The sequence below is a fragment of the Aptenodytes forsteri genome, unplaced genomic scaffold (genome assembly GCF_000699145.1).
Source record: "Aptenodytes forsteri isolate BGI_AS27 unplaced genomic scaffold, ASM69914v1 Scaffold442, whole genome shotgun sequence".
Taxonomy (NCBI): Eukaryota; Metazoa; Chordata; class Aves; order Sphenisciformes; family Spheniscidae; genus Aptenodytes; species Aptenodytes forsteri.
Window position 1 is genome coordinate 1,687,460 of NW_008794003.1, and position 66,297 is coordinate 1,753,756.

The 66,297-nt window shown below is 41.4% G+C and overlaps 2 protein-coding genes across 2 annotated transcripts in view; both read right to left on the reverse strand.

Moving 5' to 3' along the window:
* The window catches only part of PPP1R1C (protein phosphatase 1 regulatory inhibitor subunit 1C), a 56,536-nt gene extending 43,122 nt beyond the window's left edge, over nucleotides 1-13,414 (reverse strand). The window contains 3 exon segments of the mRNA XM_009289568.2: nucleotides 10,803-10,863; nucleotides 13,164-13,288; nucleotides 13,291-13,414. Of these exon segments, the coding sequence (XP_009287843.2) occupies nucleotides 10,803-10,863; nucleotides 13,164-13,288; nucleotides 13,291-13,414 (310 nt within the window).
* A 10,167-nt stretch (nucleotides 13,415-23,581) lies between these two features.
* Nucleotides 23,582-60,718, reverse strand: SSFA2 (sperm specific antigen 2). The gene is made up of 16 exons (XM_009289580.2): nucleotides 60,670-60,718; nucleotides 59,768-59,824; nucleotides 56,967-57,003; nucleotides 55,577-55,675; nucleotides 54,849-55,057; nucleotides 53,221-53,915; nucleotides 49,490-49,562; nucleotides 42,601-42,692; nucleotides 38,177-39,397; nucleotides 35,704-35,784; nucleotides 35,187-35,314; nucleotides 34,003-34,153; nucleotides 32,793-32,858; nucleotides 31,529-31,942; nucleotides 25,217-25,341; nucleotides 23,582-24,819 (listed from the first exon to the last, which is right to left on the reverse strand). Exons 2-15 carry the CDS (start codon nucleotides 59,820-59,822, stop codon nucleotides 25,231-25,233), a joined length of 3,432 nt encoding a protein of 1,143 aa, XP_009287855.1. The 5' UTR covers nucleotides 59,823-59,824; nucleotides 60,670-60,718; the 3' UTR covers nucleotides 23,582-24,819; nucleotides 25,217-25,230.
* Between the last annotated feature and the right edge of the window lie 5,579 nt (nucleotides 60,719-66,297).

Genomic DNA, 66,297 nt, shown 5'->3' on the forward strand with positions numbered 1-66,297 from the left:
GCAAAACATACTGCCAGACTACCAAATATTTGCAAATAATGGCTACTGTTTTACCAAATGTTACCAAAGCACTTGCACAAAAACTTCCCAAATAGCTTGCCATTACTTTGTCCATTGACTCAAACAGTCGTAACAATGTATTAGTTTGTGAAAAGACAATATGTTCATTAAGTATTTTCAAATACAGAAGGAAGCTAAGTACCTTGAGAAGACAGTTACCCAGAGTGCTGAATTCATCAGTAATACTGAATACTATTAGTAACGTGTTACTTTCCAGCTGCTTGCTTGATGTTCAGTCTATGTTCAAATGACATGTTGGAGAGGTTGAAGATCTAAATACAACTAAGGCAAAGATCATGGAGAAAAATCCATGGTTACCAGAAATATAATACTAGTTGATCCCTGATATACATTTAAACCCTTTCCTAACAGCTTCATATGCAGGAATCAATTGTGATAGAAAATGGCTCAGAAAACCCTTTCCAACAGCTTCATATGCAGGAATCAATTGTGATAGAAAATGGCTCAGAATTGACCCACTGATCGCAATCTTTGTATCGGAGTTACAGCTGCAATAACTATCACTGCGAGCAGTTCCTTTCTCGGTTGTGAGCTGTAGGAGTATTCTAAGCTCTAAAATAAAAACCAGCAGCAGCAGCCAAAACTAAAAAAGTCAAACATTTCTTAGCATGCTATATAGCTCATAAAGCCATTAAAAAAATATCGTAGCTGAACAGTTGTGTATTGTACATTCTGGAAAGTGACATTTGCCAGGGGAGAAGAAAACAAATACAAAACAATAAAACTCTTCCTTAGCCAGTGATTATTATTGCTGCCTTTGCAGTTTCCTTCCTTTTGGAATAATACCTCAAGGATTTCAGTAAGAATGTGTTGTAAAGCTAGTCCTGGCCAACTGCTCACGGCTTGCTTGTGGTTAGAATGCACATGCATAAAGCTCCTCACATACATGTATCATTCTATGCATGAATCAAGTGAGCTACTAATAGTAGTACTTCTTGGGGTTTACGACCCTTTTTACAAAAAGAAGAGGTAAATACCAGTTTTGTAAATTCATTTTTTGGTTTTCTAAGCTTTCAAAGAGTCAGCAAAACGAGGTTCCATAATCTCATTCTCACCATCAGCATGACTAGGTGGGATGGAAAAGACAGGGCAATCATTGTTAACTCAGACTAAGTCAGTTGCAATTTCCAAACGCATTTTTCAGAATTTCTACTAACCTCACTGCATACCAGAGACAGAGGGGACCCTGGGTTTTGTTTTATACATCTCTATCTGTACTGTCACAGTCAGAAACACCTTGCTATGATTCCCATGGAATGAGCTGTTCCACATCCACCTACGGGATATGCTGTACACATTAAAGCCTAAGTCACACACTAGCATCAGTGTTTTAGGAGGCTTGAAAGCACATTTCTAAACAATTACAGCCCTGCTGTCTACTTACTGTATTTCAAAAACAGAAAGTAAAAACCTACTGTTGATCTGGATCAAAAAATCTTGTGGATCACAATTCTTTAAAGGAAAAAATCTTTTTTCTTCCCTACCCCCCCCAATCACTTTTTAGTTCATCAGTACAATTCCACTTCAAAGAGAAAAGGTTATAAAATTGCATTTAGTAATACAAACATGTTGCTTTCAGACCAGCTGGGCTTGTAGGTTAAACTGCTCCCTGATTCGGTAGCTGTCCTGCTGATCCTAATATAACGGGGAGAAGGTGGAGCGAGTGCTGCAGCTACATAGTGGCTGATCCCAGAGATGCTACTGTTTGGTGGTGGTCAAAGAAAGAGCGGGAAAGGTTCATGCAGAACTTCTTTGTTTTCTGCCACTGTCTGAGAACAGCTATGGCAGGGAACTTCAGAAAGACTTGAAGGGAATACTATCACCACAAGCCTTTCTCTTTTCTCAGTGGTGGGGCCTCAGTGCTGAAATGTTTAGGCTATGGGATGTCTAGGTACCAGGATAAGCGGTACTGTAGGATGTGATAGAGCTCACTGCTTTATTGAACTTTCCACCTGCCTTGCTCAAGCTCATGTTCTGCCCAGTGTGAGTCTTCTCTGCTTGTCTCATCAGAATGAAGGATGTGGCCTCTGGTGAAAAATCCTGCCTTTAAAATGCACATTCATCTGCTTAGCACTGCTAACTCTGTAAGTGCGGTTTGGTTCCACAAGATGAATAACACCAAGACATTAATTCTCTGTGGTACATCTGCAACCCAGGTATCCCAGGGAAAACACGAACAAAGAGAGAGCATGTAACTGTGCTTCATTCTGCTACTATGATATTCTCTTGATCCCCCAGTAAAGCCATTTTAGAAAAATATTAGAAGTGATGATTTTAAATACAGACACATGAATAGGGTTTTGAGGAGGAGAAAGGGAAAACAGAGCTCCTTCCAATAGACATATAGTTCAATTCTACCCTAGAATTGCTTTGATTACTGTAAAAAGAGACTTGGCTGGTCCAGCTGATCTCATTTCCACCACCTGGTGACACAGACAGCTCAGACTCACAGGAAAGCAATGCTAAGCTCTACACCTCCCTGCACTCTCTCTGAATTTACGCAGTCCAGCCTTGTGTAGTGGGCAAAAACTTTCATGATTGATAGCTTCGTTTTGTTTAGAGTCTCCACTAGCTTTCAGTCCAGATTCATTAAATTCCCACTTTCGGTGTATTTTGAAGTGAAGCTTTAACTTCAGTTACTCCATATAAAGAGTTAAATTTTGTCTCTGAAAGCTCAATAAATGGGGCTATCTTGATTGATGCTTTAAGTGCAACCTCTTCCCAATATTCTGAACATAATGAGGTTAGTGCTAAAAGCTGGATTCTCTCTCATCTGTCTGCATTATCTATTTATTCCACACACGTCACCATGGTGAATGAGTGCTGCATTAAGTACTAAATAGTAGAGGTCAGACAAACCCTGTGTTGGTTTTTTTTTCCCCTCAGCAAGGCTGAAACATTTATTAATGGATTTGAGTTTATTACCTGATGTAAAAAAAAAAAAAAAAAATCGTATTATCACATTATTGAAGTATAATTTAAACACAATCTCAGAACAAACTAATTTGACATTCTTATTCAGAACATTTTGTCTTATGATGTTTAAATGGACTTCATTTCAAATTGTCTCTAAAATTTTTCTCCATTTAAAAAATACACTCAAAATACAAACAGAGTATTTGGTCCAGGCTAAACTGGACCTATTTTGATCCAAATTTTTTTTTAAGACCACCAGCCCCCCAAATTGTATACTTACGTAGCTGTATGAAACATAGCTTAAGTACATTGACTATAAGAAGTTTTTAATTACACCTAGAAATTTTTTTAAATAGAAAAACTCACCGTCTATTCAGAATTCTCACCAAAACAAACTGTATGAGGTGTATAAGTATTTGGCACAGTGCAAATCTGTTAGAGTTCCTCTACCAAAATATTAAGCCTTATGAATGCAATAAAGTCAGAAGCTGTCCAACTAACTTCCTCACCAGGTTAGGTAGTTGTGTACACTGCTATTCTCTACCCAAGGCACACCTCTCTGTCATGTTAATACGCACGAAGGTGATAACAGAGGTAAACAGTCTGAAAGTTTATCAGTCCTGACGCTGAATTATCAAGCAGCTGGAGATCTGTAACATGAAGCCATACATATTAAAAATGATTTGCAAATAATCTCCTGGGGTGGAGGAAGGCTGTTACTATGGTGCTTTTGTATAAGGAACGAGATGAAGAGTACAAGGTTCAACTCTAAAAATACCGCCTTCACTTTCAGATAGTTCCACAGACGTTGACCCTTCCAACACAAAACCAACAGGAGGCAGGGAGCAGGAGGAACAAGTAATGTCATGGTACACATTAAGGGCTTAGTTGCACTGATAAATAAAAAAGTATGTCAATTCACCTGTTGGGGATTTAAGACTGGAACAAGAGAAATGGATAAATGCAGTTCCACCCAAATTGCGAGCAAGTAAACTTTTTCTTTGACTTCATGGCCTCTCAGCTGCACCACTTCTCTGATCTAGGCCAGAAATCTGAGTCCTAGTTGTGAATATTCAACCTCCATTTCCAGTCTGCATAGCTGGGTCAGGCCTTTCCACAGACCAGAGCTTTCTCAGGTGGTGTTTGCATCCCGTGCTCCCCCTTCTCGCAGAGGGAGGACAGGCTTTGGTGAACAAGAGGGACTGCTTGTCTCGTTTTGACTAAATTTACTCACTTCAGCCAACTAGACCATAGTCAGAAGAAGCAACCAAGCTCTATGCCATGGGAAATGTACCTATGCAATCATCATTAAACACTGGAAATGAAGGAAGCATGGATAAAAATAAACATGAAAAATGAGGTAAAATAAGTGAATTTTGATGAGAACATGCACAACACCTTTTTATTTTGACTTTCTCTGAGTAGTTTTCAGACCCTTCTCCTTGTTAAAGCATTACTTACTGACTAAAGAGAGTCCAGACTCTACTTGGGCACTGTATGAAATAGTACATTTCCTACTGTTTCAGACTATGTGTTTTACACAATGACTAACATGTTCCCAGGGAACATTTCTGTTTGTGAACTAATATGTTCATGACCTCAAAGAATAGCGAAAATGCATCTGGCTGCTTTGGTGATAACCTTCAGTTTAGGCACAGCAGTGCACGGTGCATCCCAACCAACTCAAGCCTAGTCCTTCAGCTTGCTGTCTTTACCGTACTGCAGGGAGCTTGACAGCTCTTTTGGCAGGTGACGACAATGACATACAAAATCCTCACCCTCTCATGAAAACAGAGCATTTTCATGAAAGACGCTAAGGAAAGCTTTTTTTTTTTTTTTTTTTTAAATTCGTTGCTTCTGTTTGGAACCTGTGAGCTGTCGCTTCTGGACTGCATTAAAAACAGCTCAAGCACAGGTTCCTGACTTTTTTCTTTTTTTCTTTTTTTTTTTAAGTCCCTGAACTTTTCTTTTTATTTTTATGGGTCAGATCATGGAGACTTTATTCACACTGCATGTGTGAGGATTTTATGCTGTGGCTTGTCCCAGGGGCTTCTGTGAACCTGAACTGCAGAATAAATTCAAAGTAACTCGAATGAAAGAACATCCGAGCATAGTGTATATAGGTAAGAAAAAGGGACGTAGTTTGCCACTGAATGTTTGCAGTCACACATCAGCCTGCAAACAGCAGAATATTTTCAAGCGTAGACATTTTCATCTCTGTTCTGGAATCCCTATTATTTGTCAGGTCTTATGCAATGTTTGGTTTATATATTTCATTGTTTCACTGTGTCAGATAGTCCTTTCCAGCACAGGCCTAAAGAACACGAAGGTCTCTGCCCTGACCAACAGTGCCTGATCTCTGAGCATCCTGGAGTCATTGGTAATGTACACTGAGCTGTACTGATCCTGTGGTGGGAGGGGACACAAACCTTTTTCATAGCTTATTGCCATTCCTCCACGAACTCCTAGACTGAAATAAAACCAGACAGCACACTTAAATGCTATCCACATTTAGCATAGAGAAAGGCCAACTAGTTTGACCAAAAAAAAAATACAGTTAATGACTGTTTTTATTAATGTACTGCTTTTCTGAATGCTTTGTTACCACATTAGAAGCCTAAATTTGCAATTGAAAACAGCTGCTATTTGGCTTACTCACTTTCTATTTCCTGAACCAAAGTAAGCAGTATGTCCTACCAGAATCTCAAGCTTTTGAAAAACATATCAGTTTTCATGAACTGTGAGACCAAGAGTTCTCCGCTGCTTCAAGTTTCAGTGAGACTTTCGCCTGAGAAAGTATAGCAGGACTGCTTGGCAATGCCCAGAAACAGCTGCCTCCTACCTAGTAGGTCTTTTTTGATCCCAGTTTACTTTGTCTTGGGAGAAAAAAAAAATGTGACCATTAGATATAAACCAAACACATTCATTCCCCCATCCCTGGAAGTGTTCAAGGCCAGGTTGGATGGGGCTTTGAGCAACCTGGTCTAGTGGAAGGTGTCCCTGCCCATGGCAGGGGGGTTGGAACTAGATGATCTTTAAGGTCCCTTCCAACCCAAACCATTCTATGATTCACCTAGATGCATAATCTAACAAATATTAGTCACAAACATTAATATTGGGTAGAGCGTATCGCATTTATCCCCTCAAGGATGTGGTGCTGGTATAGTTTGCATCATCAAAAAAGCACATCTATACGTGGTAATGAGATTATTGTGCGGGGAAAGTCTGGGAGTGTCTAGAACCAATTTAGAATGAAAAACCTAATCTACTTTAGGTTGTTGTGGGATTGCTACAGGTGTAAGGACGGTTTTTCCTCCCACCACCCATCTGGCTGTGTTGTTTGCTACTGCACTAAATATTGAGGCTGATCTTGAGGCATCTCACCAGACCTCTGAGGAAATGGCAGTAAGCTGAAAGGTGTGAGTCCCTCTCTGGACAATGGAAAATCAGATGGGAACAAGACAGAAAAACTGCTAATGCCCAAAGACAAGCTGCAAGCAAGTTCCTTGCCTGGAGACAGGCACAGCTTGCTTATCTTCAAGTTATGGTTTCCAGCCTTCAGAAAACTCAGATGTACTGAGTGGTATTTGGCATATATGTTTTATATTACTTTTGCAGTGATAATACACTCTTTCTGCCTTAAAATGAGATTTGCAAAATACAAAAAGGCAGCTCTGGAGAAGAGTTATCAAAACACATTGCTATGTTTTTCTTATTTCCAAACACCAAGTAACATTTACATTACAAGTAAGGAAGCCAAAACAGGCAACTGAGCAGAAAGGAGAGTTGGAAACAGCAAACACATAGAAAGTTCAGAAATGCAGAAGGTTATCCTAATGTTTACCCATATTTTAATGCTTCAAGAAGACCGAACAATTTGACACAAGTTGAACAGCCTTTGCCAGCCAGTTTGATGTTGCACTGGCTCTGTGACAAAGCCAGGCTGTACAGGAATGTTGGCATTGTTTTCTGATCAAAGCGAGCCCTAACGGCATTAAACCTGACTTGTGGTCTGACATGTTTTCTTCCCTCAGCTGTCACTTCTCTACATTGCCACCAGCTTTTTCTTGAGCTGTCACAGTATGATATTCTGCTAGTTTAAAGCATAGTCAGACTTTTATTTCAGATAATAAGAGTTGATTTTCATATATATTCTGCTATGCTTGGTAAGGCGACAGGAGGTTGTGAGTATATTATGGCAATGCAGAAAAGGTTGCTTTCAGGGTATGGTGATTTTCAGTTTCTGGTGGCTCCAATGATACTGAAAGAGAAAGAGGAAGCAGGAGAGCTTTAGCAATTTTCGGATTAAGCTCTTGTGCAGCTTAACAGTTAAATGCATCTTCAAAACTAAGCATATGCTTATGTTCCTTTTTTAAAGTACATACATGGAGCAACTGTGGCTATAGCAGGATACGAGTGGGTTACCCCAGTAACCCATACAGGCATCCTGCACAGGATAAGATGCAGCACGTTTTTGTAGTTCTGTCCACTAATAATTGGTTTTGCTTTCACAGATAGTAAAAGGGTCTTATAATTTCAAATAGAAGTAAAACTGATTAGATATTATGAAATCAAACATCAGGTGCTCACAAAATATAACTCCGTTGATGGCAACTGAAGCATGATAGAGTTAAGTAACTTCATAACTCGAGTCTCAATTTTCTGGTGCTAGCTTCTCTGCTCAGATGCGACATAACCCATCATAGAGCACTTTACAGAGCACGTACAGAAAGAGTTAAGGGTTTATTCATTGCTACGTTGCTTCACAAGCCTGTATTGTCCACTGCAATCATTGTTGCTGCTGCAATTCAAATTTCTCTTCTGTTGAGTTTGATTGCAATTATATATGATGCCAACCAGAGTGAACAGGAGAATATGCACCAGTCAATGATACTAAAGGCTGGATACTAGCTCCTGCAGCCACATCTCCCACCTATCTTTAAATCATTTAGTGTGGTCTAGCCCTTACTGTCTCCTTGGAAGCAAGGAAGCCAAGCAGACTCTTATAGTTTTTGAGTAGCTGTCATTGGTTTAAAATGACTTAGCCTTAGTAGATATTCCATCTTCACTTTATAGCACAATGGACCTGACCTAAATCAGCGAAGACAGATTCCTGTCAAAGCTGTAGTAGACATCAGGGATGCATGAGAAGACTTAGAAGAAAACAACTATTTTAGATCTTTGCACAGCACAACTCAAACTGAATTTATTATAAAGTTCTGAAATGTCCAAACACATTTTACTGCCTTCTGGTTTCCAGATGGGTCTGCATCCAGAACACCAGAATACCACAAAAATGCTGCTTTTTTCCTGCTGCAATCAGAAGCAGCTGCAACAGAAGGCTATAGAAAAGTCTGATTCTTAGAAAATGCCTGTCTCTCTTTTTCAAAATAAAAGACGTTTAGATAATTTGAGTAAACTTTGCAGGGGCATCCAAACATTTAGAATTGCATTAGGACACACATTTCAAACCCTTGGAAGCATATCCTTCGCTAGCTGTTTGCTCCTAATGAGGGAATTGGAGTACTCCAGTGAGTAAAATTCAAAAGACAGGATTCTGGTCTAGCCCAGCTCTAATTTAATAGGTAGCTTTGATCGTATCACTTAAATTCTAGGCTGCTCAGTTTCCCCGCTGACCTCGGGAATCATGCTTCTAAAGCAATTTGCTGGAGTTTCAAGTTTGCACCCTTATGTCATTATTTTATTCCCTGTAAACATGTACAGTGTTAAATTTAACATTTTTGGAGACTAATCTTTATTCAGCATCCCACTGAATTCTATTCAAAATCCAATAAGATACCAGCATTTGGGGTCTAATCAGCAAGGTGTCAAGAGCCCCTAGACTAGCTGACTCTTCTGAAAGTTGAAGGTATGCAATAATTTCAGAAACTGCACAGCAGCTTGCAAGATCAAGCCCATAAGGAATTTTTTTACTATTTATACTTCCATCGTAAAGCTATTGTCTGCCTTTCCAATTTGGCTTTGCAGTCCTTGTAGTCCTTGTAAACCCCTGTAGCAGGTTTACACAGCTACGTGTGCACACCCCGTTCAAAACACTTGCCCATATCAAGCATACCGTATGGAAATATGCACATGCATGCTCATGCATAAACCACATGGTGAGGTGCAGGAAAATGAAGGTGCTTTTAAAGTTTTTATCTGACTTTATGGACGATTAAAAAACAAAACAAGATTATAATTTAACCAAGAATACCTTCATTGATATTAGTTCCCAGTATCTAGTAAGAGGGGATAATATCTAAATGAATAAATATAAATAAGTGAAGAAGGTGAATATACAAGCTCTTGGGCTTATATGGAAGTTGACTGATACTTGCAGCAACCCTGACTCATAATAAAAATGATTTATTTAAAGAGTTATTATGAACATTGCAGGAAAGGAGATAACAGACATGCACCACTTTGTTTAGAGTAAAATTTCCTGTAAATTAAAAAGAGTTCTTATTCTCTGTTTGGTTTTGATTTGGTACTGTACCAAGTATCTGTTTATAAAAGGAAATATGACGGTACAAAGTGTACAAAGTGAATTGCAAAAAAGATTAACAGTCAAGGTGAATTTGCTTTAAATTGAGTCCTAGCAACATAGACAATGTAGATCCCATTAAGGTAAGGAAAGTCGGTCTAAAGCAGAACTTTCATGCACCATTAGCGAGAGCTGAACTGCCTGAAATTCAGGCCAGAAAGCTACTCTCCAAACTGGGATTGGTGTTAGCCCCACAGCAAACTCATGGGTCACTCTCAGTGTCAAAAGAATACAATCTTAGCCGTACATCATGCTTGAACCTCCCTAATCTGTGTGCTGTGCTGCAATGATCTCAACCCCAAGAGCAGGGCTCTCTAAATGCTTCTTTCTGCACTTTCTGAGGAACTTCAGCTACTGGTGATGCTAATCAGAAGTGGAGATGCTCAGCACAGTGCGGTAAGTGGAGATCCTAATAGAGCTAAGATGGTTTTGTTTTGCTGAGGTGCCAGTGCATACAGTAATGACATAAGAGACACATCAGTGAGAAAAAGCCTGAACTGCTTTTACAAAAAGATTCAGGTGATGAAGAGATAAGGCAGGGAAAAAAATGTTGCAGAGCAATATGTAAAAGAAAAGTTTGATACAAGTAGGTAGTGTGTTTCAAAGGGATTATGTCTTGAGGACTTTTTCCTGCAATCCATTTTTGCTGAGCTTTTCCACTTATAATACTCCCTAAACAGCTTATTAAAGAGTCTTTCTGAAGTTACATTTATGTGACAAAGTATGTTGCTACCTCAAATCGTCCCATCCCTCAGAAAATCTTCTGGGAGGAGTCTTGGATGAAGATAATGTATTCACAGTAGAAAAGCCATAATGAAAACAGACATCACATGTTTCATCAGAAAACTAGAAAACAACCTGTTTTGCAGAAGCAATTCACTTTGTTGAATTAGCCCTGGAGCCACCCTGGTATCTCTAAAGATCAGAAAACCAAGACTAGGACTTCATGGATCTCCAAAGTATCCACCCAGGGAAAGAAAAGGTTTGTGGACAGAAGTGCTGGATCAGGGTCATATTCTCCTTGTACATACAACAAAAGATTTATATGGAGGATAAAATCCTGAAATTATTGACATTATCTGGAGGCCAAGAGTTACACGGATTCATGGGGTTTACTCCAAACTGTTTTAAGATCCATTATTTCATATGTAGTGCTATGAAATTAATGCTAGATTTTTAAAACCATGTAGTTAATAAAACCAATTTGCAGACAATCCTGTGTATACAAGTTCAATGGTTTAGAAGGTATGTTGGCACTTACCTGGGGGCACGTGTTCATTCATGATGACGAGCGATGCTGGTGTAGGCCTTCTTTTCCTGATCTGTAACATGCATAAACCAAGGAGAGTCATTAGGGTCCACCAACTGCCTTGTACCCAAAGCAAAGCAAAAAATCCATCTGGTGCAGTCCTGAGTATAGACCAGGCAAAGTTAAAAAAGAAAATATTTAAAGAACAGCAGCACGTCACTGTCTTACTGACTGCTCGTCTGGTCTAACAGTGATCAGGGTCATGCTGCTGCTTGTACATGGAAAGCAAAGGCACAGGGGAGAGCTTTCCAAAATACCTTTAGGATTTGCAATCATCATGGTGAATAAGTTTTTGGACATGTATTGCTGACATGTATCAGTCATATCTTAAACTATTGACATTTAACTTTGCTTCAGGAAAATGATTTCAGCAGTCTGTGAGCTTATGTGTGCAAATACCTAGTACTGTCATAGCTCGCACAAGTAATTGTCAATATTAATATTTTGTAAGTGCACTTGAGAGTTGATATTGCATGTATGCCTTCCAATGAATTTATGATATTTCTAAACTATGGCCAGAGGTGTTACTAGTGTTCTTTAACTAAAGAAAGACGATACTTAAGACTTTCAAAAGAATCTTTTCAAAGAGCACTATACAACAGAACTTTACATATCAATATATAATCCTGAATTGTATGCAATTCTTCTTATTCAGAGTTTATTTGGTTAAGTACTTCTGTTCCATTAACAGTGGTTGAACTACATATTGGACTACCCTCCTATAATGCACACATTTGCATTGGAAGTTTTATGTTGCTTCACTAAAGACTCCAGGCTATTGATATTCTATCGAATTTAAGAGAGGGACCAAGAGTATTTAAGCTAGAAACCATTCTGACACAAAACCTCAATGTCAGTGCGTTTGCTCTTTTTGCTGAGAGTTGCTGAGCCAACATCTGTATTTAACTGGGTTCAAATTTTGCTTTCAGAAGTGTAAATGGAAAACTACATCATCAGGGTTAATGGGTTTATTCCAGATTAGCCTAACTGTAGCTGACAGCAGAATTTACTAGTTCAATTTCATCACACACCCACAGTGAAACTGTATAGCACTTGGAATTAAACTCACAACATAAAAAAAGGACTGCCCATAAATACTGGGCAGAATTTGGGCCACAGCATTTCAAAAGCCATGGGAATTCCAGGAAATCCTAATCCTACGGTTCTCACAGATTTCAGAAAAATATCAGAACACACCCTGCTTGAATTCATTGCAGGACTGTTCCACAAGGTACGCACATCTCACAGCTCAGAAGTACCTATGGACAAAATGAAGACCCGCAGCAATTCTCCCCTGCACCCTTCTAGTATTTCTTCATTCAGTGGTCACCCACAACTCATCATTTTCTGGCAAAGGCGGCTGACTTTTAAGAGACATGACATCAGAATATTCAGGAAACCAGATACCTGTCCTAAAGGTGCAAGTAATTTCATAGCTAATGGCACGGAACTGTTAAGGTTATAATATTCCCCTGGTATCATCTAAAACTAGACTTACCAAAATAGCAGCAAATGTCGAGAAGGACTTGCACTGAGAGAAATATACTGGGTCACCTAATTACGATTTATCCAGCTTTTCTCATAAGATTCCCTGTGTCCTTCTTTATGCGTGTCTACTCATATCTGTACACAATAATAGATATCTTTTCCTCCTTAGACATCTGTATTGCTATATACATGTATGTGTAGGTTTTGGAAGTGAGTCAAAACCTAAAATAGCACACACATAATTCCAATGCGGACATAAGTCAGGCATCTTTCTACATGTATATTTTTTTCAAGTATGTAAAACACTGTAACAATGACATAAAGAAGACTGTATAAAAATCATGAGAAATACAGGAGGTAACTGAAGTGATAACCATTGTGCAAAACATAACTCGTATTTTCTCATGTTAAAATTAATGGTAAATAAGCTGTCTTCTGCACAATATTTCCATTAGGTACCTATTATCGGCTTCATGTTTTGCTTTATGTACAAATAATACACTTTAGTTGATTTGTTGAGAATGTGTATTCATGTGAAGTGTATGCATTAGGGCATAAATCCAGTTACAGAAAAGGCACAACAAATATATACTGAATAAACCTACCCAAGGTAAAGAAGCCTTATTCTGGCTAGAGGACATATCATCCTCCCTCTTTGGGTGTATCCAGACATCGCTATAACCTCCAGAGCATTTAATCTATAGTTACACTAATGTAAGTTAGAAAAGCATTTAGGCCACAAGTATCACCTGTTCTCACCCCACATCTTGCTCCCATTCCTACCCCATTCCCTCAAAACACCAAAAGAAACTCAATCTTCCTTACCTGCTCAGCTGCCTCCGGATCTATTTGACTCTGAAACAGTGGCACAGCAAACTGTATTTTTTTAGGGCTGTTGGGCTCCATCGTGATGCTGAGGTGAGTCAGACGAGAGAAGAGCCTGGAGCTTGAGACTTGGTCTGCGCCTCTCCCCAGGCGCCCTCCCCACAGCCAGGCTGAGTGCTCCTCAGTAACAGCTGTAGCTCCTGAGTTAGCACGAGAATTTGCGTGAGCCGAGCAACTCCCCTATTCCACATTCATGGAGATGCCACTGGCTTGGCTATTTTCTTTTTTTTCCCCTCTCCCCTCTCTTCTGCAGTCCTTCAGATCCTCTCAGCACAAAGCTGAAAGGAACAATAAGCTAATTGTTTACCAGTTCACTTCTACATATGCCAAGCATTCACTCAGAAGCTAATTGAAAATGCGATACTAGCATTGCATGGCCTGGAGCCCTGGGATTTGAAAAAGAGGAACACTCCACCGTACATTACTAACTGGCTGCTCAGAAGTGCAATGCAAGCTCCCTCTGAGTATTGCTGATGGGCTCTTAATTATTGATGAACACAAATCAGGAAGTTTTCAGATTTTGGGGGTGGAGGCAGCAGGAGGGGTGGATGCAATAATTCCATCTCTGTTACAATGTGCCAGAACCATTCTCCTCTTCTCACATATCAAACAATTGCCTTTGCTCTTTCAAATCCTTTTCTAAAGAAGCTTATCTGGTGGGCTAAGTAGGTTTGCACCTTAGGCTGGGTTTGCAGATTTAGACTGCGATCTCTTCTGGTGGGCTCCATCTCACATGATTTCAGATACTGAGAACATCTACATTTAAGCCAGCTATCTGGGCTCCCACATACTAGACATATCAAAGGGTATTTCACCCTGTCCTAGTTAAGTGGAATATAGTGTTTACAGGAGATAACGTTTTCTCTCCATTAACCCTAGAAAAAGTAAAGATGACTCAGACTAGTTACCTCACTTTTAGATGACTAAAATTCAGAGGGCCAAACAAATCTGTGCCTTTTTCCAAGACGGGGAAAAGAATTTGGTCAATCATACCAATGGTACCCTTTGGTGAATATAATTGATTTTCACTTTTCATTTCACTTTAATTCAAGAGAAGTGTATGAAACAATCCACAGCGACCACTGACTTAACCTACCTCTTCATAGGTTGAGCACCTGACCACTGCCAAGCAGGACAGCAGAGCTCCTGCGACAAAGGTATGCTTGATGCCAAAACTGGATGCCCGGACAGAAAATGCCCCAGAGCCAGTCCAAAGGGCTATGCTGAAAGCTTAGCTCTAAGCCGAAGAGCGTCGGGCCAATCTCCTGTTACACACTACCAACAACTGGGAAGAAAAAGAAAATGAGGTACAGCAGGAAAACCCAGACTGGCCCAGCCCATCACAAAACCAGCTTTACTTGGGATGAGGCTACCTGCAGAAAGAAAGTGCATTTTGGTCAGGTTTTTGGAGGGCCTGTGAACTCTTTCAACAGCGAAGGGAAACACAACCAGCCAGAACAAAGAGCAAACAGACGAAATTCACGGAGAGGAATAACAGCTTAAGTCTGCCTCTGACAAGACTGTAGTAAGGAAGCAGAGAAACAGCTGAATTCAGAGCTGAGGCTGGACATCACCACAGCTCAGAGGAATTTGGAAACATGTATCTTGTTCAGGCCACTGAAAGCACTAAGGATTTTCACAGTTCATCACAGGTTTATTCAGAGTCACTAAGTATTTTCCAACTTGTGCCAGCAGAGAAGGCGGGGAAGGAGTGTGGATCACGGTTAAGAACAATGCATAGGCCATACACAGCAGAATAAACCAGCAAGTCAGGGATGGAATATTTGTTTGGCTTTGATTTATACAAATGAAAACTGTTAACACATTATTGGAATACCAGGGTAGTTCTGAACAGAGGCAAGCACACCAGCTAGCTGGTTTCTGAAGAACCTGATAAAGCTCAGGAGGTGAAGATACACTAAAAGTTAAAGACCCAGTTGACTCAATGATCAAAAATAACTCTCAGTGAGGGCTGAAATTTCCCTCCTCATCCAAATCAAAACTACTGTGTACCATAGTGGTTTCCAGCTGATGGCTAGTAGCTGGCAATTTTCCTGCTAGGTTTATTGTGATAGTTGAGGTGGCATTAACTTAGAATCATAGAACCACAGAAGAGTCCTGCTTGGAGGGGACTTCAGAGATACCTGGTCCCACCTGCTGCTTGAAGCAGGGCCCGAGATCAGGTCACCCTGGGCCCTCTCTGGCCGGGTCCTGAATATTTTCAGTGCTAAGGTGAAATGCTCAGTTTCATTTACCACAACAAATGAAAGAGGTGCACAGAATAGTGATGTTCAGTATTTCATACAATCATTTTTAAGCCTTCACTACTCCTACAAAGACAAATCATAATTTGCTTTATAGACTTCCACAGACAATTAGAGCCAAACTGCAATTGCTGGTACAACTAAGAGTCTAAGACACTAAAGTAAGAGAGGCAGCACACACCACTTTCACTAAGGACAATTAGAGAGTTGTTTTCAGGACAGTCTAATTATCCAATTTCACAAGTCCTTCATGAACAGACACGCCATTAACTTCAATGACAGCTTCAGACATAGAGGATATACACAGGGATACACCCAGGGGGAGGACATACACAGGGATCTGAAGTTGTGGCTTTTCTCTGATAAATTTTTGTACTTGAAAGAAAATTTTTGTTTTCTCAGTCCCAGATAACGTGAGAAAAATGTTTTCCAGCTGCTTTGCTATTATATGTATTAATAAATAGTATATTTTAAATATCGGGTTTCTCTATGAAAAAACTGTTTGCCATAAAATATCTATTATAGCTATGAAACTTCATGTATTAAATTATGCTACATTTACAGTGTATGTTACTGTATTACAGGAACTATAATTCTCATTACAAAGGCTTAAAATTTCTTATGTTAATGATAAAGTCAGTTAAAAAAGCACATTCAGATAGTGAAAAATATGAAAACATTAAGTGCTCAAAGGATTATAGAGGTGTGTTTCAGCTCTAGATTGCCGGACATTGCTGTCTAAAGGAATCATGACTCAAAGTTGTTGCTAGTAATAGTATCTGAGAAAAAAGCTCAACAGTCATCTGAAGAAACAAACCAACAAAAACACTTCTTGGCGGGTTCAGAAGGGAGCCAGACAACAGGGACAGAAGACACAAGGACGGATCCTTAACGGGGCTGCTACACCTCAGAGAGAGGCCCACCGACGATGAGATGTGGAGATACTTGCCTCTGCAGCTCTCCTCTCTGTGCTTATTTGGAGCTGGTGCCCAGCAATCTTCACATGCACTATAACAATAGAAGGATTTTTAAAATAGTGTAAGAGGCATATTTCAGAGAGCATTCGGGTATAGCATTTCAGGATTACTACATCAGCTCACTCTTACACCTAATTTGCAGCACTAGATGCCTCTGGGCAAAGTGTGCTTGCATTTTCTATAGACTGCATCATAGTCTGGGGAAGAGCTGAAATGCATTTAAGTACTGCCAAATCCTTTTAGCTCATCTTCTGTTTTTAGTGCACTCCCCACAACGTTTCAAATTCCTTTATGATTCAGCTAAAACTATCATGGAAGAAAAAATAACAATAACTGTCTAAGATCTTTCCTTCCTATGTCATTCACTAGGTTCTGGTATGAAGCACTGCCTGTTACTATATCCTACTGTAATGACGAGCTATCAGAGTACTCACGGCACAGTTCCTGCTTGAGGTATTTTTCCTGTTGTGTTAGGGGAGATTTATATTTTTTTGTCCCGGCCAAAGACAGAGGCTGCTGGGAAGGGAATTCAAGGGTCTCTGTCCTGCACTCTCCTTACGCAATTTCTGTTGTGGCTGTGATCTGCCTCAGCTTCTCTGCTGTGGTCAGGGACTACTGCAGCATCAGCCTGGTGAGGAGAGGAGAGAGAGCTGGAGCTGCTTGTGAAGCCAACCTACTTAAGGTTTTGGCTCCTAATTTCACCAGTGCAGATGCAGGGAAGCATACAGTTACAGTTCTCTGATCCACCAGGCTGCCTTCACAGAGCAAAGACTGGGCTTGGAAGTGGCACTCCTTCCAGCGTATCTCTTAGGACATAACTTAAATCCCCATTGTAGCCACTGATATGCAAGAACCTTTGGCAAAGATGTGTTGATCCATGCTTTCCTCGGGCTCTCCGGATGATACCTCTCCTCATGCCAGCATCTCCTCAGCACGCTGCTGGGCAGCCCCAGGGTCATCGGGGGAAGAAAAGCTGCAGAGCACATTGCTTCCCGGCTGCTGCTCACCGGCTTTCTGCTACAGCCAAAGGGGACTTTAGCGTGCCCCTTCCTTCTGCCCTTTTCTAACGAACTGACATTTTTTTCACTGCCTTTGTCCATACAGAGGCATCAGTTTCGCAGCTTTTGGTGTTGGTCATGGGCAGAAGGGAGGCAGAAAGCATGAATGCTGGACAGAAAAATATTTCTTTACTGAAAGAGTGGTTAAACATTGGAACAGGCTGCCCAGGGAAGTGGTTGAGTCCCCATCCCTGGAAATATTTAAAAGACGTGTAGATGAGGCGCTTAGGGACATGGTTTAGTGGGCATGGTGGTGTTGTGTTGATGGTTGGACTTGATGATCTTAGAGGTCTTTTCCAACCTTAATGATTCTATGATTCTAGGACACGGTCTTTGCTGTCCACACCACACCTGTTCATGGGCAGGTTTTCCTCTTGGGGCTCTACACCGGGCGTTGCTCTTAGGTGCTAAAATGACATGCAAGCCTTCCAAGAAACCTTAATGATCTATGATTCTAGGACACGGTCTTTGCTGTCCACACCACACCTGTTCATGGGCAGGTTTTCCTCTTGGGGCTCTACACCGGGCGTTGCTCTTAGGTGCTAAAATGACATGCAAGCCTTCCAAGAATAAACAACGACATATTCAAAATGACCCTGAAAATTTCCTTTCAAAATAGCTAAATACAGGTGTTGCAATCAGGGTGACTCCCACTCAACCGCTGGAAATTCCGTTTGCTATTTATAAGCAGAAAATGTGAAGAATTTAAAATCTGCAAGGGTGGGAGAACATAGAGCAGATCACATCTGTCTCATGAGCAGTAAGTGCTGCTGCAGGCAGGTCAAGAAGAAGAATAGAAAGTCTTGTTGAGCAGCAACAGTCGGTGGGACATTCAGCGAGAGCTGTTGGCCTAGTAACAGCCTAACCCAAACTTCCAACACCAGTACTCGTCCATCAAACACCAGGTTTGGACATGCTTACGTACTACATACATGGATTCATAAAGCCTAGATAAGTAAAAAATACAGCTATTTCTATTTATACGATCTCTTTAGTTGAGATAAGCATTCCTTAGCAGTACAATTTTAATCATAATCAGTTTAAAGTTACCTTTATCTGAGGACATAAGAGCTGATACTATCTATTCAAGTCTTCCTCTGGGACTTGCAGCTCTCCAGACTATCAAGTAATGTACAGACGTTTACTGGTAGGTGCTATCCACTACCATCCATAGAATACACACATCCAAAACACAGGAAATGAGCTGGATTAACGGGACATAACCTGATCAGACAGTCAAAAGATCCATGTCTGATATGGACTATAGTTCAATAGTGCAGAAACCAAAATTCTGGTACCAGTTTTAGGGAGGTATTTCAGCAGGAAGTCATGCTAGAATTTGCTTCCTTACCAAGAAGAGGATAAATCTAAGATATTTTTCAATAAACAGAACTACTGTTGGCAGTTTACACAGAATGAAATTATATTACCTTATTTCCGTATTAAATCTTTAATGCAAAAGTTGACTAACTATACCATTGAATTAAACAATTGAAATATAAAATTGAGTTTCTACTGTAATTTTTTTTTAAAACAAAAGTTAAAATATAGAACATAGAGAAGCTGAACAAAGAATGAACTTCTACAGTTTCAGAGTCTGAGTTAGAAAACTCAGTGTACAAACACATGCTACCAGGCTAAAAATGGAAAGGCATCAACTGGGCTATAAAAGCTCAGTATGCCAAATTCAGAATATGTTTTTAAAATTCTGTTTTTTTCCATTTGAGACTCTTTAGATTTCCCTTCTTTCTTGCCTCCTCCTCCTCAGAGGATAGGTTAGGCCTAGAGAAGTCACAGCCACCCCCAAGGTGGTGTCTGCAGCATCCACATGGGAACAACTGAGCCAGACAGACCTGTGCAGCTGGCACACCTGGAGGGCGGTATTGGGGGTTTGGTGACCTGGAGAAAGTGGCTGGAGCACATTTGTTTGCTATTTCTTATACAAGTGTCGGGAGCAGCAGGAATGGGGCTGCTCCGTGAGTAGGGACAAGCCGGGAGCCGAGGGCTACCCCAATTCGGGCTGTGCCCTCTCTGCCATCCCACAGAGCCTGAAGGCAGCAGCAGAGCTAGAAGGCATCACGCGAAATTATTCAGGGATTGGTTCAAACAAAAAACCTTCTCCATGTAGGCTGTGCTTAAATTGCAGAACTCATCACCACAGGATGCTGTGGACACCAAAACTTTACACAAGCTAGAAAAGCAATTAGATGCATTCCTGGAAAAGAAATCCATCAAGGATGGCCAGGAAATCCCAGAGCCACTGCCTGCTGAGAGAGGGAGGGCAGAGATGCTCCCCACGCTCCCCTCGGGCTACCCTCTTCCCAAAGTGTAGCATTTGCTGTTGGCTACTGTGGGGGTGAAGATATCAAAGGGGCTGGACCTTTGGTTTCATCTGCTGTGGCTGCTCTTATGTTACTAATTGCAACAAAACTCCAAGCATTTCATGACCCTACGCTGCTACGCTCCTTGTACTTAAGAATAATCAATCCCTTTGCTAAGCTTTTTTTCCATCGCTTATGCCAGTGTGAAACTATGCCTAGATGTAAATTTTCCTGCCCCCCCCAATAATAACAATACCCGATTTATTAAGTACATATTTAAAACCTGCGTTGTTCAATCTTTAGTACAGGACATTGCCCTTCAAAAACACTTCCCCTGTCTTTATGATACTTTTAAAACAAAATCTAAAACCAAAGCTGAACACACAAAACTAAACAAATATTTTTGTAGATTTTTTTTAAAAAATTGACTCTAAAACTCCTTAATATTTCCAATGGAAAGCAGGACTACTTTAGAAAATAAAAAAATGAGAAACTCTACATTATTATACAAAGACTCACAAATTTAGAAATACCTGTGAAAGCAGGTATCTGTATCAAAGATTTCACAGTAAGCAGAACAGCTACTCACTCACTGAGGCAATCCTTGCTTTTCATCGTGCTGCCTTCTCATTGCTACCATTTAGTTACCTAACCATTGTCCAGGCTTTCCCCTTTTACCCTGCCAAAAAAAGAGAAAGATGTTTCTGTATATAATATTCACCATCACTCAGCAAGCATCTATGCATAATTGCCTGATATACAAGCTATTTGGAATTATCAAGTGATTTTGTTTCTCTTTTTTAAAAAAATTGTCCTTTATTGTTACAACTTTTATTATAACAATATTGTGCATTTTTATTCTATGGCATAAATATAAAGGATTACCATCACATCTAAAATCACATACGAAATATCAAATTTACATTATGCCAAGTTAACGATATGAGTTTCTTGGTTTTCCTGAAAATTAAATCATGTATTATTTTGACAATATCATGTTAATTCAGAAGTGTTGCATTGGACTGAAGCCATCTAACCAGCAGTTATTCTATTTTATGACATCATCCAAGTTTCAGAGTTTTGGGTTTGTTCCGTATTGAAAAAAAAACTCCAAAAGAGAAATTTTCCAGTCGTTTAGGCATGATTTTGTTTTACACTGCTAGTCATGGCTTGAATTACTCCAGTTTCCAACTTGGGCTCTTCTTCCCCTCCTTAATCAGTATCTTCCTGTGGCCAGTTTCATTGAAACATTCATCTGCGGTATAACTGAATTAAAATGTGCTGACCTATGGTATATTTCAAGTGTAAGCCATTTGCTCAGCAGTACGCAAAATCCAAAGGCAGTACAAACACTGCCCCTCAAGACTCAGTAGAGTAATGCTGGTGGTTGGACTGTATCAGCAAGGGTTTAAATTCCGACCTTAAAAAGAGACAGCAATCAGAGCAAACTGGTCCTTAGGAAATGCACAGCTTGGAGCATCTTGGGCATCACTTGCCTTCTGAAAGCAGGCTGCCAAGGGCTTGCACACCACAAAACTTGAGAGAAAGCAGAAGAGGCAGGGCAGCCTTCCCTCTATGAAGGTTGTGGTCAGCAAAAGTGCCTGAAAGAGCTTCTTTCAGTAGGGGCAGGGCCACTTTGAGTCCTCTCTCCAAACAGCATTGCAGAAACTACCAGCAGCAGGAGCCCCTCCTCCTGCGTACTCACCCCCAGCCACACAGCTGGGTTCGTGGCCATCCTCCGTCCTTTCCTTTTCAGGGCTCACACACGGTGCTGTGGGCGAGCGGCAGCAGCATCTCGTGGGCATCGCAGCACTAACCCAAGCGGTGCGGGGGGCTGCTCCCGTCTTTCCAGCTATTGCCTCCAGCTGCTGAACGCTGAGATGTCTCCACATTGTTTCAGCAGAGGTCATTTTTGTACCTTTTCGCTGCAACAATGGGGGCTAGAAACATGCTTTTACTCACCTTAAAAAAAAAAACAAACACAAAGAAAAAATCTCCAAGTACTAGGCTCCCAAACCTCTGCCTGATTTGAGCTGTGCCATAGGCACATATTGCTCTGCAGCAGGCTAAAGACAAGTCTATTTTGCCACCAACGGGGATGTAGCTGTCCTGTACTCACAAAAAACAGTTAGCTCTTAGGGTTTCCAAAATACAGCCCTTGACTTTATATTCCTGCAGCAAAATGGCAGCCACAAAGACCACTGTCACAGTGAAGTTTAGAAAAGCATCCGAAATATCTCTGGCATTACTGCCAGCTTTATTCACAGCAAATTTGATTGACCAATATTTTGCAACCACTAATAAAGCTGTTTTAATCCGCATAGAATTCATATCAAATTGCAGGCTGGCAGAAAAAAAGACAACACTAATTTGTAAGGAAAGTAGCAGTTTCAATCATTAAACAAAAGAAAAACCATCCACGCTTAGAAAAATGTTACAGCTGAATTGACATTACTAAAGGGCAAGCCACCCAGGTTAGGCATGTGTCCAATAATAATGATGGCTGTTCCTAAGGCACAAGCAAAATTGTCAATAGAAGTTGATACCAGTTCAGCTCAACTTATATGATAACAGTGCACTACAATTTTTTCTTTTTTTTTTTCAACAGGAGTTTATTTAACAGTTGGACAAAGGTCTTTTCTAACCTAAACGATTCTATGATTCTATGATTCTATATCTAGATAAATGTCACTCAGAAAATATTAGCTCTAGCACTAGAAAGTGCCTTTAAGAATAGCAAAAATCTGTTACCAGGATAATGGAAAAATAGGTGCTTGTATATTCATTAGTTTCAGTACAGTTTTTAGAAATGTCATTTTGAAATGTCCTTATTTTAAATTCTGCCAGAACCTTCCATCAGCTGGATGAAAAATTGGCACTATTTTTCATTTCTCAGGATATATTAAACAGTAGACTCTGCGTTGCTGAGATCAAAGGTTCTTACAAGCTACGAGCTGAAGCACCCCAGACACTCCGGGATGTTACCTATAAGTGACTTTTCTTGTCGGAGCGGCGAGGAGCCAGGCTGCCACACTCGTGGAGGACGCTGCTGGCAGCCGCTGCTCAACGACCGCTGGCTCCTGAACTGCTTTCCTCCATCGCTCTGAGAGCCACAGTTGCCACCTTTCTTGGAACACCACTTTGAGTAGTACACGGGCACAGGACCTACGTGAAGGGTTGAGTGTGCTAATCTGGCTCGGGGACAAGGGGAGCATCTGCTGTTGGAATTACTTGAGTAGGTTTTGGGTTTGCACATTTGTGAAGGAAGGTTGCAGGCACTCGGGTCTGACTGGTTACTCTCCGGTGGCATTCTGGAATGGAACTGTGTACTCATGCAAGCTGCAAAGGAAGGCAGAAACCTACTGCAGCTTACCACCTAATACGGATTGCCATGCATAAGTGCTGTCAGAGTTTATATTTCAATTTTTAAACATGTAGGATGAGGTTTTCAGGAAAGCTCTGGCTCTACTCACAGGGACAAACTGAGAAGAGGTCAAGACCAACCAAATTCTTGGAGCCACAACAGGAGCCAACAACTTTAAGAGTTTGGTTTTAAGTGCCAATGTTTCTCTCAAATTTATATCTGCATATAGGGTCCCCTGAACATCTGAAAGCTTTTGGAAACCCAAGTCCTGAGCTTTCCTGCTGTTTTCCATTCTGTGTGCTATTTGATCAGATCTGTGTTACTTATTTTGCTTAAGAGTAAACCATGCACAATGAAAAACACTGACACAGATTATAGGCAAAATAAATATTTTATTGGTTTAATATACACTTTTTTTTTAAGAAATCAGCCCTTGTGTGTCTTCCTAACACAATTTAAAATCTTATAAACTTTTTCATATAATATTGTTATATTTGAAACTATTTTTGATTAAAGACCTTGACATAGTGTAGAGTTTTAGTAGATGGAAATGGCAAAGGAGTAAAGAGATTCCAAGCACAGCAAAATGGGATATTACATATCCACTAAATGTCTATTTGACCACATAAAACCTCCAATGACTTCCAGTTTGCTCCATTGGAACAAATGTTCACCAGGCTAACTGAAAATACACTCAGTGAGGGGTGGGGAAGGAAAAGAGATTTTTTTCCATTTTCCCCATAGTACAAGCAAGGTCGTTCATCCATTCCAAGTTGCACATCCTAATTGCTTTCAGAAGATCAGTACTTTTATTGTATTTTGGTTAATATGAAGCAGAAGAGAACTTCTCTTGGTATGACTGAGAGCAGTCAACACAGAGACAAAAAACAGTGCTTAAAATAAGGCACTTTTCCATAGAGGGATGGGCAAACAGTAAGGAAGCAAATAAAATTAGTTAAAAGTTGTCTTCTATACAAAGATAAGGCTTTCAGTGTCAGAACTTTAAGTAGTTTTAAGTAACCTCATGTCATTCTACCACTCTGCTAATAGTAACCGCCCCAAGTATTAACAGCAATTTTTACATCAGGATTTTTTCCTTCTTTTGAAGTGGCACTAAGTAACAGCAGTGGAAACCATTATTGGTTGTTTCAAGCTCTTAAAGTGGATCAGTTATTGCACAATAAATACCTCATAGAGGTCAGTGTTTTGGGGGGGGTTTTTGTTGTGTTTTTTTTTTTTTTTTAAAAAAAGCTAGGCTGAACGTATGTGTGTTATTTATAAATTGGTTATGTCTGGAAATCTACAAGTTTCATGATGCATCGTTAAACAAAGAAATTAGCTACGTAAAAATTTACAACAGGGACATACAAATAAATACAAAACCTTTCAGAGCGCCACAGTTTTGTTGATGCTTTAAGGAAAGTAATGAACTAGTTAAAGTGTCTAAGTCTTTATAGATGAACTCAAGGAAAGATACACATCGTAGAACCAAGCGTCGAATACAGTAGCCTATCTCAGCAGCTTTAACAACTCCTGAAGCAAAAATAACGACACTTTCGCCAGTGTACGCCGCTCAAAGCAGAATCCCACAGCATTTTGGACTACATCCAACCTTACAGAAAACAAAAAGCAAGACAAATATCTAAATTAGATTTTCGGAAGTCTGCTTGTTATGCTTAAGTATGTATTTTGATAATATTCATATCTAAGGCAGGCAAATACAGAAATCCTCTCGCATGATGCATTCATATGCGAAGTCATCATGGAGCGCACCAAAACCAAAAAATCAAGGACCGCTGCACGAAAGCTGACAATAGAATGGGCCAAACTCTAAACCAGCTGATTTTCCAAAGCGATCCGGGATTATCAGTATCCTCTATATTTAATGAACTTCCATTTTGATCACTTATGTTTCAAGGGCAAAATGCAAACAAAGCAAGGTTTAACTTAACAATGTTATTTCATATGACAAAAAAAAAATCCGGTTGTGGCAGTTTGCCAAAGATTACCTGTAGTACCTGTTTCATGGCTGTGTATCTTGTTTTGCAGTTACAGATCTGCTTTGGGGTGACACAGCTGCTAACAATCCACTTACTATTTCTCGTCTTATTTCACCAACAATAGATTCCTTGATCTGAAAGGGATTAGCCAAAGTTTTAAGGTCAGTAAGTTATATAACCAACGGATAAAACTAAATGATATTGCAGATATGTTTGACATTATTGACATACGAAAATGTACAATACCAAAAAGTCAACTTCCAAAAAAATGCAAATGCAAAAATATAAGAGGGTTTCTCTTGGAAAAATAACTGTAAGTAATTTTGAAGTTCTTGCAAATCGTATAAATGCAAACCAAAGCGGTTTTATTTTTCCAGATGGTAAATATATCTGTGTTTTACACTTAGGACTACTGGTTTTATTTTAAGAAAAAATACATTTCAACTATCTCAAGTTCTGAAAATGGCATTTCAGGATATACACATCAAAAGTGCCCCAAATACACCACTTTTTGACATTAGTCATTATCCCTTGAAAAGGAAGGCAGGACCGATCTGCTTCATAAATGGATTATGCAGTAGGAAAGGTCCAAGTCTGTAATAAACACGAACTGCTGCTTTCATACAAATCAAAAGGAGACGAATCCTAATTACATACTTTCAGCAGCAAAGACAAACAGAGAACTTCAACTGTTGCTCACATCATCAGCTGGCCCCTGGGATATGATCTATGCCAGCAAAGACTATTTTTCACAGGATTGTGACAAAGCATTTACCCATTAAGTTTTACATAAAACAAATGCAGGAGTTACTATTAGCAGGCACCCGAGTATGGCTGAGGCTAGAACAAAGAAAGAATAGAGCATTGATGGCTACAGTAAAGGAAAAGGAGAAAAGGAGGTAAAACCCAGTTCTACAACAGCATATTATGCTGGAAAGGAGCAGGGCATGACAAAGAAAAATAATACGAGCTGCTCGCAAGTACAAGAAATCTTTGGCACCAACTCATTTTTTGGATGGTCTTCACTTGGGGAAGCACTAACAAGTCAGATGCGATTCCAAGGACAGGGGAGGACGACGATGGTGAGAGTGCAGGGGGGTAAGAGCCAGAGCCCGGCCGCCGGGGTCACCCACAGAAGCACTCATCAGCCCAATTAAGCAATACATTTTTCTTGTTCTTATGAAAAGGGCAAGTAATTTCCTGGCAAGAATAACTGATCTTAGACTAAAGAAAAGACTGTTCATAGTGGCATTTCAAAGTAGCTTTCAAGTGCCTGAGTAGTGGTAATGAGCGTGAGATTCGATGCCAGAAAAAAAGCCCAAATTTCTAATCCTGGTTTTGCCAGTAACAAATCCCTTCATGTTCTGGTGACCCACCAATACCACGAGAATAATATTTACTCAAACCCAGCCTTCCCAATGGCGTTGCCATGTTTGCGTAGCCCTCTCATCATCTCAGTGATCATCTTGCAATTATTCTTGTAAGTCTCCCCTTTTCCTGGTGCGTCAAAAGGATTAAGCAACAACGTCAGAAGGGTGGCAGCAGCATTAGCAACAGGTTATTTATCCCTTGTTGTCACTGGCAAGCAATTCAATCCCTAAACCAGTAGTGGCAAAGTTCCTTGTTTCATTACTACTTTGCATCAAGCAGAAATACAGAGAATATAATATTATTGGGAAATAGGTTTCCAGTTGGGTTGTTTGCTGATTAACTGACAAAAGAAAAGCCAGTGTGTAACAGGACCTGGCTTACTGACGGCCGCAAGTCCTGAGGATGTCTATGCCGATGCACACACAGTCGTACAAACCTTTAGGACCGCTGTCAATGCAGTAAGGGCTTTGGGATTTAGAAACGCTGGCACAGGGAAACAGCACCCCAGCTGTCTGGCAGGCCACTGTCATAAGAGACCCATGCTGCTGTCTCCACTTTCCTTCTCCAGTATCACATGGGGTGGGTCTGCGAGCACGCTACAAAAGTCATTCTGTGCCCTTCTCTCACCGGATAGACAAAAATAAACCTCACTTTCCAAAGAAAACTGATAAAAGCTTCCCAAATTAGCAAGTAAATGGTCTAGTATGACAGCCAGTCTTGTGGCGGAGACTGGAAGGGAAGCGGCTCCTGTTCTATTCTCAGCTCTTCCAACAACTTCTGGCTTGACCTTGGTGGATCATTTGAGCCCTCTGTCTCTCACCTTCCCGTCTGGATGACAACAAGGCCATCCTCTGCTGCTTCTTTTCACTGCCACTGCTTCCTCCCTCCTTCCCAGACTCATCAAGGTCATTCCTGCGTGGCGAGCACAGCATCGATTCCCGTGGTGACTCAGTCCCATGTGCATGTCATGAAAATTGCTAATGTTTGCCTTTTTCATTACAAATGATTTAGGGCAAGGTGCACCTTCCATTTATGCTGCACAGGGTACAGCCTGATGCCAAGGCTTCCTCCGTACAAAAGACAGATGCAGTCAATGAATGCTCCACCAGTATTTTTAGCAGCTGAATGAAAAATTGATCATTTAAAAGAGGAGAGAACCCACACATTTATGGTACATATACTACGTTGATACAACACTAATATTCAATATTGCATTAATAACACAGTACCACATTCATACATAGTTTTACTACAGTAAACAAGTGATCTTTCTCCCTATGAAAGAATTACTATTACTGTAATATTATGTTGCTGCTAAATAATGAACTGATTGAGCATGAAATGTGCCACAGTGGCAATTCTGGAGATGGGTGTTCTTCACCTACTGATGGAAAATGGGCATGAGGCTTTCACAGTCCTCATACTCCTGATCTGAGATACGTTTTCTATAATTAAAAGAATTATCTTCTACTCTATTTTCTTCTTGTGCCACTTCTTCATGGCAGCAGCTGGTGAGTTCTTACGCTCAAGACAGTAAGATGAAGAACCCAACGCCTGCACAAGGGAAGTATGGACAACCAAGAGACATTTTTGATCGATGCTAAGCTAACGTGGATTTGAATGGAAAACGGAAAAGGGAAGATTATGCAACCATCTTTCTGTCCCATAAAGACCCATTACAGCCTCTTAAAACAGATGTTGACAGGAAAATCATACATTTCTTTAAAGTATAACTTCATTAAATGTCATTTACAACAGAGAACTGTTAGCAAGAACAAAACCTGCATTGCTCTTAAGCAGAAAGCTTTTTAAACTATCACAGCTTTTAAACTGCAGAAGAGCAGAGTGAGAGGGCCTGGTGGCACACCTAGCGACACTGCGACCTACAAGTCAAGCAATAAGTGCTTCATGTGATACTCCAGTGGAGGTCAGGCTGTATTTTCATCAAAACAAGAGGGCCACTGTTTGGCGTTTTAACATTTCACAGTATTGAATGCTTTTCCGTGGGAGTTAGTCCATTAACGCTAGAAGTAACACCATGGGTTTTTTTAATGCCAGCAAATAGCTACAGGTCAAAGCTCACATGCATTACAACCCACCCAGGCATATTCTGAAAGACTGCCCAACTTTTCTTTCCCCAACACGAGGTCACGCAGCTACAGAGAATGGGAGGAATAAGCAAGGGTTTAACATTTATGAGTGCATACATCAAGAATGCATCCTACCAGATTTCTTTCTTTTGACAACGAAACTGGAATTCCTTTGCTAACAACAGGGCTACTTAAGGAAGACACATTTCAATTTATGCTCTGTTCTAGCTCTTATGAAATACAAAAGATTTTCCTGACCAGTATTTAATAGCATATTCCGGCTCTGCAAAAACTACCAGGTGCTTCGAGCCAATGCATCTTCATTCTGACCTGCAAAACTCATGCTGAGAATCAGCTGATCTGAAACAGGCTGCCAATGAAGTTAAACTGAGGGACAATCTCTCTGTGTGCTCAAACGTTTACAAAGTGAGTCAAGCTCAGTTATTTGCCGACTACTCATCTTTGAATAGTAGCCTCTCAGTTCAGTGCAGATTCCTTCAGCATTACAATGTTCTCAGTGCCACACAACCCAAAGAACAATCTCTGTGCAAAGAGTACACATCTTTATTTGCTATCAATTAATGAAGTTAAAGAAGAACTTTCACACAGGCTAACCTCAGAGAAAATATTGACTGAAACAACCCTGTACTTGACTCCAGCTCCCTTTATTATCTCTGCTGCTTTTACAGTACATTTGAATTACAGCTCTCTCCTTCCTTTCTCAGTTTCTCCTTTAGCAACCCCCCACCACGACACCACTCTTCTGACATGCAGGTTTTTACAGAAGGGCTGGATACAAATGCAATATCCTGGCTTCACTTCAGAATTGGCAGCAAAGTGCAAGGCGTGATAAATATCTCATGTGCAAGTCTTCTCTGAGCATCAGGCAAGTAACCCCTTTAAAAAGGCATGAAAGGAAAAAATGGACCAGAAGGAGAGACAATTTGGGATGTCTGGGAGTATTTTATGAAATCTCCAAAACAAGGCCTTTCCCAAGATTCCTGCCAACTTTACTCTAGCTACTTTAGAGAAGATGGCAGCAAGAGGGTGGCAGGGGGGAAAAGACATTCAAAAATTGAATGCTGCCCCTCTACCTCATTCATTCCTTTGCTTTCAAAGTAGAGGTGTAAAGTTGTAGCATCACAAGCTCCGCTGTAAAGATCAGTGATGGACAGAAGGTGTTCAGCTCCTAATCCTGAGCGCAGTAATGATGAGGTTGTCGGTCTGGTGGTACCTCACCGTGAGCTGACTGCAGTACGCTTCCTTCCACAGGATAATGCCACTTTCCATAAATCATCCCACTGACTCTAACGGGGCTACTGACGGGGCGAAGCAGTATTCAGCATCATGAGGCTACTTATTGAAAGCTGGTCTCCATTTCACCTCACTGCCAAACTTTTAACACCAGCAGCTCACTGACAGTTAATGCTTGTGGCTAGGCATTATTCTTTGCACTCTCAGCTCTGGTTATTTACAGAGTTACCCAAAGGTAAACAAAGCAAATATCTTCATGTGCTTCCAGCCATCATCATCTACAAGAACACTCCTTAGTAATGCTCTACTGCTTCACAAATCTCACTGTGCGAGTGTAAAGTGCCTACGAATAGCAAAGCCCACAGTGAGTCAGCCAAGAAAACATCTCCACTTTGCAGAGACAGACACAGCAGAGTCTTGTGGTCAGATGATGAATAAAAGGATACCTTATGGTCCAGTACACTCTGCCTCTTTCTGCACTGGCAGAAGAGGGGTGAAGGTGTGGCAAAAGATTCCTCTGGGATCACAGTTCCTGTTTTCTCATGAGATGAGTGGCCTGCCTCTCATCTGTTTTAAAGACAAAGCTAAGGCAAAGCTGGTTCCAGTTATCCACAGCCTCAAAGCAAGCAGACCTGGATGGTACTGCAGTGTTACAGCCTGGCCTGTTGTACATTCCTGAGCATGACACCTCTACTGGCCTTTTGAGTGGTTTATGGCAGAGCCATACAAAAGCTTCAAGGGATGAGCTAAAGGCTAAGGGTCCAATGACCTCAGCTAAAGGCTAAGTGGTCCCTCTCCAGTGAAGGAGAGGGAATAAAACCCACAGGTTCTCAATCCCCATTTCTGTATTCACAGCAGAGAGCTCGCTCCACTTTCTCACAGGCGCTGCTTTTGAGAACAAGTTTCTTTTGCTTCCTTTTCCCATTTATACTACTTGTCATAAGGCTTTCTGTCATGCCACTGACAAAAAAACCATGCAGTTTTAGTCCAGTTTTTTAACCTGGCCCACAGGAAGAATAACCAAGCACCCTTCACTTTCATTGACTGCCAATAAAACTAGTCCAACAGCACCGGTCCAACGTCAGCCTTAAAGTCTGAAATAACTTCTCATCTGACTTCAGCTTGCTTCACTTACACTCCTACAGTCCTTAGTGGTTTGGTGTAGAGGGACTGGAAAAGTATTTTTAACTTTTACTATGGAGGTGTTTCAGAAACAGTATTTCATCCATCAAATTAACTCCAACCTGGCATTTTAGCAAGCAAACATGACAGAGAAATTTTCACTTGGGAATCTGAAATACTGCTGCTTAACCAAGTAGTAGAGATGGCAAATTCTTTCTCACCCAGACTTGTAGTAGCAACTAGCTATTAATTTACATGCTAACCACTATCACTGAAAAAACATCTACTGCTTTGCACAATAATACAACTGTGGCTTGAACGTCTAGTGACAAGCTCTGAGCCTTCAGAAATAGTACAGTAACAGTATGGAGCCTTGGCTTGAGAGGGAAGAGAAAACCCAGTGGCCAAGAGTTACAGATAGCCTGTCTTTAAGTTTCAGTAAACACTGTTCAAATATCCTAGATCTCAGCCCCTCCCTCCTCACCTCCCGTATGACTTGCTGCAGCTCCTCCTGCTCCACGCTTTTGTGGATATCATCAACCGAAGGCACGAGAGGGACTTTTTCAAGCTTGTGTTCCACCTCTGGCTTGGAGTCTGCAAGCTCCTCGGAGCTTTCTACCTGCTGTCCAGCGCCTGCTCTCACCGGGGGAGTTGGTGTTAAGGCAACAGAGGCTCGGTATAACTTCTTGCTTTGACTCTTAGACTTTCCTGTCAGTTCAGAGGATCCAACACCAGCTTTTCTACCTGTGTGACCGGAGCACACTGAAGAGGAATCAGAGTTTCCATGGGAGAACACAGACTCTGTACCCTCTGCTGGGAGAGTTTCCAGTCCAAGATCTCCCAATCCTAAACCTAGTTCAGACTTCAGAAATGACTGCTCTCGAATAAGTTCGGAGACCTAAGGATTCAGAAAAGAAACAGTCCTGAATAAACATATAAAAAAGTCACATACAGACGCAACTATGCTTTCTTGTTATTTATTCAATCACTTACTCATTCCCTCATATGCTTTGCCTTTATGACTGCAACAAAGACGATCATAAAAAGGAATGGGCTTTTTTGAAAGCCAACATAAATATGAATTGTGGCAGGGGCCCAAGCCATGACTTTTGCAATACGGATGCATCCTGCCAGAGCCATTGACAGAGACACACGTAAAGGCTTGATTTTGTTTTTCTTTGCTAAAACAATTCAAGTTTGTTCTTTCCTTTCTGCAATTTTTGACCTCTTGTTTTCAGTAGCATAAAATGCACAGAAAAATAAGAAATAATTTTCCCTAGAAAACTTGGCAGTTCCAAGCCATGACTTTTGCAATACGGATGCATCCTGCCAGAGCCATTGACAGAGACACACGTAAAGGCTTGATTTTGTTTTTCTTTGCTAAAACAATTCAAGTTTGTTCTTTCCTTTCTGCAATTTTTGACCTCTTGTTTTCAGTAGCATAAAATGCACAGAAAAATAAGAAATAATTTTCCCTAGAAAACTCACCATGTAGTCATTGTATCAACTAAATGCAAACAACATCTCACTTCTACATATTCCTCTTAAAAACAAACAAGACTTCACAGCATCTTACACCTATGGTTAACTTTGCTTAAGGGAAAATGCAGCTGCTCCCAAAAGAACTACTCAAGTGAGTAAAGTATTTCCAAGATTATGTGTAAAATGAATCTCCTGCAACCTTTTTTAAGAAATCCCTTCCTGGTTCTTTTTCTTGATAAAACATATAGCACACAACAATTACTTACTGGTTCAATGACATTCAATGGAGAAGGGCATGATAGATTATCAGCACTTCTGCTTCCATACATACCCTGAAAAATTAAGTCAAGTTAATGCATTGAGGATTTTTTTAGAACTGTCAGAAGCTAATATATAAACATGCTGTGTCTCAGACAACTTTCTGTAAAAGCAGAAACTTGGAAACAGGAAGCAAAGCTGGTTGGAGAAAGTATATTTCAGTCATTTTTAAAGCTGGCCCTCTTCTATAAAAGGATTTACAAATAAAAAGATATTTATATGGTTCAAAGAATGCAAGTTTGGCTTGGGATCACAGTAATACCATATTTTCCTGTTCTTGGGTTTCAATTTTTTTCCCATGACAGAATACTGAAGAGGAAGATGTGGCCTGTGCCTGTGCTGCTTCTACAGAAGAGGATTGGCTAAGAAAGAGGAATGAAACCCAGGAAGAACATATGATACTTTTCATCTGTGCTTCTTTTGTTTGGCTGATGACAGAATTGCAGCAGAAAAAAAGAGGAACAGTCTTCTGCTGAGTGAAAAAGAAGAGAAAGTATATCGCCATGCCACCAATGAACATATGCAACTGTCTTTTTTATCCCTGCTCTTGTGCTTCCGGGGGGTGTCTGTAGGAGCAGAGCTTCTCCCACTGTTTGACGGGAAGCCACACATTCATCTGAAGGAGCTACAAAAGGCAATGGAGAAAAAAATGAAGATGACAACTGGATCTTCCTGGTTTTTTGTTCCATGGATTGGCAGAGCTAGAAGGGAAGCACACCCCATTTCTTGGGAGAGAAACACTGTGCATTTCTCATCTCTCTGCCGTCATTTCACAAGTAAGAAAATCAGTGTAGGGAAACTCCAGAAAGACCATCACCATCCCCCAAGGATTTTAGACATGAGCACTACCTACCAAAACTGTGAGGATTCAGGGTTATGACGAGGAAAAAGAAGAAACCACTGACAGAAGAGGTCTGAAATCTCAGACCTAAAACCCCAGAAGATACGTATTGATACGTATTAACACCAAGAAAGTCCCTCTATTCACACACCTTTTCACCAAGACGAAACACTGACTGAAAATAATATGACCCCTGATAATACATACAGCATCATTAGATTACCCAGATATCATCCCACTGTAAGAGTTTTAACAGTTATGAGTTATTAACATTACACTGAGAAAACATATAATGTTGTTGCAAAAGTAATACTTACTATGTGTGTCTGAGGTCTGTAAGGTGAAGGCATGTGCAGACTTCTCAGCTGGTCTTCCAAAGCAAGTAGACGTTCTTCTAACTGCATCTCTAGCTCCTGTAGCTCCATGCGGACAGACTTTCTCAAGCTCTGTAGCTGATCAGCTTCGTATCTATACCAAGCCCATCACAAAAAGAACAAGGGCATTCACTGCACTCAGCTGCACACCACAAAGGGGGAACTGAGCAGGACAGTCCCACGAGTAAAGGACTTCATACAAGGGAATTCGAAGTGGAATACAGAAAATTCCTCTTTCATGGAAAAATTAGCTGAACGCCTAGATGGAACAAAAATCTTTCTCCATTTATAGAAAATATACATCACTTCATGGAGAATACTAAACAACATAGTGTATCACAGAACATTCTCCAAAAATCTTAGCTTTAAATGCTTAAATATATGCAAGCAGAAGAAATCGGCATTTATACATATATCTAATCAAATCCAATTAAAACCAGTAACAACAAAAATCACAGAGCAACGCAGTAACAACTTCTCCTGCGCGACTGTAGATTCCCAAGCAGTCGCAGCTACATTTTGGCCAGGACACCATTGTCTAAGAAGGCCAACTGATTTCAAACATGTTTACTTTTAAAGTGATTAGTCAAGAGCCGATTCAGCTAAAGTAAATATATAAGCAGTTTTGAAAATTGTTCCAGATCGGCTGCTGCTGCAACTCATGGTGAGCACAAGCACACAGAGCCAGAATATGAATGCCACCTGTGGCCTGCCGAGTGGCCACTGTAAGTTGGAAAAGCATCTGAATGCTACAATGTTCATTCTTTATTTACATCTACAAAGATGGGGGGGGGAGCGGGGAAAATCTTTAAGGCTTTTTCCCCCCCAATATCCTATGTTCACGTCTCCTATGATAAAAGTCCTTAAAATCCACAGCTGTAAAATCACTTTGGAGAAAGGATGAAGAAAAAAATCATCAATAATGAGAAATAGGGATTAGAAGAAACAAAGGAAAAAACTCTAGAATGAAGAAGTATAAAGAAGAGAGTAAACAAGTTTTTGGCAAAAACTCAGCTCCAACCCTGTTCAAATTTAAACTAACAGATTTTTTGTTCTGATTTCAGGGGCAGCAACATTTCCTGAAGTGCCAGAGTATTTTCTCTCTTTTTTTTAAAAGATCATTTTACCTTTCCTCTTCTGTCATGTGCTGATAAACTGTTGTCTGTTGACGTAACATAGCCAATTCCAAATCCATCATTTGGGTTCTGAATAAGTTTAGATTTCGCCTTACCACTTGTAGCTCCTGGAAAGTATTCTGGACAAAAAAAAAAAAAAAATTGTGTGTTACATGGAAAAATTGAATTAAAATAAGTCTGGATCCTATAACCACATTTGCCCAGATGTGCCCTTTGAGTCAAGCAGAGCCTCAGCAACTTCAGTATACTACAGAGGCTGCATGTTGTGAACTCACAATAATTCAAGAAAACAACATTTTTAGATGTATAATGCAAGCAAACACATGAAAGGATTTCCATGTATTTAGAGTAATTCCTTTTTAACATTATTTGCAGGACAGACTCATCTGTTATCTCTTGAGAACAAAGATAGGGAACTGCCCAAAGTTAGCACAATCTGCGGCACATTTAGGATGTTTCTTTGTGTTTTATTTTGACTAACTTCCACTGTGTGAACAGGGTCACTTACTTCGTAGAGAGGTAGAACGGATGATCTCCGAGTAGTGTAACCGGTGGCTGCTAAAAGATCCTGACCCCTCATCACTGGGTACTAGGGAAGAAACAAGCAATTTGAAAAGGGAATGTCAGCAATCCCCTTTATGAACCCATCTTCCCAAACGCGCAGATACTCCGACAGCAGCCACTGTTAAAACACAACCTTGCTGGCATTGCGATTTCTGCTATCTATGCAAATATTGTATCAGGAAAAAGAAACCTTACAAAACGGCCATGCCAGCTCTTAACTGAAGCATGTGCACCAAAGCTCTGTAATGCAAATGTGCTGCAGGTGAAAAACCAAATTAATCCTGTCTGACACAGTAAGTAGGAACAGAAGCTAAGTTTTTCTGCAGCAGGCATGTTATGCCTGAAAACTCAGTAGTCTCAATTGTCTTAGCTAATGATAAAAAGAACAACTCAGAAAACAGAACTGAGCAAACTAAAGTGTGCCATTTTCAAACCATGATTACAGTCACATTTGTTGTGGGGTTTTGCTCAGTTCTTAGTTTAGGGGTTTTTGTTGATTTGGGGTTTTAATCTCGCTACATTGCCTACATCCAAAGACCCCCTGCATGCTAATGATCTCTCATGAAGAGAGATGTTGTTCTTCAACAAGAGTGTTGAAGAATTTCTATTTGCACGTTACATCAACGCATGGAGCAACCAGATAAAATTCAGGGGCTGTTACATGTAGAGACATGGCACAACAAAGAACAGTGGAAACAGCAAAAACATTCACCTTTTCAAATGTGAAAAAGACAGCTTGTCCAATGTAATTTTGAAAGAATTCAAAGGACTATTGACACGCCATGGAAAATTTGAAGCATGTCCATTCATCCAGAGGAGTTTTGCTCAAACATGATCACATCAAGGGCATGGTTTTTTTTTCCTCTCCCAGTTTTCTCTGTTCCCTATTCTATCAGGAATTTATCTACTCCTCTTTATTCCTTCCTAAAATCAGAATCATATCTTTGAAACATCTCAATTTTTTCTTTAGCAGCTGAGTATGCTGTGTGCCAAACTGGATCTTGGCTGTAGGGAAAAGCAGCACCAGGGAACTGTGTATTATAAGCAAGACGTTTTCATACAAACCTCTGTAATGAGGAGGACCAAGCCCCCAAAATGGAACTAGTCTAGACAAATTACGCCGGAATTAGAACAAGTGGGCTAGGAGATATTATTATCCTCCCCGATATCAGTTTTGGTTTTTTAATTGAACCAGCTTGAGCATGAGTTCCAGACGTAATACAGAGAATTCTTCTTCAGCAGGTTTAGTTAGCACGGTATAAGTGACAAAAGTGCTGTAGCACACTGTAACCTTACCCATACCAAGGCTGCAATTGGTTCCCAAGAGGAAATTTTACAAAGAAGGTTAAGTTCTGCAAATGCTTACTCCCAGGCGCACCGTCCACTACCTTGAGCAATGGCTGACTGAAAACGCAGTTTTCGCAGCTTTCCACCACAGAGCTGTGTCCCAGTACCCAAGCTTGCTCCAAGAAGCAAGGCCAGTTGATATAACCAAAGTCAGGATGGACTAGCCTCTAACTTTTGACAAGTGGCAAAATAAAAGAAACCAACAGGGGTCTAAAAAAGCTCACTACAGCCTACCACCTGGAATATGGTGCAGGCAGGCACATGTTTGTTCTTGGGTAAACCCCACAGAAATTGTTGAAGCTCTACAACTGAATAATGTAAAGCAGGTGCAGCAGAAACTGGTAAAAAATATGCGCTTGCATTTTAAAGCGTTTCTTCTCTGAGTGATGAGATGGACAAAATTTCACGCAGTGTGACAAAACTGGTTCTTAATAAAAGACGGATGACTTCAGGATCATGTCGACTAGCTCCAGATTTGAACATGCAAAAGGTTGGCATGAAACTGTACAGAAATGTATATGGAACAGTCATCATCACCGACATCATTAGCGAAGCCATGGGACTTGCAATGAAAAAAATAAATTTATATCAGTTGGATAGGAAGTATGTCAAAGACAAGAGAGAGGTTAAAGGACTGTCAATATGTATTTTCAAAACTAAAGCTAATGACTATCACCTTAAAATAACAGCTGATAAAGAGTACACTGTTCCTCCTCCCTCCTACCCAAGAATATCCATAAAAGGCGGAAAAAAAAAAAAAAACAAGAGTACACTGTTCCTCCTCCCTCCTACCCAAGAATATCCATAAAAGTAGGAAAAAAAAAAAAAATCAATCTGGGTAAACTGCAACGAGAGAAAATTAAATGGAAAAATAGTGGAGCACTGGAGAGATGATCATTTGCTGCTTTAAACAGAAGCTCCTAAAACAGTAGCAAATCAAACTTGCACAAAATGTCATTTTTTCCTGATCTACTACATTATGCAAAGGAATATTCAGATTAACATTTTGGTTTTGTAAGGATAAAATAAGAAGCCTCTTTGCCCAAGGTAAAAATTTGGCTTCCTCTTACCTGTGAGAGGTTCTGCAGAGAGTTTCTGATGTCGTGTAGGACCCTGCGCAGCTGCATCTCCACGGTGGAGGGAGGGTTGATGGCATGAGGTCGATGAGGAAATCCAGCATGCCTTGGAGAGAAGGGACAGCTGAAGGGGGAAAGCAAGGCACCGAAGGAAGAGCCAGAGATGCTTGGGACGCTGTGGGTGCTCAGCGTCCTCATGTGCTCGCAGAACGGTCTGTCCTGCCACTCGGCAGGGAGGGACTGGAGGGAGCACGTCGACTGGGACATGTGTGCTGGCGTGTGCAGTGGGCAACTCTGTACCCTGCTGGGACTGGGCTCCTCGGACAGTCTATTGGGCCCAGTCTGGGGCACTTCTTTTTTGGAGGACGAAGGCGCAATGAACAGTGTGGATTTGCACACCAGCTGGCTGGTGGCTGCCTCACCCTCACTTTTGTCGTTCTCAGATGTTGGTTTCTCCTCTTCCTCCACATGTGTGTACTTGTAGGTGAAAGAAGGAGGACTGCACAGAGTCTCTTTTCCTGGAGTTAACTGGACATTCACAGAGGACACCACTTTCACTGGATTCAACAATGCAGTTGGGAGAGACTGAGACCGCCTTAGAGGATAGCCCGATTCAGCAAACCAGAGCCTCTGCTTCCTCAGAAGATCTTTTGACTTAAGCAGAGTGCGTCCAGCCCTGGAATCAGATGTGCTGACGATCCTCATCTCGGCTCTTTGCAAGGCAACGTGAACCCTGTCCACGGACGATGGTGAGGAGCCGCCACCTTCCAGGGACTCCATCGACTTGAGGATATGGTGCGTGTGGTACTGAGGAAACTCAAACACCCTGCCTTCCTCCAGCAGGTCCAATTCTTTTTGCTCACTGGAAATGTCTTCCTCTTTAGAGCTGACCCCTCCTTGGACTGTCTCTGCTATATGAGATGACTTGCTTTCTCCTCCTTGATTTTGTTCAGTTTCATAGTCAATAATTTTTCTGTCTTCGCTCCTTCTGTTCTCAGAAGGTGCCCCTACCTTTCGTCTCTCTACTTCAGAGATAATATCCTCTTCATCATCGTCGTCATCATCATCATCATCTTCCTCCTCCTCCTCAAACTTATCGAAACAGGGCAGTTCCTTGGCTATTGGTGTCTTCTGTTCCTCACTATGTGACGTCACGGTTGTCTCACTGTCACAGCTGTCAGCACTGCTTCCCATGCCCTGCAAAGACTCCTGAACCTAGGAAAGATACCAGCCAGCAAAGGGGTGAACATATTGGAGACTCAACTACTGCCTTCTCAGGGGTCAGGCTAAGAGTCCAAGTTCCGTATTCATTGGGCATTGTGGTAGGGAGCAGAACGAATAATACAAAATGCAGTTAGTGTGCAAGAAAAACAGTGAAGGAGAACAAAGAAACCACAGTTATTAGAGAGATTAGAAGCACATTGAAGTATGGCACCAAAAGGAGATGGTTTAAAAAAATAAGAGTAAACTATTCATACGTTTCTTTGATTTGACAATAAACTCTTTATTGCCAGAAGAATAGAAGTGGCAGCAGAGTAAAAGAGTAAAAAGAGTAAAATGCTAGTATTTTAGGTAACGATGACAAAGGGATAGCAGGGTGGAAGTACACGGCATCTCCCATATATAAAGGTTCACAGTCAGTGCTGAAACAAAGGGTGGTATTAGGGAATGCATACAGAGAAGTGAGGAGAACTGCAGACCGTAGTGAAATTAGTGTCACAGGACAAATCTAAGAACGGGAAAACCAGTCTGCCTATACACTCAGGCTGTTTTAAGTCACAGAATTGTCTGAGACTGGGAATCTCACATTAGGCTGCTAATCTCTATTGAAGACTGCATCCAGTACTGTCACCCCCATCCTCCCTTTCTTTCTCCTAATACTTTTTCCCCTTTTCATGCTAAATCACAATTTAAAACAGAGCACATGTATGAGCGAGATGCTAATTTAACAGGTAACAAATGACAGGAAAAGCATCCATGAGAAAGTAAAAAAAAAAAAAAAAAAGATCTATGGATTAAAAAAAATATTACAAAAGAAAGAAAAGCATCCATTAGAAAAGAAAAAAAAAAAAAAAAGAGATCTATGGATTACAAAGCATATTCCTTAGGCTGGCCTGATTGATGGGTATATTTACAAGCAGAAAAGACATTTTCATAAGAATATGTGTTATAAAGTACAGTCTTGGAAGTTCACCATACCTGATGCATGAACTAGAAATTTAGAGAAGCTTTTCCCATCTCTAATTTCTGCAGTTCTCACTGCCATTAGGATACTAACTATGAGTTTCTTCTAGAGAGATAACTTATGGCGTACGTCAGGCAATAGTTCATTCTCTAACCATCTAGAAGAAAATTTCAGCCATGAAGGTCAATTTCATAAGTACATGCTTAACACTGCACTTACTGGCACAGTCACAAAATAGTATGAAAGACTGTACAGGTTCAGCTACTGTTCAAATCAAAGGTATTAAAAGAACAAAAGATTGTAATGTCTAGGTGAAATTAGGTGTGCTACATGTGTGCATATCTGTGTCTCTAATCCTCCATCACATTGTTCACTTACAAGTCAGGCAAGCAAAACTTCAAGAACTTGGATGGAGAATTCTTCTCGCTTCTTTGGTAACATGAAACTCCCCTGCAGAAAATCCCATCTTAATGCCAAAATCTCCCTTAGAAATCTTTATTTTGGATGTCAGGGATGAAAGGCAATACAGTTCCAGTTTTTGAGTTTTCTTCTGAGTTTCAGAGGAATGCTATGGCTGCTAGAGTCAATTATTTAACAGTAGATGGCACTAACTTACCATACTTTTAAGAAACAATATACACCCCTCTGTATCCCTTTCACCTTCTTTTCACAGGTTCTCTTCACTAGCTGCCAAATTCTCATTTCCCCTAGTCTCATCATTCACCCGTATTTTCTGAATTCAGCTCAGCACTTGGTCTGAATAAAGCAGTGAAGGTGGCAGAAGAGAGCCTAGCAACTCCATGGCACAAATCTCGTGCAGTCTCTACATCTTTTCAAAACAACATAATAGAAAGCAGAAAAATCTCATCCCTTTACAGCCAACAAAAATAAACTCCACCAGTCTTCCAGTGAAGGGGCACTTAGTTGCAACATGCCTTTAATGGACTCTTAATCAGGTTGCAACCAATATAAAGATCAGGAGTGAGCAACTTTAACCTGAGACTCCTTCTAACATGCCTGTCAACTTCAGCATAGTGCCAGCTTAGTAGAGAGCAGAACCAGTATCTTGGACTATTATGCTCATTACAGAGACTCAGGCTCATTATTTCCCTTATTCACTCTCTTGCTCTTGGGAAGTGTAAGCTGATGTTTGAGGGAGACACAAAGACTAGCACTGTCTTGGCGTTCATTTTGGTACTCAGTTGAAAAACTACTAAACTGGAAAGCACAGAATACCAGTACCAAAAGATGAATGGGGAGGGTGGGAATCTCTTCCTAGTAAGTGCCAAACAGCTTTAAAAATGTTTGGTGTGCCACAAGGAAAAAAAACATACTGTAGCATAAAAAAAAAGTTCAGCAGCTGCAAGCCACAAAAATGAAATTACTGGTGATAGCCAGACTCCCATCTTTGTATTCTTCCGGACTGTGGTTTAGGTCCCAGACAGCTAACCGAGAGCCTTGAGGCCAGGATCCAACTCAAGACTTTTCTCTGGCTGATTGACAGGCCAACCAAATCATGGCTATTACTGTGTGAATGTTTTAGGAGAGGCAAGAGAATGCCTCCCCAAAATATCAGGTACAACATTGACCAAACGTGTGTATCGAGCAGACACCTAAGCACCATGCTGGAACAAAAGCCTCCCCTAAGACATGCGGTCTCTGGTCAGTATCACGGCAAGTTCTGGGACAGAGATCAAAGGAACTGGAACAAGAAAGAGCATGGGAGCTCAAGATTGACTAAACATTAGTATACCTTCACAGTAAAGTTAGTATGAAATTGTTTTCACTTTCTGTCAGCTGATAACTAAAAAAAAAAGAAAAATATGCAAAAGAAAATCAGTGAGAAGGCAAAAATGATAAAAGAAATTAAATGATCAGCAGAAAAACTATATTCTTTCATTGCCTTAATCTCTACCCACTGCAGTCTTGAGAGGAATGGACTGTGATTCTGGAGCCTCAGTTGGTGAAAAAAAATACACCAGAAACAGCAAACAGGACATACTGAACTTAGAGCTTATTCCAGGCCCAAGTACACCCAGATTATCCTACCAGAAAGGCTTTAAAATTTTAACACAGTTCAGTAAGGGATTCAGCAGGTCCAGCTCTGAAAATGAGAAGTTTTATAGGATCTAGACTGACGGTCACGATAGCAGTCAAACGTCAACATCCCTCCCCAGGTCCCTACTGACCCACAATAATCAGTAATATTTCAACCACAGCATGGGAACCTTACCTGAAGCTGATTAAATGGAGAACAATCTGTGGAGGAATCCTCAGCGAAGCCACTGCTGTCAGAGTGCTGACTCGCGGTCCGTAACAGCTGATCTGTTTAAAACAAGCAAACCCCAACCATGATTACTTTACAAATCATAACCTTTCATGCCCAAACACATTCTATACATGCTTTCCTTTTACATCAAAGTAACACTAAGTGGATAACACAATTCCTTTTCAAATGCCACTTTGAACAATACAGAGAAACAGCTTGTTTCAAGCAAAATCTCTTCTCATGCAAAGCCCTACTTGTGAAACTTCAAGCAGCGGTGGAAGAGGAACCATCTTTTACATTTTTCTTTCCTGTACTGTGGAAAAAAAGCCACTCTGCAGATGTTGTCACTGCTGGAGTTTTCCTTCCACAAAACTGAATCACTGGTTAATTCCCATGTAGGCAGTGCAACAGTTGCTTTTGTATTGACACGTACAGATTCGCCACCCCTCCTGATCATGGAGATAAAGGAGATCACTCGTCTCCTGCCAGCCTACACCACTCCATACACCCAGAAGAACAGCATCACATGAGCAGAGAGGGCGATGCACAGGACTCGGAGAACTGCTAGAGACGGTCCTCCGCTGGCTTAGCGGACAAATACAAAACATGTCTGACACATCAACGGGCAATCTGCCAAAGCACATTCCCAGAGCTCATTTTATACACGAAAGATAAGATCCCTCTGCTTCTTCCTTTCTACTTAGATTAGGTAAGTGTTAAAATAGCCTAAAGAGACTCTAAAATCCTCAGTGCTACCCAGGAGTGGTTTCCTCTGGTGCAAGCACTATAGCCACAAAGGTGCTTTTCAAGGAGATCTCAGCAAGCTCTGCAGTACAGTTTTGCATGTATATTGTTCCCTACTAGACACAGGAGGCACTCGCCAAGTGTGGGGTTTACCTTACGGCACCATAAACATTTTGCTTAGCCAGATGGCAGCCTGGGCAACAACCGTATCTCACCTCTAGCTCTCTGCAGAAGAGTAAAAGCTTGGAGATGGGATGAGACCATAGTGGCCTCAAGCCCCCAGATCCCTGCCTCCTCCTCCTCACCCTGGGGCAAAAGCTCGCTGCTGTCTTCTTGGAGGCTCAACACAGAATTTTGCCCCACATTCCTTCAACCACTTAACTGTCATCATATAATTAATCCCAGTTCACAGCTCAATGCATTGGAATGCATTATGAAAACTGTTTTGAAACTGCTGGATATTCAGAACTAATTTTTTTTTTTATTAATTTTGATGAATATTTCACTAATGCAGAAATAAAAGCCTGCACAGGCCCAGAAGCTTGTGAACACCAGGAGAGGCAAACTGCCCGTTAAACTTCTGTATCAGCGATTTCACTCAGCTTTTAGGGAGTGCCTTTCAAATTGTGCTGCTGTTCTGTTATCATGGTAGCCACAATATCCTGTGATAATAAACGACTTTTCTACCTCAAGACAGACATCCCCACCCAGCTCCCAGCAAAGACAATGGAAATTACTTCCCTGAGAACTGGACTAGCTCTTAACTGCCCAATACAATTAATATGGCTGAAAAAGTGTGCCATGAACAGGTTGCCACTACAGCTGAGGCTGGTGGGAAGCTGCCACCTCCTCCAAGGTGAATAGTCATCTACTTTGGCCTCCTCTTTGTCTCTTTTCCTATTTGGTGAATTTTAATTTAAAAGGAAAAAGAACTACTGGTGAAAGCCTTATCCACAGGGGAGAGATTCCAACTAGTTCAGATAAAGCAATTCACCAGTGCGTGTGCTGGCATCTAGTTTCATGTGCATGAAGTTTACTACTGCTCAAGAAAAATATTGACCCGCCCTTCTATTTCCTTCTCAGCTATAAAAAAAAAAAAATTACCTATGTATATGGTACATAGGTCTCCTCAAATCAATTCTTGGCCTCCTTGGAGACACAGTACTCAAGTGAAAATCAGAATTTTAGATCCTTGTAATAAACGACTTTTCTACCTCAAGACAGACATCCCCACCCAGCTCCCAGCAAAGACAATGGAAATTACTTCCCTGAGAACTGGACTAGCTCTTAACTGCCCAATACAATTAATATGGCTGAAAAAGTGTGCCATGAACAGGTTGCCACTACAGCTGAGGCTGGTGGGAAGCTGCCACCTCCTCCAAGGTGAATAGTCATCTACTTTGGCCTCCTCTTTGTCTCTTTTCCTATTTGGTGAATTTTAATTTAAAAGGAAAAAGAACTACTGGTGAAAGCCTTAGCCACAGGGGAGAGATTCCAACTAGTTCAGATAAAGCAATTCACCAGTGCGTGTGCTGGCATCTAGTTTCATGTGCATGAAGTTTACTACTGCTCAAGAAAAATATTGACCCGCCCTTCTATTTCCTTCTCAGCTATAAAAAAAAAAAAATTATACCTATGTATGTACATAGGTCTCCTCAAATCAATTCTTGGCCTCCTTGGAGACACAGTACTCAAGTGAAAATCAGAATTTTAGATCCTTTTCTATAGCCTATAGCATTTGTTATTTACGCACATGCTTTGACAGCCTTACATGACAGATACTGCCAGTCAACTGGTCAGTCTAGAGCAGAGGCATTCATACCTGCCTCATCGTCTTTATCCATGGCAAGAGACTAGCACAGCATGAACAGATTGAAACTGCCTTGTTTCCACCTAAGGAGACATTCCCTTAATACAGCCATCCCTTGCTTTCTGTGTTGCAGAGCTGCTAGGATTTTTTTTTAACGTTTTAAAGCAAATGAGAGAAGACATTTTTTGTAAGTATGAGTAGTCTTCTACCACACCTTACTCTTGTTTCTTGCAAGTTCTCAGAGTTCTCCACTCTACCACTATCATGGAAATGCAGTAAAAACTTTTAAAGAACAGGAATCTCTACTACTTCAGTAGTGAAATTACAAAGTTTGGCTCTGTAAAGACTGGAAATACCAACTAGTACATTGGGATATACTGATACATAATGCTATCCACCCTCCTTGTCAACTACTGATCCAGATGTACAACCTGCTCTATGGCACCTGGATGTCTCTCAGACTCAAGCAGACAAGGGGAAAGCATGAAAACATTTTTAAAAAAAGCTGAAGAGTTACATTCAGATCTCGACTAAAACACCTCCTGGCAATAGAGAGTCTTAAGAGAAGGAGGTTGTGATGAGATACGGCTCCCCTCTCTTCACCTTGAATGCAGAAAACTCAGCACCAAAGGCTGGGTTGTAGGGGCTAACCTGGGATCAGCCCTTGCCCTGCGTACCCCCACTAAGGCAATTGTACCTTCCACAAAAAGGTCACCACGCGATGCTGACCCTGCAGCCCAAAGCTATTATCAACACTATGTAAAGGAAATTTTCTGAACTAGCAGGAGAAGGACAGAGGCAGCATAATAACAAAAGTGTGGGAAAAGAAACCAGCCAAGATGAACAAACCCAGAAGGAACAATCAAACTCACATCCCAGTTAAACGGAGCACAAACGAAAATGCCCCTTGGATTATTGTTTTAAGCTGTATTAAAAAAAAAAAATATTTTTAGGCACTGAATACGTGCCAGAGAAATGTGGGTATTCAGAAATATATCCAATAAGCTGACAAAGTTCTAAACAAGAACAGATGATGAAGAAACAAGTCTGTGGTTTACAAAACACGAGAGCACAGATTTATCAAAGAATCACTATCAAATAATGGAATAATTCATTCATTGTAAAATAATATTCAGCTACCAATGGACTGTCAGTCTTACCAGTCCAAACAGTCCCATCAGGTACCTGTCTTACACTTTCTACATCACTCGACTGCTCACACAGAAGAGGAGGAGAAATACGTGGAAACTGCCTGTGAAGCTTTAGTAACATCTATGTTTCTTGTACCTGCAGTATTGGCAAAGCTCTAATGCACTTTGTATTTCACGAGATTATTAATAAATTGACATTCCCAACTTAGCTATAAAGTATTCCATTATGGGATTAAATATCTGCTGCCCCTTTTTCCCATATTGATCACACCTTGCACCCCAGCACTGCCAAAACCAGCCCAGTAGGCAGCCCTGCTGCAGAAACTCTTCAGAGTCCCTGAGGATTTCCTAGCTTCTGGACAGATAAGCACAGACTCCCACAAATACTAAATCTGTTCCAAATGTTTTCTTCTCACTCCCCCATCTCCAATCTCCTGTGGAGCTGCACCCACAGAGCGCTATAAATACAATAAGATATTAAGGACAGGAAGTGCTGATGATGTGCTTTCTTCACTTTCAAGAACTAAATTTTCAAAATTAATCACTGCTTTTGACTATCAATGTCAGATGCCTTAAAAGAAACAGGTTTGTGGCTATTCAGAATTTCACAGAGCCACTGATGTCAGCAACCAGACATTCACAAATTACAATGCCTCGAGAATACTTTGTTCTCTACGTGTTGTACCTATATTTGTCTTGTTTGTGGGGCATTTTTGGAATGGAAGGTGCTGCTTTATAAATATGTCAGGAAGAATTCTGTTTTCCAACAAACCTTCCTTCCAGATAACTTTGCAGTAAGTTTTTTTTATAGTGGACATTTAGCAGCACTGTATGTTTACAGTGCAAAGCAACTGAAGCTTTTCATTCTTCTCTACCGCGTTCCTAAAAAAAAGCCCATGCACAAAAATACATCTACATTTGAAGTTTGCAACCACAAAGAACAGAATGCCGGTTTGGGGCATAATGGATGAACTAGTTCAGTTCAGTACCATTTGGAAGACATAACCTAAAAAGTACATCAAGCTAGTCAATACAATACAGAATTCTTTGTATTCCCTATAAAGTGTTTAACAAAGACAGTACTAGAGCAAAGCAATCATTTGCAAGCCGTTTGAAAATCTAAGCTTATCAACAAAGCTAATCTGAAATGAGAAACATGCTTTAATGGGGAGTCTAAGCAGCAGTAGATTCAGTATTGTTCAAGCATATCTTGTCTCCATGGGTGCTTGTGTACAGTAGAGCCAACACCACTGAAAGAGGTGGGTCTGTATGAGGATCATCAACTGAAATCACATTGCAACAGAAGACCGGTGCTTGAATTTCATGCTGATCCCACCTCAAGAGATTGCTAGTGAGAGTGGCATTTCACATTAAGACACAATGGCCAGCATTTTTAGTAAGTGACCATTAACTTTGGATGCCTTCAAACTTGGTGAGCACCCGCTCTTTGGGAAAACAGGCCTCTACGTTGTCTCATATTGGACAACTGGCAAAAAAAATTGACTACTGTTTTTTAACGTTTTGGGTAAGTTCTCCACCAAATGCTCTCTCTCTTGGCAATTTTACTGAAACCCATATAGAACAAAGTCCTAAGCTTTCCACATCTTCCAGGTGAAATAAAATGTTGGTCTCAGACTAACTTTTAGCAAACATGCAGGCTTACCATCAGCATTGACATCCTTGTTAGATAAGTCATAGAAAACTCTAGGCAATACTTGCATGATAACAAAGTGTCATCGCTAATCTATGCCAAGTGTATTCAGAAATGGGTGGGATATACTAGCTGGGAAACATGAGCCAGCATGCCCTGCTTCTGCCGTACTGAAGACCCATTGCTAGAACTGCTGGCACCTTTCAGCCCGTACACACAGGACCACCTTTTTTTTTCCCCTGCATGGAGGAAGAAGAGGGTAAGATAGCTATGGGGAACAGAAAACACAAAATTAGCATTTCAGAAGATGAAATTTTTTTTTTCTCCTCCCTGACTGCAGCTCCTGGTTCCTTAAGTTGCCTTTCTCTGAAAAGCTCTTTCTGAAACTGCTGAGGCCAGGCAAACGAGAGACCTGACCTGTAAAGAGTGCATCTCTTTACATGTAATCACGTAAAGCATGCAATCATGAACTTTAAAACACAGCCAAGGGAGAAATGCTGGGAACAGTTAAGAGTTGCAGTTTCTGGTGGTCCTTCTTGGTGGCCTATGTTTGTAACAGAGGAAGACTAGCGAGTGCGATGCTGTGTTGTGCAAAACACTGCTGAACTAGTAGCAGAAGCTATCCCTAATAACCAGGCATTAACCTTCAACGCTTAGTCCAGAGCATTCTCAACCATGTTAATGCAATTCAGCTGACAGTTCATGAGACTGTCAGTTCATTTGTGAAAAGGCAAATAAGATGATCTCTGTTTCTTAAGACAGGTTTTTCTGCCTCTCTTTAGTATCTAGAGATGCTAGTCATGTTTCACCAAGAATTGCATCACAGCTAAGCATCTCACTAAATGCAACAAGCTCTATTTCTTCTTTAATTACATGTAACAGCTAGAGAACAGACTTCACTTGCCAACGTTGGGCAAAATAATCACAAAATGAACTTGAAGATCAGTTTTGTCCCTCTGCCAAGCCATAAAATACATAAATAAGAATTTGAGATGAAAGCACAAACTAAGTGAGCCACAAGAGCCAGTGCACAGTTTGCCATGTGAAGGACTACAATTTCCATGTGGGTGCAGAGACACTAGTCTTCTGTGCAGCCAGCTTGCAGACGGAGCAGTAGCGCATAGGAAAAAGCTGGATGTATCATGCAATTTAGGTTTAAAACAATATAATTTTAGTTTAAATGGGTATCTGAAATTACAGGACCTGCCAGGGGAAAAAAAATCCCATACGATCTGAATTAACATTTCAGTTCCTCTGAGCTATCATCAATTGTACAAAAGTGAAAACAGCCAGTGAGGTTATAGGGCTGTTGTCTTGCCTGTAATTTGGTTGCCACTTTGCAGTAATGTTCTGTGATTTAGCTGAAAAAGAAACCCAGATCTTTTTTATCTCTAAAGGGAAAAGAAACTTTAGAAGTTTTAAATATCTGAATCGGCATTTCGGAGAGGGAAGGACACTCAGCAGACTGCTGTCTCCCAGGAGTTGAAGTCTACTCACCTTTCCTTGACTTGGTCACTGCCAGCTGGTGAGAAGCTGGAACGTGCGGTAGATCCCCCTCTGTACTCTGGATCTATCAGGAAGAGGAGATGAATATTTTGTCAGGACAACTGGAATATGTTCCTGTGCTTAAGAATGCCCAAGCTATATACACTGCACATGTGGGGCGGGTGGGGTTGTTTGGCTTTTTTTTCTCCAGTCCAACAGCCGATAATGATTGAGGGAGTAAATCGTATCTCCTTGAACCAAAGTATTACTTCATCAGGTACTCAGCAATGCCCCTGTAGGACAACAGTGATACTCAGGACAGCACCTCTCACTCACAGCACAGGGCTCTCCTCCGGTTACATTCATCATGCAAAAAGACCAGGAAATCGCATCCTGTGACACTACTGAGAGTTCTCAGTTCCTCTTTGACGAAAGACTGAAATAATTGTGTGAAAATACCTTTGACCACCTTTACACTACTACTGTCTTTTCCGTTCAGCACTCTTAGCCCCTCATTTGAATATAAAGAACAAGCAAAATACATTTAGAAAAATGCGTCAAGAGGTCAGCACATAAGGATTGTCATCTGCTGCCCTACCAAATATTTCCCACAAGCCACCAATCCTCCAGAAGGACCTAGACCCTGCCAGAATCTACTCCAGGCTTCACCACGCCACTGCTCGTGGAAATACTTCTTGTGTCTTCCAGTACAAAAAAGGAAGATAATGTATTCAGAGCCATGCAGATTTCAACCAGGAAACTTAAAACTACATGAAAATTAATCCTATTACTTAATCACTTCGTGAAACACAGCCTTATTAAGAAAGCAGTTCTCAGACAACCGTTCAGACAATGAAAAGAATATGCCTAAAATCTTAACAGGGAGGCCTTTGTTTAGTTCAAAAGCTAGAATATGTTTTCTCTTTTGTGTGCTACAGAAAAAAGTCCTAATGGTTCACATGCAAGCCTACACACACAAAAACCCCAATCCAACTACCCCCCCCTTCCCTCTCACGGGCTGCCTGCCTAATTTCAAAATTACCAAGCAATGAAATTTTCATGTCCATTTTTGATCAACTTAAAAATGCAAAAACAGGATACTGATTAGTATTTGGCTAAAGAAGAAGCTATATTTGCATTGATATCGTGTGTATAGTAGCCACAAGGGTGCATTTTCTTAACTACAGCAGTTTTAAGAAGTACTTGGCCTGAACTTTTCACCATTAGTAAGTGAACAGCATTACTCTTGCACAATAAATCAAGAGGCTTCTGTTCCTTTAGGAGATGAAGGCTGTACCAAAGGGGTAAATGCTTATTTTGTCCAAATGCAGGGGAGCATAGAAGGGGCTCACCATTTAAATTTAGGAAAAGTACCTTTAAAAAAATTATTTAAAAAAAAAAAAAAAAGGAACCTTACAGGCTAAGTAATCTTACAGGCCCTTTGGTTGGACTGGCCTTCCAGGAAAGGTGCCCTGATTCTCTCAAACCTCCCAGTTTCCGATGGCTAAATTTGCAGCCTCGCAACAGCTAAGCCTCTTCTCATCTAAATGCCCTCCACCTCCTGTCCTTGGCTGGGAGACAGCATCCTGGCCGCGTCTGCAGCATGGCGCAGCTCGACGAGCACGCAGAAGTACTCCCCTCTCCTCCCCTGTCCCTTCAGCCAATATCGATGCTGGTAAATGACCTTCAGGACTGTAATTGGCCACCTCAGGAGCGGGTGTTTGGGGAAATCCTGCCCTGACTCACTCCCGCACTAGCTATCTTCACAGCCACAGACTTCCGAAGGGCGCTCAAACCTCCAAGGCATTCGTAAGCATAGAAAGAGCTTCCTTGATATATCTGTCATCTTTCTTACGCGTATGAATGCACTCCAAGGCAAGCGGGGAAAACGGAGGGAGGAGTTATTGTCACTGTTTCTAATACAGTTTATTGTTCATTATACCCTGCTTAGAGATGCACGAAAATAAAATCATGCTGCCAGGTATTGTTCTAAAGTTTCTTCAACAAAACCAAATCCCTCCCTCCCAGGGATCTGAAGGCAGTTGATATGTATACATTATATTACGTAAACAAAAATTCACCACAATCCCATCCCACATCGCATGTTGTCTTGCCAAAACAGCTGTGTTTATGCACTGGCATCATTGCAAAGTGTGTCAACCAAAACTTTGCAAATGCATTGCATTTGGCTTGTGCAGAATTCGGCAAGTCTTCTTCATGTCATAACCCTTTACAGTCCAACTTTCTCTGAAAGAAAATTCCATTCCTTTTTTTTTTTTTTTAATTAGTTGTTTCAGCTTTGCCCAAGAGTATCAAAAAATGGATTTCTCTTCTGGGATATGTGAAACCAGTCCAGCTATCAAGAGTATCAAGAATATAGCAAAATGCATTGCCACTCAGGCCCCTCCCATTGTGCCAGCACAAACATCTGTGCAGCTACACAACAAACTGGATCAAGAAAATTATCCAGCTGAAAACTAAGCCAGGAAAAATAAATAAACCAAAATACACTGGGTTTCTTTTCCCCCTCTCAACTGGACCAGTCCTTTGTTCTGATTCAGAAGATGGCCACACAACACGTGGGTGATGACACACAGGCACAAACAAGTGGCAGGAACTACAAGAGGCTGGATTACCTCTTTCTACTTAATGAGTGCCTTCAGCTACAACATCAGTTGATCTAGAGGAGCCTCAAAAGCCTGTAGTGCCAATACAACACTAGACATACTATCTACTAAATCATCATTTCCTCATTCACTGTAAAACTCTGGGGGTTTTCTATTCACTTGCTTTCTTCACTCTTTTCACCAATTAAATCACAATCCTTCATTTTACATATCTATTTCACATAGATTAAAAAGTTAACTACTGAATTGTTAACAATGGCCACTTCAAAATGTGTCCACCAGAACACCTGCTGATTTAAGTTAAGGCAGATCTTACAATTCAAGGTATGAGTTTATGCAAAAAATTGCATTCTTGAATTTGTGGGCTGTGCATTTACTAGCCTAATAAAGAAATCACTTACAGGAGCCTGGGAATTAAAATCCCCTTACGACAATTATCAATCAAAAAATGGATACATGCATTTATGAAGGTATTAACAGGCAGCTAGCACAGAATGTGTAACTAAGCCACTGCCAAAGGCACATCAAACAGCAACTTTCAGTGTCCTAATTTCCAGAGAACAAGCAAATCAACATATAGCAGATTGCCATCAAAACCAAAAGTTGCACAAGATGAGCACTCACAGCCCCTTTCCCTTTCATGCAACAACACTCTTGCTCCATCCACAAATTTATCCTTAATCGGTATCAATTGATAAACTGAATTTACTTTCAGGCAACAAAAAATAAAGATTTCCAGTTAGCAATTTAAGCAAAGTAAAAATTTAAAACCGAAGGCTTTTATATATATATAAAGGCAAACCTAGATCTATTTCCACAGGAAAAGTTCCTAGCAGTTTTGCCAGTGACTGCAATTACCTGAGCTTGATGAAAAAAAAGAATGAGAACTTTCCTGCTGACTCTCAGGAACAACAACAGCAGCAGCACCAAGTTATTTCATTAAAAGGGTCAATTAGAGCAGCCTACCGAGAGCAAGCGACAACTGTCCTATCACTCGGAGAATTTGAAGTATTCCTGGAGAAAACACTGTCAACTACACAGGAGAGAACATTCCTCTGCTGGCAGCCAGCAAGTTATGTAAACTGTATGCAAAAACAGTCATCTATCTCCACCTACCTCTTCCATCTCAAAGGAGTCCTTCTGCTGCAGCATTAGATTCATTATGGATGGGTTTGCGAGGGGAGCGCAGGGGTCTCTACCTGGCGATGCCGCGGGCAGCTTTTGCGTCGAGGTGCTGCTGTTGGATGTACTGGAACTGCTGCTGAGGCTTGGCAAGTCCAAAAGACCAGATTCTTCACACGGTCTATCCTGAGCGCTTGCCAACCTGCTGATTTGCACATCTGCTGGAGGCACAGTACCCTCTTGCTTATCATCAGTCCCAGCAGGAAGGTTTGCAGGTTTACGTGTGTCCGCAGCATTTGTCTGACTACTGGCTATCTCCTCTTTTACAGTAGCCAAAAAAGAGGGAGAGTCTTTCTTTTTAGAGTATTTTGGTAATTTAGATTCATTTTTAACATCATTTTCCTCGCTCCCTGGTTCAGCTGGACTTCTCCCTTTTTCAACAGGTGAAGGAGTTGAGCAGCCACTACCATCGGCTTGCTGTGTGCCGCACAGATTGAGCTTAGACAAGGTCTTCATTAACCGACTGGCTGTATTGCTGCGATTTAAAGGGGGAGGGCTGGATGCCTCTTTGCTGGAAGACACTGAATTCATACTACCAATTTTCTGCAAAGGAGTCCCAGAGACTTGAGAATACAAAGAAGAAAAAGCATTGGCCACAGTAGTAAGCACTTCAATCTGACGAAAACGACCTGCACAAGAATAAAACATAAGGCAGTTTATGAGGACATTTGCTGTCATCACATCCCAGACAGACCTGTTGATCCATCTCTACAAAATGGTTTGAATTTCCAGAGACAGCTCCTTCTTCGTATCTGAAGAGGGAATCTTCATCATAACCTCTGCCCACCCTCACCCCCAAATCTCCTCCTGCTTATATCAAAGGTCACAAAGGTTGACTGAACACTGCCTACTCCTGTAACATGAGTGATACCACACAGTATGAAAAAATGGAAAAAACCTTTGCAAGAGTGTTTGGTAAATGCACGAGGAAAACAGCAAGGAAAGCTTTCACAGAGTAAAAAAGGGACACAGGTATATGAGTGCAAGTTAATTTACAAAGTGCTAGGAAGAAAAGGGTTACTTGCATTGCTCTCTCCATCTACAACTACAAGAGGACATCGCAGCTATGCCCTCATTTCAGCAATGCTCATTACTGACCTAACGAAGCTCCTGTCCAAGTCAATAGAAATACTGGCCCAGATTTCAACAACGACAGAAGTAGGTCGCTGCTGACAGATTTCAAAAATCCTACCCAGATACTGAAGAACACGAGAAAAAGACGGATATTGCTATTTGTTTCAGTGCCTTAAAGCTACAACAGAAAACAAGCTTAGGAGCAAGAAGCAGGAATGATACAAACCAGAAGGCAATATATCTCACGGGATGCCCTTCATTTCCCTCCCCCACTATAAATCCTTTCCCCTCACCCCAAGATGTACACCACTGATGTCACCTCTTGCCATATTTAAGACCAAGCATGAGTTTTATTATGGATTCTGGATGGAATTCGGCCTTTAGACTGTAAAGGGGTTTTGCCAGAACACTAGATATATACCTTCTTTTGAGGTTGTTTACATAGTTTAAAAACTTAAAAATAAACTTTGCTTCAAACACATACTTACTTGTTAAAGCAAAATTTGGATTTTCCACTTCCATGCGCTGAATTTGGGCATTCAAAAACACTTTGATATCTATCCCTCTGGCAAATGATGATGAATTAAAAAATCTTGCTGGAATTTTTGAAGCAATATCTGGTTCATCTCTTCCAAATCCAAGGTTATAGAGCACTTCTTCAGGATCTTCCTCATAAAGCTCCAGTAATTCAGAAACACTAGACAAATGAAAAGATGTTTACTATCTACTTGTCTCTTTTTAAGACCCAGTTCCTTCTGTCCAGCTGCTAATTCAGCCCAGTAGCCAGCTTGGTCTATTGAACTTTTGACTCCTACAGCTCAGTCTACTTTAGGAAATAATTGTGAAGATCTCTGTGTCTGAAGTTTTGGTTCACATCACCAGAGACATCGGCCCAGACACATCTCAGATCCAATCCTGTAATTTACAAAGTCAGCCCTTACTCTGCAGAGCTCCGATTTTAAAATGTCATTAAAATTTCAGATGTTTCTAACGTTTGGGCCCATTTGTTAGATTTACTGCAAACCACAACTAAAACAAATAGCAGTTTTTCAAGCAACCAAATGAAAATTCCCTTCTCGGCTACTAAACGCAACAATGCACATAAATCAAGCCAAGTCCATTTAACTGAGGAACAGAAGAAGTAAGTTTTGCCAGCAAAACACAGCCAAATTCCACTGAACTGTGCCATGACCTTCAAAGCATAGTACTCTTTTACCTTGAAACAGTCGCACTGCTTTTTCCAGAGCCGGTGGAGTTCATACTTCTCCCCTTCTGGTGGAACTGCAGCCTCCTCTCCTTCGCCAGCACACCATTGCTGTCAACACAAATGGAGAAGATCCCTGCAATAAACCCCTTTCGTTCAGGGACTTGATTCTCCGTCTCGGAGGAGAGCTAAGCTTCCAGCGCTGCTGAATTTCTCTTTTCCCCTTCAGTGTTATCTGGTTTATATTAGCCATGTCATTTATTGAAATACAATAACAAAAGCGAACCCTGGGACGCCACAGTAAAAATGTACGTAGACAGTAAGAATTTGAAGGCAAATGCAAGCTGAATAAACAAATCCCTGATCTCCCCTTGCTGCCTCACCCTCCCCGATCCCACCCTCCTCCAGCAAGGAAGCCCGGCCTCGGGTGAGCTGCCCTGTCCTGCCTTTCCCTGCCCTTCCCCGTGCCGCTGCCTCCTCCGGCAGGACGACCTCTCCATGGCAGGGCCACCTCTCCGTGCCTCGGGTACCCGGCTCCCCCTCACCCTTGACTGCCACCTGTGCAAGACTGTGAGCCACCCCAGCAGCGGCCAGGGAAGCTGAAGAGGCTCCAGGCTGGACGAAATAGAGCAAGATGAGCTCCAACCAAGACGGCCGGCCAGTTTCTTTCCCAATCCCAAACTATTTCCTCCCTGCATCTGGAGAAGCCGCCTCAGCATTAGGTGGTACCTCGGCTTCAAACATACCGTTACTGACTATGTCTCTGGGGGACAAACCTTCCCAGGGTGAATTTTACTGTACAAATCCTAACACACACACCCCAGAACAACCACTGAGACACCAAAGATGACAGAGGATTCACCTAAAAGCGCATTTACAGGGCCCGGCTCAGGAGGAGTAACTAGGATGCTGCCCACATGGTCTGTGCTGGTATTTGCTGAAGGCTCAACAGAGGTTTTAGTCAGAACACATTTTATTTAGAAGCTCTCCCTATAAAGCAGGCTCTCTCAAAGTCTTTTTTTTCCACTCCCAAAGGATATCTGCTCTGAAAGGTAAAACTAATTTTCCCTTGAAATTTCTGAAATGGCAAGGGATCAGTGAGACACGGAAGGTAAATCATACTAGAGTTACTTAGAAGATTTGGCATTTCTCTGTTTTCCTCTTGCTACCGGAAAATCTACTTCAGGTCTGCTGGAAGAATAAAAATCTGCTTTTTTTTCTGCATTTCATAATGATTGTTTCTGTGCTATCTGGATCTTCTCTTTCCGTCTCACGTAAGCTGACATGACCAGAAGAGCTTTAGCTCTGAAGTAGCCTCCACGACTTCCACCGCCCCCTCTCCCTCCCACCCTCCAGTATAAATATTTCTCTGAAGTAAACAACAAAAAAAAAAGATGTTTACCATGTTTCCATTTGGGTATCACTCCGTAGATGATTAGCTGTAGAGAAACAAGAAGTTACACACAGACCTCTTCAGAATTATACTTCCCACAACCGGTATGAAGAAGCAGGCAGCGAGCACATTTACCAGTACTCCCACGTAAGCCAAGTTTTTCTCTTCCCATATAAATGTGATTGTCAAGTGTTTCTAGTATATGGCTGATACAAAGATGATCTGGTTTATTCAGGCTCTGTGTAAAATAAAATCTCACATGGACACACGTTTACATACTGTCATTAATCATATTAACTTGAAATTTTACGTGTGGTAAGCTAGTAATTGTTATATAAACCATTTATTGCTTTGCAATTGAAGAAGCGATCACCAGCTGCAGGGCTGTTCCGGGGCGGGAAGGGGAGGAGGAGAAGCAGGCACGCGAGGATTGCTGCAGTAGAGAAAGTAAAGAACATAAGAAAGGCAGCTGGCCCCACGGCCAGGTACTGAGACTATATTCATTAAGTCATTACAGCAGCATGGTCTGCCCTTGAAGTGGGGCAGGGCCCTGGCTGCCCGAGCTGTGCAATCCATGGACAACAGCGAGGTGAAGCCTGTGGCGCCGATGGGACCAGTGGCCGCACTCGGAGTCGAGAGGGCTCTGGAGGGAGGCCGGCCGCCAGGTACCAAGCACCTGGTCACCAGTCTCTGACAGGGAAGTCAGCACTTTCTGCAGCCAGATCAGCCCAGCTCCACGTGGGAACATCTCAGGCAGCGTTATTCTTTCAGAAAATCAACACCCTGTCAAGCCAGAGAGTTGAGCGCCAGCCTTAAATTATGGGTTCCCCAAAGAGGCGACTCAACATTGACAAACTTGCCCCAGGAGACAGACAAGGAGCATGCATATGCTATAGCAGCCCTCGGAATCAGCTATGAAAAGAGCAAAGTGATGTCAAACACGCTGCCAGGAAAACCCTGCATCTCAACTTGCTGGGCCAGCGGGGTACAGTCAGCAACAGAGAGCAAACATGGAAACCTCACAACCTCTCTCTTCTTTTCGGAGGTATCATGAAGAAACTTAAATGTATACAAAATAAAGATGCCACATCTCTTTTTTTTTAATATTCTTGCCTATAGTATGAAGATAAGCCTATCTATACGGATTAGCTGGTGACTAGTGTGAACAGCTAAACCACGGGTTTTAACAGCTCAGGAGGGGGCCGGGGTTACAGGACCCTGCCCAATGCCTTCCATACCATTCACACAGGGATCTGGCTTGTATCTGGATTCAGGCAGCCACAGATGCACAAGGGCAGCCCATTCATACCAGCCTCAAAGGGGCTGTCTGTCTGGCAGGGCACGCAGTGCTGCTCCAAGCAGCTCTCTTGCCCCCTTGTTCTCGGATGGGAAACAAAGCCCTGCAGAAACATCCGTATCCCTACCCAGGAAAATCAACCAGTGATTCTAGTATTGGGACCTTTGTCATCTGAAAAGGAGGGAAATGACCTTCTGCCTAAATCATGCTAAAGACTCGTAAAAAACAGAAATCCTTGGGAATGATAAGGTGAAAAAATTGAAAAGAAAAAAGTGACATGATGTATTAAAATGTACTGACTCTTGTATTATTGGCTATATGCTCAGAGCTTGCATTATCGTTACAAAGAAACTTTTCCTATGAAATCTTTGTACTGCAGGCAATCTAAAAAGCGGAAAAGACTGTCAGAAAGAAAATTTAATCCTATTTAATCTATTGCAGCAAGGGACTCATTTACTTCTTCTCCATCATTATCAGATCAAGGTCATTACCAGATCAACTGTTTTCCTTAGAAGTCTTGAATCTTTAAAAATTAAAGATATTTCCTTCCTCCAGGCCTTGTCCCACTACTTTGACACCACTGGCAAGACTGCTGTGGAAAAAAAGGGCTTTCTACTATACAAGTTCTGACACTTTGCAAAAGCCATAGTTCAAAAAACTTTAAAAGTTAAAGGGGGGGAGTGGTTTTGCCCTTCTTTTTTTTTTATGCTGAAAACAGATATTGTCTTATATCTCCTATCCTGCAGATAACCCCAGGACGTGGTTTGTGAGACTGTTTTTTGCTATTTTATTTCAGGTTGCTGCTGTTAGAACAGGATCCACAGTCCTTTTGTGTGTTTGTTTGTTTATGGACACCTCTAACCCATGATCAACAGAGCAGCTAAAAGTCTTTTTCTAACAAAGAAGTCCACCATGAACAGCCACATCTCCTTCCCCTTAAAAAAGGGAAGAGAAAGAAAAGGCAAGCATCTAGCGACAGCAAAGTGGATATCGTGGCTGATGCAAAATACTCACTCAGCTTTGGTGCTTTTCATTTTTAAAAGCACTTAGCCCTTAATGGGTTTGCTTCTTGGCTGACAGAATTTCATTCCTCCTTTCAAAAGCCCGCACATACCACTCCCAAAGGATTCAGTGGAAGTGGGGCATGCATGGCTGCCAAGAGTAACCCATGGACAAGAAGAGCAAGTAGGAGAAACCACCTTCTCACAGCCTCAGTGAGTGCTCCAGGCTGTGCTGCCGCTGTGGGCATTAAAATGAGAAGGCAGAAGTGAATTCAGGGCTGCCTCTGACCTTCCGGTTAGACCAGAATGTTTAACACCAGCAATAGTCTAATAAACTCAAAAAGCAAATCTTCCTGCATTTTTCTATGTACTTCATGCTGGTTTTCTAGCCAGCTTTATCAACTGCCTTTGACCAGAAGGGAAATGGTGTCTTTCAAAATAAAAATCAGATGACTGAAACATAATTGGGTTTTTTTTGCTAGAAAAAACAGTCATAATCCTGCCACACCCACCTTCGGCTCCCAGGGATAAGTCATCTTCAAAACTTCCTCCATTTCTCACCAGCATGCCTGAAAACATACAGTAAGCACTTCAACAACTAGAACGCTGCAGTGTTTTCTTTCCAACAGCTTAACTAAAGATAATAGCAAGACACTTCATTTGATACAACAGGATATAACCAGACTATATTTACAATCCCTGCATTACTCATACACTAAAAACGCACTAAGAAGTGAGAAGTTACATTTGAGAACATAGAAAAATTATTTTGAAAGAGAACGACTACAACACTGCTTTAGTTTTGTGCTCAGAAACATCCCTGAGTCAACCTGCAAGCAAATTAATTGCAAGTGGGAACCTGGAGGTACCACCCAACAAATCTCTGCCTTCCGCTGCTACATTATCTATCCCCTAGACATCTTACCAGGGGGATCCAGAGTCTGAGTCCAGCTTAGGCATTCCCCTCTCTCTCCCTGTACCAGATTAAGAGTTGAAGCAAAGACTCCAGGCACAGCAAGTAATTCCTCTGCACTCTGCCACTACCTGCACATTCTCGCTGTACTTTGAACTTTAGTATTCGGACCTGCTCAGATAGTAAAATTTTCAGGTGTGGCAACCAGAGTTATTAGAGGCAGAGACTGCCTAATGCTCGCCAGCTCGGAGAGGAAATTACAACCTTCCCGTTCTGCACATTTTGGGGTTTTTTTAGGGCTTACTAAACTCTCCAAAAAGACTTATTCAGATCTTTTCCACCTTCTCCAGTTTCTCGGGCACAACTGCTTCACAGCGAGAATAACTCAGCAACGCCGACTAGGCTGTGGTTTGTGCCACTGCTAAAGGTGGTCTCAGGTGAACGTCCACGAAAGCACAGTTCCCAGCAAAAGAGATTTCAGTAGGTAAAGCCTTTCCTTACCCTTCAACAGAGGATTGCTTTGCTCATCCAGGGAGGCTCCCAGAGGCGTTCTGAAAGCACAGAAGAGATTAATACTACTTTAAAAACTTGCTGCTTCATGTCCTTCCTTACAGTGTGTAACAAGCTTGTGATAGCAGCAGTTGTCCCTCCCTCCGCCCCCAGAAAGCACAAACATCTGAGGACTGGCAGTAACTTCCTAAACAATCCCCAGCCCTCTGAACAAATATGCCTTGTAGGGAAAAACAACAAAACAGGTTAATAATAACTGCAATGCTCAGACACCAGTCAGTGGCAAAGCTATGGGGTCAGCAGCCTTCTCTCGAGGAAAATCATGGGCTTCTCAGCAAAACACCCAGAAAAAGTCATCGTGAGTTTCTGAATGGACTAATTCAATCTCATTTATATGACAAAAACTGTTGTCATTTTTCTACACATTTAGAACTTCTTTGAGAGAGGGGTGAAAAGCTGTATTTGGTGATCAGGAACAAGATAAGAATCTTGACAGCTATGTTAGCTGTCACTTGCCAGTTCTGATACTTTATAAACTCTTCATGTTGGCTCTTATTTGGATGATCCCTCCTACTGCTGCTCCCTGAAGGGCAGGCAATTTGCAGAACCTCACAGTGTCCAAAAGGAGCAGCAGCAAGCGCACAAATGACCAGTCCAGTCCCTCTCTGGGTTCACGTTGACACTAGCTGGATGTTTCCACATCTTGTCTCTGAGACATGTTTAACGAAAGGCCTGTCACTATTAAGTAGCGCAGCATTAATTCTCAAAACCCAAAACAAATTCAGAAAAATAATACTCATAAAGAAGGGGAAAGCAGATGATTTATGTGCCTATATTATGTATGTTTCATTTGGGTTTTTAATTAGACAAACACATAAACTTGCCCAAAGACCTGAAAGTAAACAGTGCTCTGATACATTATTTGTTTTGGTGCCATGGCCAAATTAAGCAAGGAAAGTTTGCATCTGCTTTCTAACAGGCCTTACGCTTCACAACCTTATTTTTTTTTCCCTCTCTGAAGAGTTCACTCTTTCCACGTGTGGCCTGCTGATAGGGAGCAAGCTCACTTCGACGTGTCTTTTGTGAAGCAAAGCAAAGCCCCGCCGCGGTGAGATGCCAAGGCAAACAGCCAGAGCATCCAGGTGCACGAGCGTGTTTCAGGTGACAGGACAGACTCTGCTGAGGCTCAGATCTCCCAGGTTTCTGCGTGTCTGTCCTGTCAGGGTTTGAAAAAAGTTAGGGCATATTGTCTAAACCTGTCACGCTACAACAAGCCTTATGTTCTGAGGTAATAACTATGCTGGCTGTTTACTCTCTGGCTTTGATGGGTGCGCCCTGATCCTTCTCCCTCTCCTTCCCCACTAGCTACTTCCACATCTCTACCTTTTTGATGCAGAACCTTGCTGGCAGTGACTTTGATAGCCAAGGTCAGTGCTGCATGCACCAGGTGGCAGAAAATGGTAAAAGCAACCACCAAAGCTGGTATTTTCTTTCAGAAATTAAGTCCGTAACCTCTACAGCATGTTAGCAGCTACCAGAAAAGCAGCCCTGTCAAAGCCGCCCTGTCAACCACCCATCTGCTGTCCTGCTTACACTGCTGCACACAGGCACGGCTGCCTTACACCCCTTGCCTTTGAAAAACTTGCATTTAAGAACTAGACACAACACGAGTTTAAACAGGGACAAGTATCCACACAAAACTCCTCTTGGACAACAGCATGGACAGTTCTGCCTTTCTGTGCCAGGCTGTTTTCACCAGCAAGGCCCACGAGCCAGCTTGGCCGGTTCTGCCTCAGAGCAGCTCCATGCACTTGGGAAGGTTAGGGCTGGGGGACCTTTCCACTTGCTGGGCCCTCAGGACGAGGTCTCCCCACTGGAGGTGCATCACGGCAGGACCCCAGCATGTCCCGGCTGCCTTCGCGTGGCGGCCAGGGAGGAGCAGCGTGGGGAGGCCAACAGCAACCAGAGGGCAGCCAAAGCAAAGAGCAAGTAAGTGGGTGTGTGCCTGGATCAAGGGATCCCATGGTTTTCCATTTGAATTCACTCATTTATTATTGTATTTTAACATATATGGCAATAACTTATCTCAATATCGGTCTACAAAAGAACTGAATGAACTCTCGATGCCCACATTGCCATGGGACATGGGTACTGAGCAGGTAAGAGGACCATATGCAGCCTCAAGGCTTCCCCTCATTCCAGAGGCCGGTTTGCTCAGCTACCAGTTGTGGTAGGGTGGTCTTCAGGAACGGGACAAGGGTTTTGCACTGTGCTGTAAAAGTGTTTAAACCTCAGTTTTTAAAGCCTTAATTGGGCAGGAGCAATGTTTATTTTAAACTTGAAGCAAAAAAATCTCTTCTTTCTGAGGCATTTCAAGAACTCACTTCCTGCATATCTACAGGAGATGGCTCCTAAATACCTCCTGCATCCCCTGTATTACTGGCAGAGTTTAAATATACTCAGTCAAAGTAATACACGTCATCATAGAGTTGACAAAAATGTCTTCTTTTCTATCGGTGTAATACAAACACTTGTGTTTCCTGTCTTAGCTTTACAAGAGTTAAAACTGAAAACCTTTGTAAGCTTTCTTATTACTTCAAAATGCCTTTTCAAAGTACCAAGGAGAGAGCAAAGGATGCCTTTCTCAAAGGCATGCGATTCCCAAAACATGAATGAACCAGAAACTCTGGGTAATACCTGACATTTCTTAAGCCTCCATAATTCTTATCACAGTGTGATATATACTTGCATTTTTTTTTGGGGGGGGGGTTGCTGTTGTTTTTTGGTTTTTAAAAAAAAAAACAAAACCCAAAAAACATGTATCTACCAAGTTAAATAGCATGGGATATTAGGAACCCTCTTCTCTCCTCCAAAGCAGATGTGAAACACAGATGCCAAGTAATAAGAGCCCCAAACCGCTAACATGAATATCAAGGGACAGCTAGTAATTCTTTTTATCCATATTACAACACTGTCAATGCTTTTGGAAACAAACAAAGGAATAAATCTTATAAGCAGATCTATTTATGCAGTGGGTTGATATTAAGTTTTTTTGTGCTGCTGCCAACTCAAACCAGAAAATGAGATTTTAAAAGTGCCAATTTTCTCCTGATGTACCTTTCAGAAAAGCTTATAGAAACTCAGACAAAATGGAAAGGACTGGTTTTAGAAAATATGTAACAGAGAAAATACTTTATTTTAGTAACTGAATGTTCACTTGTAGTAATGGTTATATTTTTGCAACAGAGCTAACTTGTAAGAATGAGGTTGTGCGATGGACCAGAAACAGAAGCTCAGTCTGCCTATGTTGCCCACACTTTGCAGCAATCAAAGCTCCACAGGAAAAACAGTGTTATTAAACAAATAAGAATTTTCAGGGACAACAATTGTAAATTTCACAACAATTGTTGTTTTTAAGTATTCTTTTTTTAAACAACACACTATAGTATCTGTACAGCTATTCTGTCATCTGTTACGCTGTCCTCTTTTCCTATATACATTGTTATCAAAAGAGAATCAGCTCAGGGTTTCTATACATACAGTCACTTTATAACAGTGCAAGCTGAACAATCATTTTACTGCACATACTAGCTACTGCTTGCATGTATATTAGATAAAAAAAAATGAAACCATTCTGCAGTTTTAAAACACAAGGGACTGTGCACTACTCCAGGCAGCTGGGATCGTACCTTCCAGATATGAACCATATATGCATGCACTCTGCACGTTACAGAGTCAGAGGCTAACTCCAGTCTGAATAGCTTGGTTTAAGAGATCTTTAAAAAAATGCAAATTTTATCTTTCTGAAGATTCTTTTGAAAAGATTTACAACAGTAAATAGCTATACTTTAAAAGACCTCTGTGGAAGGGCCACAATGGGTTTCACAACCATGCATTAACTAAATTTGCATCTCCGTATTAGCAAAAGCATAAACTCGTGCTTTACTTCCTTATGTGTAAAATATGGAAATAGAGTGTAAAATAAGATTCCCATATTTTGGGAATCAACTGCCAGAGACGCAAACACATTCCACAGGAGCATTTGGTGCCAGTTTTAACAACAGATAGTTACCAGAGCACAGGAATAAAACTGCAGGCTTTGTGTTATTACTCAAGATTTGTGACCATCTATTAGATGTTCACGCTGTCAGTTTGCAGTTTTGCACTATTCCTTAAATTCTGTACAGAAATGGTAAGGATCACAGGGCCAGGGAAGGTTCTAGACAGAAATCCTGCAGATACGGAGAGAAGTGGCACTGCAGCATTAGGAAGAATTTCTCCCTCAGGGGCCTCTTCCCCCCCCACTCCTCCATTTTTTGCCCTCCCCACTCAAAAAATACTTCTAATAAAGCACTGAATTCATAACACTTATTTTTAAGGATATACTTTGCTAGACCAACAGGACACCAGATCTCAGGTCGAGCCAGAAAAATCTTTTCCCATTCTGGCATTCTGGAAGAACGGCCTGTCATGTCCGAACATCATATTTTAGGGATACAGTATGATTTCAAGCCTCTAACTGCCAACACCCCCCCCAAGACACAGCCTGTAGATATCCAAAGAAAACTATACTGAGGACCCAGTAGCTATAAAGCAACCCACACTTCAGTTACAGGAGTAAGCTCAGCTTAGCCGCTTACTGGATCAAAAGATCACAAAGGCACAGCTAATCTCAGAGGTAAATTTTCATCTTAACATACCTGATCTCAACAGGAGAAGGAAACCAGAAATATCAAGTAGGGGAGGTCTTGAAATGTCATTGTTAACTACTGGAAAGCTAACTGTTAGCCTCTCCCCATCAACTCTGGCTCCAAGGGCTGCTAGGATTGAATGGAAAAAAAGACGGGACAAAAGCAGCTGCTGCTGGATGTAGCATTTACACTTTTATGTGGCTGAGGATGCAGAAAAAGTAATGCTGTCAGCCCGTTCCAAACACCGAGGAATTATTTTGTAGTAGTAACAGAAACATGGAATATATATACCACATTGCAAGTTAAGGATGTCAGTCCATATGGCAGACATGGAAAGAGACTTGGATAAATCAAGTTAGTCTAAATTGTGACATCGCTCTTTAAGACCCCTAAGCACAGAGGCCATTGCCGTGTAAGCTCTGTTTCTTTAAATCTTCAGCAAAAAACAGGCAAGGCAACAGGAGGCTTTAAACTGGAGCCCCTCGATGATAAACGGAGCAGCTTCCAAAATAACGCTGCCTTCCTTACCCTAAACTGAGTTCCTCCCCAGTGGTTGAAAGTCTTCAGCCTCATTACCATGAGACACCAAGGAGAGAAAAGGTGCCGAAAGCCAGCTCTTCTCTAGCCATACGTACATATGCTACTGCTCCCCTTGCAACCCCAACTGAAGGTATAACCCGTATAAGACCGAAGGGTACTTATACTCCAGGAAGGCTCGTGGCAGCACCGATGACAAACACCGCTCCAGAGCGCAGAGATGCCCACGCTAACCCACGGGAGAGGACGTCGCCGAGATTTCCTCCCCTGCGGTACGTGGGAACTGCCCGGCCCGCCACCCCGCGTGGGAGACCGTGGGGCCGTGGGCTCCGACCCCGCATCCGCAGCGACCCGCCGTCGGCAGCCGGAGCCGGGCGGCAGGGGCAGGCTC

Coding starts and splice junctions, on each gene's coding strand:
- SSFA2 (XM_009289580.2), bottom strand. CDS start 59,822: ATGCTGGTGAGAAATGGAGGAAGTTTTGAAGATGACTTATCCCTGGGA. Junction 35,785..38,176: donor CTCTGCAGAACCTCTCACAG/GTAAGAGGAAGC, acceptor TTTCTTCCCTAG/TACCCAGTGATGAGGGGTCA. Junction 35,315..35,703: donor CCGTTCTACCTCTCTACGAA/GTAAGTGACCCT, acceptor TTTTTTGTCCAG/AATACTTTCCAGGAGCTACA.